At 44.4% G+C, this 72,089-nt stretch overlaps 3 protein-coding genes across 3 annotated transcripts; 1 reads left to right on the top strand and 2 right to left on the bottom strand.

Annotated features, from left to right (window-relative positions):
- Positions 1 to 13,841: 13,841 nt before the first annotated feature.
- On the top strand, positions 13,842 to 28,936 carry LOC123191681 (protein FAR1-RELATED SEQUENCE 5-like). Its single transcript, XM_044604330.1, has 4 exons — positions 13,842 to 14,081; positions 26,880 to 27,788; positions 28,144 to 28,709; positions 28,904 to 28,936. Exons 2-4 carry the CDS (start codon positions 26,915 to 26,917, stop codon positions 28,934 to 28,936), a joined length of 1,473 nt encoding a protein of 490 aa, XP_044460265.1. The 5' UTR covers positions 13,842 to 14,081; positions 26,880 to 26,914.
- A 2,282-nt stretch (positions 28,937 to 31,218) lies between these two features.
- Positions 31,219 to 32,226, bottom strand: LOC123191682 (uncharacterized). Its single transcript, XM_044604331.1, has 3 exons — positions 32,149 to 32,226; positions 31,709 to 31,965; positions 31,219 to 31,393 (listed from the first exon to the last, which is right to left on the bottom strand). The coding sequence occupies exons 1-3, from the start codon at positions 32,194 to 32,196 to the stop codon at positions 31,219 to 31,221; spliced, it is 480 nt and encodes a 159-aa protein (XP_044460266.1). The 5' UTR covers positions 32,197 to 32,226.
- An 8,766-nt stretch (positions 32,227 to 40,992) lies between these two features.
- LOC123188778 (protein ESSENTIAL FOR POTEXVIRUS ACCUMULATION 1) lies at positions 40,993 to 51,020 on the bottom strand. Its single transcript, XM_044601022.1, has 10 exons — positions 50,800 to 51,020; positions 49,797 to 49,849; positions 48,678 to 49,616; positions 48,456 to 48,576; positions 48,305 to 48,370; positions 46,950 to 47,570; positions 44,187 to 46,833; positions 41,831 to 41,994; positions 41,691 to 41,750; positions 40,993 to 41,616 (listed from the first exon to the last, which is right to left on the bottom strand). Exons 1-10 carry the CDS (start codon positions 50,882 to 50,884, stop codon positions 41,267 to 41,269), a joined length of 5,106 nt encoding a protein of 1,701 aa, XP_044456957.1. The 5' UTR covers positions 50,885 to 51,020; the 3' UTR covers positions 40,993 to 41,266.
- Positions 51,021 to 72,089: the final 21,069 nt, after the last annotated feature.

A 72,089-nucleotide genomic window follows, 5' to 3' on the forward strand; every position in this document is an offset into this window, starting at 1 on the left:
GTGCACTGCGGGTATCTCCAAAAGTGTCTGTTGGGTTGGCACGAATCGAGACTGGGATTTGTCACTCCGTGTAATGGAGAGGTATCTCTGGGCCCACTCGGTAGGACATCATCATAATGTGCACAATGTGACCAAGGAGTTGATCACGGGATGATGTGTTACGGAATGAGTAAAGAGACTTGCCGGTAACGAGATTGAATGAGGTATCGGGATACCGACGATTGAATCCCGAGCAAGTATCGCACCGATAGACAAAGGGAATTGAATACGGGATTGATTGAATCCTCGACATCGTGGTTCATCCGATGAGATCATCGTGGAACATGTGGGAGCCAACATGGGTATCCAAATCCCGCTGTTGGTTATTGACCAGAGAGTCGTCTCGGTCATGTCTGCGTGTCTCCCGAACCCGTAGGGTCTACACACTTAAGGTTCGATGACGCTAGGGTTATAGGGAAAGTATGTACATGGTTACCGAATGTTGTTCGGAGTCCCGGATGAGATCCCGGACGTCACGAGGAGTTCCGGAATGGTCCGGAGGTAAAGATTTATATATGGGAAGTCCCGTTTTGGTCACCGGAAAAGTTTCAGCTGCTATCGGTAACGTACGAGGACCACCGGGAGGGTCCCGGGGGTCCACCAGGTTGGGGCCACCAGCCCCAGAAGGCTGCGTGGGCCAAGTGTGGGAGGGGACCAGCCCCAGGTAGGCTGGTGCGCCCCCCCACCAAGGCCCAAGGCGCAGGGAGAGTGGGAGGGAGCAAACCCTAGGTCCAGATGGGCCTTAAGGCCCACCCTAGGGCGCCCCCCTCTCTCCCTCTCCCCTCTGGCCGCCACCCTAGATGGGATCTAGGGCTGCCACCCCCCCTTGGGGAGGGAACCCTAGAGGGGGCGCAGCCCCTCCCCTTCCCCTATATATACTTGAGGTATGGGGCTGCCCAAGATATATGATTTGATCTCTCTCTTGGCGCAGCCCTACCCCTCTCCCTCCTCGTCTCTTGTAGTGCTTGGCGAAGCCCTGCTGGAGTACCGCGCTCCTCCACCATCACCACGCCGTTGTGCTACTGCTGGAAGGAGTCTTCCCCAACCTCTCCCTCTCTCCTTGCTGGATCAAGGCGTGAGAGACGTCACCGGGCTGTACGTGTGTTGAACGCGGAGGCGCCGTTGTTCGGCGCTTAGATCGGAATCGACCACGATCTGAATCGCTGTGTGTACGACTCCGCCAACCGCGTTCTTGTAATGCTTCCGCATTGCGATCTTCAAGGGTATGAAGATGCACTCCTCTCTCTCATTGCTAGTCTCTCCATAGATTGATCCTTGTGACACGTAGGAAAATTTTTGAATTATTGCTACGATCCCCAACTGTGGCATCATGAGCTAGGTCTATGCGTAGATTCTATGCACCAGTAGAACACAAAGCAGTTGTGGGCGATGATTTGTTCAATTTGCTTACCGTTACTAGTCTTATCTTGATCCGGCGGCATTGTGGGATGAAGCGGCCCGGACCAACCTTACACGTACGCTTACGTGAGACAGGTTCCACCGACTGACATGCACTTGATGCATAAGGTGGCTAGCGGGTGTCTGTCTCTCCCACTTTAGTTGGATCGGATTCGATAAAAAGGGTCCTTATGAAGGGTAAATAGCAATTGGCATATCACCGTTGTGGTTTTGCGTAGGTAAGAAATGTTCTTGCTAGAAACCCATAGCAGCCATATAAAACATGCAACAACAATTAGAGGACGTCTAACTTGTTTTTGCAGGGTATGCTATGTGATGTGATATGGCCAAAAGGATGTGATGAATGATATATGTGATGTATGAGATTGATCATGTTCTTGTAATAGGAATCACGACTTGCATGTCGATGAGTATGACAACCGGCAGGAGCCATAGGAGTTGTCTTAATTTATTTATGACCTGCGTGTCAATGAAAACACCATGTAATTACTTTACTTTATTGCTAACCGTTAGCCATAGTAGTAAAAGTAATAGTTGGCGAGGCAACTTCATGAAGACACAATGATGGAGATCATGATGATGGAGATCATGGTGTCATGCCAGTGACGATGGTGTTCATGTCGTGACTCGAAGATGGAGATCAAAGGCGCAAGATGATATTGGCCATATCATGTCACTTTATGATTTGCATGTGATGTTTGTCATGTTTTTACATCTTATTTGCTTGGAACGACGGTAGCATAAATAAGATGACCCCTCATTGAAATATCAAGGATTGTGTTCCCCCTAACTGTGCACCGTTGCTAAGGTCCATTGTTCCGAAGCACCATGTGATGATCGGGTGTGATAGGTTCTAACGTTCTCATACAACGGGTGTAAGCCAGATTTACACATGCAATACACTTAGGTTAAGTTGACGAGCCTAGCATGTACAGACATGGCCTCAGAACACGGAAGACCGAAAGGTCGAACATGAGTCGTATAGTGGATACGATCAACATGAAGATGTTCACCGATGATGACTAGTTCGTCTCACGTGATGATCGGACACGGCCTAGTTGACTCGGATCATGTATCACTTAGATGACTAGAGGGATGTCTATCTAAGTGGGAGTTCATTGAATAATTTGATTAGATGAATTTAATTATCATGAACATAGTCAAAAGTCTTTGCAAATTATGCCGTAGCTCACGCTTTGGTTCTACTGTTTTAGATATGTTCCTAGAGAAAATTTAGTTGAGAGTTGATAGTAGCAATTATGCGGACTGGGTCCGTGAACTAAGGATTGTCCTCGTTGCTGCACAGAAGGGCTATGTCCTTAATGCACCGCTCAGTGCATTGAACCTCGAGCGTCGTCTGTGGATGTTGGGAAACATCTGACATACACGTTTTGATGACTACGTGATAGTTCAGTGCGTAATACTAACGGTTTAGAATTGTGGCACCAAAGACGTTTATGAAACGTTGCAGAACATATGAGATGTTCCAAAGACTGAAATTGGGATTTCAGACTAGTGCCCACGTCAAGAGGTATGAGACCTCTGACAAGTTTCTTAAGCCTGCAAACTAAGGGAGAAAAGCTCAATCGTTGAGCATGTGCTCAGATTGTCTGAGTACTACAATCGCTTGAATCGAGTGGGAGTTAATCTTCCAGATGAGATAGTGATAGTTCTCCATAGTCACTGCCACCAAGCTAGTAGAGCTTAGTGATGAACTATAACATATCAGGGATAGACATGATGATCCTTGAGAAATTCACGATGTTTGACACCGTGAAAGTAGAAATCAAGTAGGAGCATCAATTGTTGATGGTTAGTAAAACCACTAGTTTCAAGAAGGGCAAGGGAAATAAGGGATACTTCATGAGACGACAAATCAGTTGCTGCTCTGGTGAAGAAACCCAAGGTTGAACCAAACCCGAGACTAAGTGCTTCTATAATGAGGGGAATGCTCACTGAAGCAGAACTACCCTAGATACTTGGTAGATGAGAAGGCTGGCAAGGTCGACAGAAGTATTTTGGAAATGCGTTATATTAATGTGTACTTTACTAGTACTCCTAGTAGCACCAGGGTATTAAAATACCGGTTCAGTTGCTAAGTGTTAGTAACTCGAAATAAAAGGCTACGGAATAAATGGAGACTAGCTGAAGGTGAGATGACGATATGTGTTGGAAGTGTTTCCAAGGTTGATGTGATCAAGCATCGCATGCTCCCTCTACCATCGAGATTGGTGTTAAACCTAAATAATTGTTATTTGGTGTTTGCGTTGAACATAGACATGATTGGATTATGTTTATTGCAATACGGTTATTCATTTAAAGAGAATAATGGTTACTCTGTTTATTTGAATAATACCTTTAATGGTCTTGCACCTAAAATGAATGGTTTATTGAATCTCGATCGTAGTGATACACATGTTCATGCCAAAAGATATAAGATAGTAATGATAGTACCACATACTTGCGGCACTGACATTTGAGTCATGTTGGTATAAACGCATGAAGAAGCTCCATGTTGATGGATCTTTGGACTCACTCATTTTTGAAAAGATTGAGACATGTGAACCATGTCTATTGGTAGATATGCATGAAGGAACTCCATGCAGATGGATCGTTTGGACTCACTTGATCTTGAATCACTTGAGACATGCAAATCATACCACATGGGCAAGATGACTGAAGGGCCTCGTTTTCAGTAAGATGGAACAAGAAAGCAACTTGTTGGAAGTAATATATTTTGATGTGTGCAGTCCAATGAGTGCTGAGGCACGCAGTGGATATCGTTATGTTCTTACTTCACAGATGATTTGAGTAGATGCTGAGTATATTTACTTGATGAAACACAAGTCTGAATTATTGAAAGGTTTAAGTAATTTCAGAGTGAAGTTGAAGATCGTCGTGACAAGATGATAAAATGTCTATGATATGATCATAGATATGAATATCTGAGTTACGAGTTTGGCACACAATTAAGACATTGTGGAAATTGTTTCACAACTAATACCGCCTAGACCACCATAGTGTGATGGTGTGTCTGAACATCATAACTGCACCCTATTGGATATGGTGCATACCATGATGGCTCTTATCGAATTACCACTATCGTTTATGGGTTAGGCATTAGAGACAACCACACTCACTTTAAATAGGGCACCACACAATTCTATTGAGACGACACCGTATGCACTATGGTTTAGAGAAACCTAAGCTGTCGTTTCTTAAAAGTTTGGGGTTGCGATGCTTATATGAAAAGGTTTCAGGCTGGTAAGCTTGAACCCAAAGCGGATAAATGCATCTTCATAGAATACCCAAAAATAGTTGGGTACGCCTCCTATTTCAGACCCGGAAGCAAAAGTGATTGTTTCTAGAAACGGGTCCTTTCTCGAGGAAAAGTTTCTCTCGAAAGAATTGAGTGGGAGGATGGTGGAGACTTGATGAGGTTATTGAACCGTCACTTCAACTAGTGTGTAGCAGTGCACATGAAGTTGTTCCTGTGGCACCTACACCAATTGAAGTGGAAGCTTATGATAGTGATCATGAAACTTCAGATCAAGTCACTACAAAACCTCATAGGTCGACAAGGATGTGTACTACTTCAAGGTGGTACGTAATCCTGTCTTGGAAATCATGTTGCTAGACAACAATGAACCTACGAGCTATGGAGAAGCGATGGTGGGCCCGGATTCCGAAGAATGGCTCGAGGCCATAAAATCTGAGAGAGGATCCATGTATAAAAGAAAGTATAGACTTTGAAAGAACTACTTGATGGTCGTAAGGCTGTTAGGTGTAGATGGATTTTAAAAGGAAGACAGACAATGATGGTAAGTGTCACCATTAAGAAAGCTCGACTTGTCGTTAAAATGTTTCCCGACAAGTTCAAGGAGTTGACTACGATGAGACTTTCTCACTCGTAGCGATGCTAAGAGTCTGTTGGAATTATGTTAGCAGTTACTGCATTATTTATGAAATCTTGCAAATAGGATGTCAAAACATTGTTTCCTCGACATTTTTCTTGAGGAAAGGTTGCATGTGATACAACCAGAAAGTTTTGTCAATCCTGAAAGATGCTGACAAGTATGCAAAGCTCCAGCAATCCTTCTAAGGACTGGAGTAAGCATCTCGGAGTTGGAATGTACGCTTTGATGAGATGATCAAAGATTTTGGGTTTATACAAAGTTTATGAGAAACTTGTATTTCCAAAGAAGTGAGTGGGAGCACTATAGAATTTTTGATGAGTATATGTTGTTAACATATTGTTGATCAAAAATGATGTAGAATTTCTGGAAAGCATGCAGGGTTATTTGAAAAGTATTTTTCAATGGAAAACCTGGATTAAGCTACTTGAACATTGAGCATCAAGATCTATAAGGGTAGATCAAAAACGCTTAATGGTACTTTCAAATGAATACATACCATGACAAGATTTTGAAGGAGTTCAAAATAGATCGGCAAAGAAGGAGTTCTTGGCTGTGTTATAAGGTATGGGTATTGAGTAAGACTCAAGACCTGACCACGGCAGAATAGAAGAGAAAGGACGAAGGTCATCCCCTATGCTTTAGACATAGGCTCTACAGTATGCTATGTTGTGTACCGCACCTGAAGTGTGCCAAGCCATGAGTCAGTCAAGGGGTACAAGTGTGATCTAGGAATGGATCACAGGACAACGGTCAAGGTTATCCTTAGTAACTAGTGGACTAAGGAATTTTCTCGATTATGGAGGTGGTAAAAGAGTTTGTCATAAAGGGTTACGCCAATGCAATCTTTGACACTAATTTGGATGATTCTGAGTAGTAAACCGGATTCGTATAGTAGAACAGTTATTTGGAATAGCTCCAAATAGAGCGTGGTAGTTGCATCTACAAGATGACATAGATATTTGTAAAGCACACATGGATCTGAAAGGTTCAGACCCGTTGACTATAACATCTCTCACAAGCATAACATGATCAAACCCAGAAATCATTGAGTGTTAATCACATGGTAATGTGAACTAGATTATTAACTCTAGTAAACTCTTTGGGTGTTAGTCACATGGGGATGTGACCTTGAGTGTTAATCACATAGAGATGTGAACTGGATTATTGACTCTAGTGCAAGTGGGAGACTGTTGGAAATATGCCCTAGAGGCAATAATAAATTAGTTATTATTATATTTCCTTGTTCATGATAATTGTTTATTATCCATGCTAGAATTGTATTGATAGGGAACTCAGATACATGTGTAGATACATAGACAACACCATGTCCCTAGTAAGCCTCTAGTTGACTAGCTCGTTGATCAATAGATGGTTACGGTTTCCTGACCATGGACATTGGATGTCGTTGATAACGGGATCACATCATTAGGAGAATGATGTGATGGACAAGACCCAATCCTAAGCCTAGCACAAGATCGTGTAGTTCGTTTGCTAAAGCTTTTCTAATGTCAAGTATCATTTCCTTAGACCATGAGATTGTGCAACTCCCGGATACCGTAGGAATGCTTTGGGTATACCAAACGTCACAATGTAACTGGGTGGCTATAAAGGTGCACTGCGGGTATCTCCGAAAGTGTCTGTTGGGTTGGCACGAATTGAGACTGGGATTTGTCACTCCGTGTAATGGAGAGGTATCTCTGGGCCCACTCGGTAGGACATCATCATAATGTGCACAATGTGACCAAGGAGTTGATCACGGGATGATGTGTTACGGAACGAGTAAAGAGACTTGCCTGTAACGAGATTGAATGAGGTATCGGGATACCGACGATCGAATCTCGGGCAAGTATCGTACCGATAGACAAAGGGAATTGAATACAGGATTGATTGAATCCTCGACATCGTGGTTCATCCGATGAGATCATCATGGAACATGTGGGAGCCAACATGGGTATCCAAATCCCGCTGTTGGTTATTGACCAGAGAGTCGTCTCGGTCATGTCTGCGTGTCTCCCGAACCCGTAGGGTCTACACACTTAAGGTTCGATGACGCTAGGGTTATAGGGAAAGTATGTACATGGTTACCGAATGTTGTTTGGAGTCCCGGACGTCACGAGGAGTTTCGGAATGATCCGGAGGTAAAGATTTATATATGGGAAGTCCCATTTTGGTCACCGGAAAAGTTTCGGATGCTATCGGTAACGTACCAGGACCACCGGGAGGGTCCCGGGGGTCCACCAAGTTGGGGCCACCAGCCCCAGAAGGCTGCGTGGGCCAAGTGTGGGAGGGGACCAGCCCCAGGTAGGCTGGTGCGCCCCCCCCCCCCACCAAGGCCCAAGGCGCAGGGAGAGTGGGAGGGAGCAAACCCTAGGTCCAAATGGGCCTTAAGGCCCACCCTAGGGCGCCCCCCTCTCTCCCTCTCCCCTCTGGCCGCCACCCTAGATGGGATCTAGGGCTGCCGCCCCCCCTTGGGGAGGGAACCCTAGAGGGGGCGCAGCCCCTCCCCTCCCCCTATATATACTTGAGGTATGGGGCTGCCCAAGATATATGATTTGATCTCTCTCTTGGCGCAGCCCTACCCCTCTCCCTCCTCGTCTCTTGTAGTGCTTGGCGAAGCCCTGCTGGAGTACCGCGCTCCTCCACCATCACCACGCTGTTGTGCTACTGCTGGATGGAGTCTTCCCCAACCTCTCCCTCTCTCCTTGCTGGATCAAGGCGTGAGAGACGTCACCGGGCTATACGTGTGTTGAACGCGGAGGCGCCGTTGTTCGGAGCTTAGATCAGAATCGACCGCGATCTGAATCGCTGCGTGTACAACTCCACCAACCGCATTCTTGTAACGCTTCCGCATTGCGATCTTCAAGGGTATGAAGATGCACTCCTCTCTCTCGTTGCTAGTCTCTCCATAGATTGATCTTGGTGACACGTAGGAAATTTTTTGAATTATTGCTACGATCCCCAACATTAGGATTTTAAGCAAATTACCATGATATTTAACACTCTCAAAATAATCTAAGTGAAGCATGATAGTTCATCTATTTCTTCAAAATAAAACTACCACCATGCTCTAAAAGATATAAGTGAAGCACTAGAGCATCGACAAACTACTCCGAAAGATATAAGTGAAGATCAATGAGTAGTTGAATAATTATGCAACCATGTGAAGACTCTCTAACATTTAATAATTTCAGATCTTGGTATTTTATTCAAACAGCAAGCAAAGCAAAATAAAATAACATTCTAAGAATAGAAAACATCATGTGAAGTAAAAACTTAGGATCAACCAAAACTAACCGATAGTTGTTGAAGAAGAAAGGTGAGATGCCAACCGGGGCATCCCCAAGCTTAGAAGCTTGAGACTTCTTGAGATATTATCTTGGGGTGCCTTGGGCATCCCCAAGCTTGAGCTTTTGTGTCTCCTTAATTCCTCTCATATCAAGGTCTCCCTAAATCTCAAAAACTTCATCCACACAAAACTCAACAAGGACTCGTGAGATAAGTTAGTATAAACCATTGCCAAAACCTTATCATACTCTACTATAGCAAATCACTAAAATTATTATTCAACATTGCATACTAAATTCCTCTTCATATTTAATAGTCCTATCCTCAAATAGAATCATTAAAGAAGCAAACATATGCAAACAATGCAAACATAACAGCAATCTGCCTAAACAGGATAGTCTGTAAAGAATGCTGCAACATCCATACTTCCCTAACTCCAAAAATTATGAAAGAAAATTCCCACTGTAGTAAATTTATCAGAGCTTAATATTCAAAAGGTTTCAACATTTTATCACATTCTGAATTTTCTAGAGAATTATTGCAACAGCGGTAAACTTTCTGTTTTCAAACAGCAACATGAAGACTTGTAACATAGGAATAGTAAAGACTATCAATGCCACTTTTATTGGAACAAAAGATGCAAAACATTGTTCTAAATAACAGCAAGAAAATCCTAACAAAATAAATTGACGCTCCAAGCAAAACACATATCATGTGGTGAATAAAAATATAGCTCCAAGTAAAGTTACCGATGGAAGTAGACGAAAGAGGGGATGCCTTCCGGGGCATCCCCAAGCTTAGGCTTTTGGTTATCCTTGAATATTTCCTTGGGGTTCCTTGGGCATCCCCAAGCTTAGGCTCTTGCCACTCCTTATTCCATAATCCATCGAATCTTTACCCAAAACTTGAAAACTTCACAACACAAAACTTAACAGAAAACTCGTAAGCTTCGTTAGTATAAGAAAATAAATCACCACTTCAAGGTACTGTAATGAACTAATTATTTATTTATATTGGTATTAAAACTACTTTATTCCAAATTCTCTATGGTTTATAAACTCTTTTACTAGCCATAGATTCATCAAAATAAGTAAACAACACATGAAAAACAGAATCTGTCAAAAACAGAACATTCTGTAGTAATCTGGATCAAACGTATACTTCTGGAACTCATACAATTCTCAAATAAATTTCTGGACCTGAGAAATTTATCTATTAATCATCTGCAAAAATATTTAACTAAATATCACTCTCCAAATAAAAATGGCAGCAATCCTCGTGAGCGCTAAAGTTTCTGTTTTTTACAGCATGATCAACAAGACTTTCCCCAAGTCTTCCTAAAGTTTCTACTTGGCACAAACACTAATTAAAAGCATAAAACCACATCTAAACAGAGGCTAGATGAATTATTTATTACTAAACAGGAACAAAAATAAGGAACTAAAATAAAATTGGGTTGCCTCCCAACAAGCGTTATCGTTTAACGCCCCTAACTAGGCATGATGATTTCAACGATGCTCACATAAAAGATAAGAATTGAAACATAAAGAGAGCATCATGAAGAATATGACTAGCACATTTAAGTCTAACATACTTCCTATGCATAGGGATTTTGTGAGCAAACAACTTATGGGAACAAGAATCAACTTGCATAGGAAGGTAAAACAAGCATAACTTCAAGATTTTAAGCACATAGGGAGGAAACTTGATATTATTGCAATTCCTACAAGCATATATTCCTCCCTCATAATAATTTTCAATTGCATCATGAATGAATTCAACAATATAACCAGCACCTAAAGCATTATTTTCATGATCTACAAGCATAGAAAATTTACTACTCTCCACACAAGCAAAATTCTTCTCATTCGGAATAGTGGGAGCAAACTCAACAAAGTAACTATCATGGGATTGAAAATTGAAATCAAGATGACAAGTTTCATCATTATTATTTAAAGCATATGTGTCATCACAATAATCATCATAGATAGGAGGCATGCTTTCATCATAATAAATTTGCTCATCAAAACTTGGGGGACAAAAAATATCATCTTCATCAAACATAGCTTCCCCAAGCTTGTGGCTTTGCATATCATTAGCATCATGGATATTCAAGGAATTTATACTAATAACATTGCAATCATGCTCATCATTCAAATATTTAGTGCCAAACATTTTATAGATTTCTTCTTCTAGCACTTGAGCACAATTATCCTTTCCATCATACTCACGTAAGATATTAAAAAGGTGAAGCATATGAGACAAACTCAATTCCATTTTTTATAGTTTTATTTTATAAACTAAACTAGTGATAAAACAAGAAACTAAAAGACTCAATTGCAAGATCTAAAGATATACCTTCAAGCGCTAACCTCCCCGGCAACGGCGCCAGAAAAGAGCTTGATGTCTACTACACAACCTTCTTCTTATAGACGTTGTTGGGCCTCCAAGTGCAGAGGTTTGTAGGACAGTAGCAAATTTCCCTCAAGTGGATGACCTAAGGTTTATCAATCCGTAGGAGGCGTAGGATGAAGATGGTCTCTCTCAAGCAACCCTGCAACCAAATAACAAAGAGTCTCTTGTGTCCCCAACACACCCAATACAATGGTAAATTGTATAGGTGCACTAGTTCGGCGAAGAGATGGTGATACAAGTGGTATATGGATAGTAGATAAAGGTTTTTGTAATCTGAAAATATAAAAACAGCAAGGTAACTAATGGTAAAAGTGAGCGCAAACGGTATTGCAATGCGTGGAAATAAGGCCTAGGGTTCATACTTTCGCTAGTGTAAGTTCCCTCAGCAATACTAACATAATTGGATCATAAAACTATCCCTCAACATGCAACAAAGAGTCACTCCAAAGCATTGTTGAGGAAATCGTTAACTGGTAATTGCTCGGTTGGCTGGCGAGTAGGGGATTAATAGGCTAATCGGCAAGTTAATCGGTCATTTAATCAATTAATCGGACGATTTATCAGTTTATCGGCTACTCGGTGACCCTATGAGTAGGGATTAATCGGCAAGTTAACTGGTTAATCGGATGAATTCTTGAACAGGGCTCCAAAGTCACTAATAGCAGAGAACTAACGAAGAGATTATGGTAGGGTATGAAACCACCTCAAAGTTATTCTTTCCAATCAATCCGTTGGGCTATTCCTATAAGTGTCACAAACATCCCTAGAGTTCGTACTAGAATAACACCTTAAGACACAAATCAACCAAAACCCTAATGTCACCTAGATACTCCAATGTCACCTCAAGTATCCGTGGGTATGATTATACGATATGCATCACACAATCTCAGATTCGTCTATTCAACCAACACAAAGGACCTCAAAGAGTGCCCCAAAGTTCTACTGGAGAATCACGACAAAAACGTGTGCCAACCCCTATGCATAGGTTCATGGGCGGAACCCGCAAGTTGATCACCAAAACATACATCAAGTGAATCACGCGATATCCCATTGTCACCACAGATATCCATGGCAAGACATACATCAAGTGTTCTCAATTCTTTAAAGACTCGGTCCGATAAGATAACTTCAAAGGGGAAACTCAATTCATTACGAGAGAGTAGAGGGGGAAGAAACATCATAGGATCCAACTATAATAGCAAAGCTCGCGATACATCAAGATCGTATCATCTCAAGAACACGAGAGAGAGAGATCAAACACATAGCTACTCATACATACCCTCAGCCCCGAGGGAGAACTACTCCCTCCTCGTCATGGAGAGCATCGGGATGATGAAGATAGCCATCGGAGAAGGATTGCCCCCTCCGGCAGGGTGCCGGAACGGGTCTAGATTGGTTTTCGGTGGCTACGGAGGCTTCTGGCGGCGGAACTCTCGATCTACTGTGCGTTCTGGAAGTTTTAGGGTACGATGATATATATGGGTGCAGGAAGTACGTCGGAGGAGCCACGGGGGCCCCACGAGGCAGGGGGCGCGCCCTAGGGGGGTGGGCGTGCCCCCACCCTCGTGGGCAGCCCGTGTCTCCCCTGACGTGCACTCCAAGTTCCCTGGGTTGCTTTCCTTCCAAAAATAACTTCTCCAGTTGATTTCGTTCTGTTTCGACTTCGTTTGATATTCCTTTTCTTCGAAACACTGAAATAGGTATAAAACAGCAAATCTGGGCTGGGCCTCCGGTTAATAGGTTAGTCCCTAAAATGATATAAAAGTGTATAATAAAGCCCATAAACATTCAAAACAAGAGATAATATAGCGTGGAGCAATCAAAAATTATAGATACGTTGGAGACGTATCAGTTGAAATGAAGTATCTTGACCTCAACACAAGTGTAGGTGCTTATCTCTTAGAAAATGTATGTTGGAAGTGTAGGCATGTTCTGATGGCTCTCTCCATGAATGAAGAGTGGGTGGAGGGGTATATATAGCCTTCACACAAAATCTAACCGTTACACACAAATCACCAAACTCGGTGGGACCGAATTATACAACTCAGTCAGACCGATTTAGTTCATAATGTGACTGTTAGGGTTTTCGGTGGGACCGACATGTCAACTCGGTGGGACCGATATCATTAGGGTTAGGGCATAACGTAATCTCGGTGAGACCAATTTTGGTAAGAGACTAACCAAAGAGTTGGTCGGGCAATCTCGGTGGAACCGATTCGCTCTCTCGGTAGGACCGAAACGTTACGAAAGGGAAACAGAGAGTTTGCATTGCAATCTCGAGTGCTAGTAGCATTTTTTCCATGGCCAGCGGCCCAAACGCAAAGATGAAGCGTCATGGTTGGATAAAGCCTAGAAGAGACTATGTATGAATAGATCAAAAGTTTTCTCAAAAGAAAAACTAAATGTTGATGGATCTTTTGACCCTTACTTGCTCAAGGCTCCTTTGGAGCTGTTCTTAGGGATGGTAAATGTATTGCTGGTGGAAATGGAATAATAAAGGGACGCGTCTAGTGGGCGGCCGGCCGCCCTGGGATCGCTAGCCAGCGGCCACCCGAAAAAGGAAACCACCTGGTCCCCCCTCGAGCGAAAAGAGGAAACAGTCCCCCACTCGCCCACGTGGTCCCTGCCCGTCGGAGCGAAAAAGGCAACTGCCCCGCCCACCAGCTGGCCACGGGATCACGTGCACCCTCCTCGCCAAACCATGCCCCGCGGGATCACGTGCACCCTCCTCGCCAAACTGCGCCCTGGCTATCTTCTTCTTCCTCACGAAAGAAGGAGGATCTGCCCAGGTTGCAGAATCCACGCCATCTCTCGCCCCCACGCCTCGGCCCCACCGACGCTGCCTTCTTCTTCTTCTGCACGCCAGAAACAGATCCAAACGCAATCGCCCCCAGCGTTTCTTCCTCCTCCTACACAGCCGCCATGGGAGCCCCAAAGTAGAAGGAGCTGCTTCAAGATCTAAAGGGCAGGGTGGTCAGAGCCATACCAGGCAGTAAGATCGAGCAGGTAAGCCCCCTCTGCACCTCTTCACTTCCCCCTTCTCCATGGATCCATGGAGAATCTGCTTCAAAAAAGAGGTGAATCTGGCACATCACACCAGATGTTAAACATGCTGGATGTGTTAAAAATGCCAAAAACTACCACCTGGATGTGTTAAAACAAGTGTGACGCCCCCGATTCAATCGTACACTAATCATGCACGCAAATGTGTACGATCAAGATCAGGGACTCACGGGAAGATATCACAACACAACTCTACAAATAAAATAAGTCATACAAGCATCATAATACAAGCCAGGGGCCTCGAGGGCTCGAATACAAGTGCTCGATCATAGACGAGTCAGCGGAAGCAACAATATATGAGTACAGACATAAGTTAACAAGTTTGCCTTAAGAAGGCTAGCACAAACTGGGATACAGATCGAAAGAGGCGCAGGCCTCCTGCCTGGGATCCTCCTAACTACTCCTGGTCGTCGTCAGCGGGCAGCACGTAGTAGTAGGCACCTCCGGTGTAGTAGGGTCGTCGTCGACGGTGGCGTCTGGCTCCAGGACTCCAGCATCTGGTTGCGACAACCAGAAAGAAAGGAAAGGGGAAAAAGGGGGAGAAAGCAACCGTGAGTACTCATCCAAAGTACTCGCAAGCAAGGAACTACACTACATATGCATGGGTATATGTGTAAGGAGGCCATATCAGTGGACTGAACTGCAGAATGCCAGAATAAGAGGGGGATAGCTAGTCTTATCGAAGACTACGCTTCTGGTCACCTTCGTCTTGCAACGGGCAGAAAAGGGTAGGTCGAAGTCCTCCAAGTAGCATCGCATAGCATATCCTACCCGGCGATCCTCCCCTCGTATCCCTGAGGGAGAGCGACTACCGGTTGTATCTGGCACTTGGAAGGGTGTGTTTTATTAAGTATCCGGTTCTAGTTGTCATAAGGTCAAGGTACAACTCCAAGTCGTCCTGTTACCGAAGATCACGGCTATTCGAATAGATTAACTTCCCTGCAGGGGTGCACCAACTTACCCAACACGCTTGATCCCATTTGGCCGGACACACTTTCCTGGGTCATGCCCGGCCGCGGAAGATCAACACGTCGCAGCCCCACCTAGGCACAACAGAGAGGCCAGCACGCCGGTCTAAACCTAAGCGCACAGGGGTCTGGGCCCATCGCCCATAGCACACCTGCACGTTGCGAGGGCGGCCGAAAGCAGACCTAGCCTAGTGGCGTTCCAGTCCAATTCGGCGCGCGCCGCTCCGTCGCTGATGTCTGAAGTGCTTCGGCTGATACCACGACGTCGGGATACCCATAACTACTCCCACGTAGATGGTTAGTGCGTATAGGCTCGTAGCCAACTCAGATCAAATACCAAGATCTCGTTAAGCGTGTTAAGTGTCCGCGAATGCCGAACAGGGCCAGGCCCACCTCTCTCCTAGGCGGTCTCAACCTGCCCTGCCGCTCCGCCACAAAGTAACAGTCGGGGGCCGTCGGGAACCCAGGCCCACCTCTACCGGGATGGAGCCACCTGCCCTTCAGCCCCCATCTCCGAACAGTATCACCAGGTAATGTAACAGTGTAAAGTATATAGTATATGCCCGTGATCACATCCCGAAGTGATCATAGCCCAGTAGTATAGCATGGCAGACGACAAGAATGTAGGGTCACTGATGGAAAACTAGCATCCTATACTAAGCATTTAGGATTGCAGGTAAGGTATCAATGACTGTAGCAACAATGACAGGCTATGCATCAGAATAGGATTAACGGGAAGCAGTAACATGCTACACTACTCTAATGCAAGCAGTATAGAGAAGAGTAGGCGATATCTGGTGATCAAGGGGGGGGCTTGCCTGGTTGCTCAGACAAGGAGGGGTCGTCGGTGACGTAGTCGACCACAGGGGCATCAGCATCGGTCTCGGAGTCTACCGGAAAGGAGTAACGGAGGGGGAACACAATAAATAACAGAGCAATCAAATGTAACACAAAGCAAGACGCGGCAATACGTTGTGCTAGGGGTGACCTAACGTAGGGATAGGCGATACCGGTGAAGGGGGAAACATCCGGGAAAGTATTCCCGGTGTTTCGCGTTTTCGGACAGATGAACCGGAGGGGGAAAGTTGCGAGTTCGATAGGTTAGGGGTGTGTGGCGGACGAACGGACTGCGTATCCGGATTCGTCTCGTCGTTCTGAGCAACTTTCATGTACAAAGTTTTTCCATCTGAGCTACGGTTTATTTTATATTAATTTTAAAAGATTTAATCATTTTTAGATTTATCAGAAATTAATTTAATTTGAAAACGTTTATTGCGTCATCATTACATCAGCGGTCAGCGTTGACCGTTGACCGGACAAACAAGGCAGTGGGCCCAACTGTCATTGACTGTCTACCTAATCAAGTAATTAAGGCTAATTAACAGTGTTAATTAGATTAACTAATAGGATTAACTAAGTTAATTAATTATCTTAATTAATTAATTATTATTTTTACTATTATTTGTATTCTTCTTTTTTTAACACCTATTTTTTTGTAAAAAGGAAGGGGCTGTGGGGCCCGCTGTTAGTGGCCCATCTAGCCACTGGAGCGGGTGCGCTAACGGGCGCTGGGGCGGGGCGCACCCAGGCGCACATCACGCAAGGGGCGAGGCAGGGGCCACGGCGGGGCTCGCCGGCCGGCCGTTTCCGGCGATGAAAGCCGGCGCGGCGGGGCGTGTTGGGTAGCGCGGGTGGGGAGGTGGCCGAAGACGAGGCCTGGGGCGTAGACGCGGGCCGCGGTGGCGAACAGCGCGAGCGGGGTGAGGACGACAGGCGAGGCCACATGCGCGGGAGCGGACGGAGAGTCTCAGGCGCATAGGTGGTGGCGTCCTACGGCGACGGGAGGGGGAGAGGAAGGGGATGAGGGCTCACAGGGCCCTGTAGATGTGCAAAGGCGTGCTCGGGGCAGCCGGTCGGGGGAGAGGCAGGAAGGCGACGCCGACAAGGTGACGGCGAGCGGCAACGGCGCGGCGTCGAGGCAGTTCGGCACGAGGGCGACGAGGCGTCGGCGTTGACGGAGTCCGGCGTCGCCGGGGTGGGCGCCGGTGTCGTGGGGTGGGAAGGCGCGGTCGCCGGGGAGAGGCAGCGGGGTCGGGCACCTTGGCCGCGGGCGCGCGTCAGACCAAGCGAGGGAGCGGGAGGAGGGGATCGGGGCGAGTGGCGGGGTCGGGGCGTCGCCCGATCCAGATCCCGAATCGGGGGGAGGAGAGGAGCGAGGGGAGTGGGCGTCGTGCGGGGGGGGGAGTGGGCGAGTGGGGCGTGGGGAATCGGGGCGGCCTAGGGTTTGCCCTATAGGCCAGAGGGAGGGGCCGGCTGGGCCAAGTGGGTCGGCCAGCTGGGCCGTCTGGCCCAGTTGGGGGGTGTCTGTTTTTTGTGTTCTTTTTGTTTTGAGCTTTTTCCTTTTATCTATTTTTCCTTTCTAACTTAGTTTCTATTTATTTTAGTTTTATTAAGTATACCACTAGCCCCTAAATTAGTATTTATAAATACTCTATTGCCACATGAATTTCTCATACCTAATAAAATAGTTTAATGTTTTATAAAATGCATTTAATTATTTGTTTAAGCCACTGTATTATTTAGTTTAGTGCTTTTAATTATTTTTTAAAAATGTGATCCTCCACCATAATTACCTAAGCATTATTTGCCACCTCTAGAACATTTTAATTTTAATGTTTGAAAACTTTACCGTTTGACTTGATTTTAAATTTTGAATTCGAACGGGATTGAATCATCGTGATATTTACAACAGTAAGAGTGGTGACGTGGCCTCATTAGCAGAGGTTACTGTAGCTTGATTATCCGGGCGTCACAATTCTCCTCCACTACAAGAAATCTCGTCCCGAGATTTAAGAGGTAGTGAAAGGGGGGAAGGTTTGGTAACGAATCTAGCGGGTCTTCTCATTCTGGCTTGCTCTTCTCGAAGAGATCGGTCCAATACATTGATGTCTTCATTTCTCCGCTTTAGGTCATCATGATGAAGTCGGCATCCTTTCTTCGGGATCTTCATCGTATTTACGAATAGGTAACGAGGCAGGTCAGCAACGACAGAATGTTATAAGGTTAATGATCTGGGATTAATCCATGAAGGAGCATATGAGTACCTCTCGAGTTGAACAAATAAAACACATCAGGAGTGAAGTTGGAAGGTACAATAAGAAGTTTCAAGCAGCCAAGCAATCGTTCAATGCCTAGACAGAAGGTGAAAATGGTTTCAAAGCCACGGATAATTATTGTGTCTGATGCCAGAATTGATGATCTCATCGGAAGGTGGCTCATGAATTACATACGAGTCCACGCGGGAGGAATAACTTTGGAAACAGGGGGTGTACAGGAGAGTCAGATTTCGATTTTGTGGAACTGTGGGTTATGGGCCCACCATGGGGTTGAAAGCAGGAAGGGGGGCGACATTTTGCACGGTCATGATAGTAAGGCGTGTCAATGGGTAGCCTGTCAGATATGTCGGCAACAACATCGATACCAGGGGCGAGGGACGAAGAGAACCATTTTCCTGCTCGTTGAACGAGGCGGACCAGTAGGCGAAGTTCTCGTCCATCGGTGGTTACCGGAATGTCATCAACAAAAGTAACAGGGTCTTACTGACAGAATTGTACAACGAGGTGTTTACATAAGCAGGAGAATATTACTGCTCAGATCATATAGTTCACAAGAAAGGTTAAACCAACAATGGAAGGAAATTATGTTTAAACACATATTTCAAGGGTATATCCTTCCCAAGGACAAGCAGAGCAAGATATCCATGACAGGATATAAAGTAGAAAACCATTTAGGTAAGGGGGGGAGGAATCTCATGATATTACTCATACAACGGTGTTAGGATAATTGATAATTAAAATATAGCATCGTGCTTCAAACGTGCTTGTTGAAAATCGGAGTACCATTGACATGCTTCGAGATAGCAGTGACATGGTCTTCAGGTGAAGATCAGACTTTGAAAACACGAAGGATCCATCAAGAATAACTTGTAGAATAAGTCTTACAATTTCCTCATGGATGAATGGATAACCTTGCTGAAAAGGAATCTATAATGATAGGTCCTCCAGCCGGGGGGGGGGGGTGCTAGGCATGACATCATGTTACCGGGTCATGAAAGGATCAACGTCATAACTCTTGGAAAGTTGTCCCAACCATCATATCTGACCGAGATTCAGATCCGATTGGTGTCAGGATACCTGAGACTCAGGATGTCCGAGAAGAAAAGGCGCAACACAAATCATTGAAATGGCATTGCAAGCTTCTCGGGAAATGAACTATGGGAGCGGGTTTCTGAAGCAATAGTTCACCATTAAACCAAGGAGAGGACAAGGAGGTGTCTGGTGAACTCAACGGCAATTCACCGATATTCCCAAAAGATGGATTTCCACCATTAGGTGAACAAGGAGATAACATTTGTTAGATCAAATGATATAAGGAAGTATGCTCGAGGAAAACATACACAATTAAACATTGGTTGAAAGGTGCGCCCGAAATGTGGATTGGGTTGCACGACCAATGTCAGAATGGTGATTCAATTAGCGAAGGACTTAGAATGAACTATCGATCATTAACTTCAAAGCAATAGGGTTGCTAGAAGTGCATAATCCAAACAACACCGTTCACTTGTGGGTACCCCGGTTGGAATCAACACGAGGACCAAGAAAGAATGGTGATGGTGAGAAGTATCATTATAGCAAGAATTCTTAAGAGGTGGAGTAATCCTCACAACATTCTTAACATCAAAGAAGGTAATACTCCGCGGTAGAATATAACATAAGTTGGATAGCAAGGAACTCAAGGTACAACACAATACAGGAACAAGTTTTGTGTTGGAGGGAATGCAATAATGTTGTCGCTGATAACACCAATCATCGAGGGCAAGGATGGTATTTCTCATCATGATTTCAATAGATCTCTTGGAAGAGCTCAGAATGTTGATGATATTCACGACACATTTGTCGCGAGAGTTCATGAAGATGTAATCGATCGGTGATGACATCAAGTCAAAGTAATGATAAAGTGAAAGGTTATTGGAACCAAGGGTACGACACAAACTTGAAACCAATCTTGTTGTTCAAGGCGAAATGATATGACGATGATGATCGACGTAAGGTTAGTTCATCGTCGAAAATTGTGCTCCGGGAAGAAGGACCGGGTAGCACAGTTAAAATTAGCTCGATAATGACATAGCCGATCAGGCTAGGAATGACTTGAAGGATTAATAAATTTGTAAGCAGTGATGGGTTCAAATACTTGTTGAATCGCAATGCGAACTCGATTCAGTTATCGGTGTCTTTGAGTGTATAATAACTCAGAGCCCGTGAAAAATTGGAATCAGTGGAAAGGTAGCACTTGATGAAGAACTCATAAGAAGTTATGCAGTTCCATGATAATCTTGAGATACCAGGGGGTAATACTCGACACAAGATCAAAGTAAAGATTGGACGGGTGTATTAATCCATAGAAGACAATTGTTTTAACTTGTCCGAGAAATGGAATCAAGGAAGAACAATCATGGTCGGAACCACGGTTGCAAGGGATCAATTCACAGATACCATATGTTAGTTATCAAGGAAATAGTTATTATTACAAGAAGCTTCCATGATAGGATATACATCGCGTCCATGGGCATGAACACAAGGTTCGAGGTCGACTCCCACTTCTCCAAAGCATAACCTTACATTCACTTCTCGTTTCGATAATGGCATTAGTGTTGAAAGTTATACCTGGTGAAATACCAGATGAGTATGACCCGTGAAAACTTCCGAGTTCACACATAGTAAGGAAGGCATAGGTTCAACCCATCAGGGCGTCTTACGAACATATACCACAAACTTCGGGGTAAATAATACAAGCTCGAAAGTAGAGCATTGTTCAAAAGCAGATGATACAATTTACCAAGGCATTATATACCCATGGAAAGGCTCTCAAGGTTATTCAATATGAAGGACACTGTCGGATAAAATCCAACAAAGGAACCGATGGTCCACAAGGGATCTGAGGTGAGCACCGGTACTCAACTAGAGGAAGCAGATTATAGAAACAACTGACTAACTCAATTGTCAAATGCAAAGGAATTATGATTTCCAAATCAAGGGATCAGAAGCAATGCTCTGATTAGGGGTGGATAAGTTGAATAGCCGTAGGGTACAATCAAAGACAATTGGATTGGTTGAGAACCAATTCCAGTAAAAAGAATGGCAGCTTAGCCGGAAAAGTAACTTATAAGGATCAATGATGATTGCGTGTATTCGCAAACATATTGAGTCAACAGACTCAAAATGGTAATGACAAGGAATGTCAATATGACTACAAGACTTATGGGATTATCCATAATGCAAGCAAGCAAGAATTTCAAGAGCCAAAGGCCCCAAAGGATTTTTGGAAGATCGAATATTATTTCGAAGACTTTTGTGAAACACATGAACAACTGGGGATGAGCGGATACTCGACAAGTGCGAGGATTTATTCGAAGGGGTATTCATGTGGCAAAGAACTGCTAGGCAGTAGGCACAAAGTATTCTCGGAACAATAGAGAAAACTTCGGGGTATCTTGTAATAACAAGATCAATGGGGGATGATCGTATGAATGGCAAGTGTAAGTAGTTATCCATACGGATTTATCGGTGGTCAGGAATAGCCAAAGTGATGGGCACAATTCTCGAGAGAACATCAGAGAGTATCTTCGGAATCTTCTGATGTAGCAGGCGATCCTCTGCAATAAGGGGCTCTTCGGGTGGATGCGATCACGAGATCCTAATCTTAGATTTAGCAAAATTCATTTAACCCGAATAGAAGAGAGATCAGAGTCCCAGAGTATAGGTCGAGGAGTAAAAGATCCTACTACCACCCAATGGCGACGTGGGCCCGTAAGGCACACAGCCATGTTAGTAAAAGTTTTGCAATGTCTAGACTCGACTTCGGCCAAGGAGTGTGGAAGGGGGATTCCTACAGGCAGTCGGCTCTGATACCAACTTGTGACGCCCCCGATTCAATCGTACACTAATCATGCACGCAAATGTGTACGATCAAGATCAGGGACTCACGGGAAGATATCACAACACAACTCTAAAACATAAATAAGTCATACAAGCATCATAATACAAGCCAGGGGCCTCGAGGGCTCGAATACAAGTGCTCGATCATAGACGAGTCAGCGGAAGCAACAATATCTGAGTACAGACATAAGTTAACAAGTTTGCCTTAAGAAGGCTAGCACAAACTGGGATACAGATCGAAAAAGGCGCAGGCCTCCTGCCTGGGATCCTCCTAACTACTCCTGGTCGTCGTCAGCGGGCAGCACGTAGTAGTAGTCACCTCCGGTGTAGTAGGGGTCGTCGTCGACGGTGGCGTCTGGCTCCTGGACTCTAGCATCTGGTTGCGACAACCAGAAAGAAAGGAAAGGGGAAAAAAGGGGGAAGAAAGCAACCGTGAGTACTCATCCGAAGTACTCGCAAGCAAGGAACTACACTACATATGCATGGGTATATGTGTAAGGAGGCCATATCAGTGGACTGAACTGCAGAATGCCATAATAAGAGGGGGATAGCTAGTCTTATCGAAGACTACGCTTCTGGTCACCTTCGTCTTGCAACGGGCAGAAAAGGGTAGGTCGAAGTCCTCCAAGTAGCATCGCATAGCATATCCTACCCGGCGATCCTCCCCTCGTATCCCTGAGGGAGAGCGACTACCGGTTGTATCTGGCACTTGGAAGGGTGTGTTTTATTAAGTATCCGGTTCTAGTTGTCATAAGGTCAAGGTACAACTCCAAGTCGTCCTGTTACCGAAGATCACGGCTATTCGAATAGATTAACTTCCCTGCAGGGGTGCACCACATACCCAACACGCTTGATCCCATTTGGCCGGACACACTTTCCTGGGTCATGCCCGGCCGCGGAAGATCAACACGTCGCAGCCCCACCTAGGCACAACAGAGAGGCCAGCACGCCGGTCTAAACCTAAGCGCACAGGGGTCTGGGCCCATCGCCCATAGCACACCTGCACGTTGCGTGGGCGGCCGAAAGCAGACCTAGCCTAGTGGCGTTCCAGTCCAATTCGGCGCGCGCCGCTCCGTCGCTGACGTCTGAGGTGCTTCGGCTGATACCACGACGTCGGGATACCCATAACTACTCCCACGTAGATGGTTAGTGCGTATAGGCTCGTAGCCAACTCAGATCAAATACCAAGATCTCGTTAAGCGTGTTAAGTGTCCGCGAATGCCGAACAGGGCCAGGCCCACCTCTCTCCTAGGCGGTCTCAACCTGCCCTGCCGCTCCGCCACAAAGTAACAGTCGGGGGCCGTCGGGAACCCAGGCCCACCTCTACCGGGATGGAGCCACCTGTCCTTTCAGCCCCCCATCTCCGAACAGTATCACAGGTAATGTAACAGTGTAAAGTATATAGTATATGCCCGTGATCACCTCCCGAAGTGATCACAGCCCAGTAGTATAGCATGGCAGACCAACAAGAATGTAGGGCCAATAATGATAAACTAGCATCCTATACTAAGTATTTAGGATTGCAGGTAAGGTATCAACAGATGTAGCAACAATGTCAGGCTATGCATCAGAATAGGATTAACGGAAAGCAGTAACATGCTACACTACTCTAATGCAAGCAGTATAGAGAAGAGTAGGCGATATCTGGTGATCAAGGGGGGGGCTTGCCTGGTTGCTCAGACAAGGAGGGGTCGTCGGTGACGTAGTCGACCACAGGGGCATCAGCATCGGTCTCAGAGTCTACCGGAAAGGAGTAACGGAGGGGGAACACAATAAATAACAGAGCAATCAAATGTAACACAAAGCAAGACGCGGCAATACGTTGTGCTAGGGGTGACCTAACGTAGGGATAGGCGATACCGGTGAAGGGGGAAACATCCGGGAAAGTATTCCCGGTGTTTCGCGTTTTCGGACAGATGAACCGGAGGGGGAAGTTGCGAGTTCGATAGGTTAGGGGTGTGTGGCGGACGAACGGACTGCGTATCCGGAATCGTCTCGTCGTTCTGAGCAACTTTCATGTACAAAGTTTTTCCATCTGAGCTACGGTTTATTTTATATTAATTTTAAAAGATTTAATCATTTTTAGATTTATCATAAATTAATTTAATTTGAAAACGTTTATTGCGTCATCATTACAACAGCGGTCAGCGTTGACCGTTGACCGGTCAAACAAGGCAGTGGGCCCAACTGTCATTGATTGTCTACCTAATCAAGTAATTAAGGCTAATTAACAGTGTTAATTAGATTAACTAATAGGATTAACTAAGTTAATTAATTATCTTAATTAATTAATTATTATTTTTACTATTATTTGTATTCTTCTTTTTTTAACACCTATTTTTTTGTAAAAAGGAAGGGGCTGTGGGGCCCGCTGTTAGTGGCCCATCTAGCCACTGGAGCGGGTGCGCTAACGGGCGCTGGGGCGGGGCGCACCCAGGCGCACATCACGCAGGGGGCGAGGCAGGGGCCACGGCGGGGCTCGCCGGCCGGCCGTTTCCGGCGATGAAAGCCGGCGCGGCGGGGCGCGTTGGGTAGCGCGGGCGGGGAGGTGGCCGAAGACGAGGCCTGGGGCGCAGGCGCGGGCCGCGGTGGCGAACAGCGCGAGCGGGGTGAGGACGACAGGCGAGGCCACATGCGCGGGAGCGGACGGAGAGTCTCAGGCGCATAGGTGGTGGCGTCCTACGGCGACGGGAGGGGGAGAGGAAGGGGATGAGGGCTCACAGGGCCCTGTAGATGTGCAAAGGCGTGCTCGGGGCAGCCGGTCGGGGGAGAGGCAGGAAGGCGACGCCGACAAGGTGACGGCGAGCGGCAACGGCGCGACGTCGAGGCAGTTCGGCGCGAGGGCGACGAGGCGTCGGCGTTGACGGAGTCCGGCGTCGCCGGGGTGGGCGCCGGTGTCGTGGGGTGGGAAGGCGCGGTCGCCGGGGAGAGGCAGCGGGGTCGGGCACCTTGGCCGCGGGCGCGCGTCAGATCAAGCGAGGGAGCGGGAGGAGGGGATCGGGGCGAGTGGCGGGGTCGGGGCGTCGCCCGATCCAGATCCCGAATCGGGGGGAGGAGAGGAGCGAGGGGAGTGGGCGTCGTGCAGGGGGGGGAAGTGGGCGAGTGGGGCGTGGGGAATCGGGGCGGCCTAGGGTTTGCCCTATAGGCCAGAGGGAGGGGCCGGCTGGGCCAAGTGGGTCGGCCAGCTGGGCCGTCTGGCCCAGTTGGGGGGGTGTCTGTTTTTTTTGTTCTTTTTGTTTTGAGCTTTTTCCTTTTATCTATTTTTCCTTTCTAACTTAGTTTCTATTTATTTTAGTTTTATTAAGTATACCACTAGCCCCTAAATTAGTATTTATAAATACTCTATTGCCACATGAATTTCTCATACCTAATAAATAGTTTAATGTTTTATAAAATGCATTTAATTATTTGTTTAAGCCACTGTTTTATTTAGTTTAGTGCTTTTAATTATTTTTTTAAAAATGTGATCCTCCACCATAATTACCTAAGCATTATTTGCCACCTCTAGAACATTTTAATTTTAATGTTTGAAAACTTTACCGTTTGACTTGATTTTAAATTTTGAATTCGAACGGGATTGAATCATCGTGATATTTATAACAGTAAGAGTGGTGACGTGGCCTCATTAGCAGAGGTTACTGTAGCTTGATTATCCGGGCGTCACAACAAGCCAACTAAAAACGAGTTATCTGGCCAATTAAAACATGATTAAAAGCCAACTTCTAGTTATTATTTGCAAAATGAACAAAAAATTGACTGCCCAATGCTTTGTTGAACATGTGCAACGAAAAATTCATAAATGTGCAACTAAACATGCATCCCAGCCAACTGAACATGTATCCTGGCCAACTAAACATGTATCCTGCCAACTAAACATATATCTGGCAATACATGTTTCTGAGTGAACACTTTGGAAAAAATGTAGTATATGTGAAAATAAAAAACATGTTTTCTGGCCAACTAAACATGCATGTTGGCCAAAAACTGATGACCAACTAAGACATCTATTCTAGGCAACTAAGACATCTATTCTAGCCAACTGAATGCATTAACTGTCCAACTGAACATGCATGTTGGCTGCAAAACTGAAAAAATGCAACCTAGCCAGCTGAGACATCTATTCTAGCCAGCTAAAAGCATTGAATGTCCAACTGAATATGTATGCTGGCCAAGTGGAAATCCTGGAAATTGAGACGTCTATTCTAGCGAAAACCAGAAATCTGTAGTGCAACAGGAAAAACATAGGAACTTTTGTCCATGGCTAATGAAGCCACAAACCATATTAACATATTCACACACAAATCTTGTCCCACGCATATATTCTGGTCCCACACCTATTGCAAACCATATTAATATGTTCAAATATACCAGATCTAGAAACATAAATGGCGATGAAAAACATATAACTATAATCTGTCCTCCAATTCTTCTTTCTTCTTTCTTCTTTCACCTGGATTCTCCTTCTCAAATGTAGCATCCAATTATGTGCAGAAAAATCTGAAAAGAGCTCCTTGCGAAACGGAAACCTACAGATCATTGCAACAAAGCAAAAAGGGAAAAGGTAAGAAAAACTCTGTAGCAAAAAGAAGTCATGCTCTTGCCAGTTATTTACTGCAAACTGTGCAACTAACATAACAACTCTGTGCAAACAAAAAAATTCATAACTGTTATAATAAAAGATTATGCTATGGTCATGTTGCTTTTAGGTTGTTTTGAAACACAGTTTTTCTGTGGTTACCAACTGATGACATCAATTTCTTCTTTTTTTATATGTGCAGGGAGTGTGTGGCAGCATCCAAAAACAAGGGAAAAAATGCTTGATCTCAATGAGTTGCCTCCAGATCTCAATGAGCTTCCTCATGATATGGATCAGCAGCAACCCAGCATACAACAAGGAAACTGCACAGAAAATGGTCGATCTGTTTACTACACGCAGGCAAGTCGTGATGGTAACCCTACGGGCCATGACAATGTGGCAGGCCAGTCATCAGCCCGTGGTGCCCCTGTAGTGGTGTCTTTGCAGTCAGAGAGCCATACTCTTGATGACACAGGAACCGAGGCAAATGTTCCTGGTCCAACCAGGACTGAGCTGGAAGCTGGGGCTTTTGACAGAGTTGTGCAAGTAGAAGAAGGAGAGGATGAGGCTGGTTCTCAACCTATGGAACCCTATGTTGGCATGAGGTTTGACAGCCTTCAAATTGCTAAGGATCACTACAACAGTTATGCACTACGGATGGGTTTCTCTATCAAGATGAACACCTCTAGACGGACACCCCGCACCAATGAATTGATAAAACAACAGTTTTGCTGCAACAAGTTCAAGAAGCCCAAAGTTGATGATGGAGGAGCTGAGGCTCCTCCTTACCTGGACCCTATTTCAGATCCAACATCTGTTAACAGTGATGAGGAGATGGAAGAAGAACCTCCAATATTTGCTGAAGAGGATGCTGGTACTAGTAAGAAGAAGAAGAAGCGCAAACGTGAGACAATAAAGCAGACTGAATGCAAGGCGAAAATGTTGGTGAAGCTGATAGATGGGCGATGGGAGGTGACGCACTTTGTTCGTGACCACAATCATCCGCTCGTGAACAAACCTTCATTGTCCAAATACTTGAGATCCCACCAAGGCATCTCACCTGATGAAAAGGAGTTTCTGCGCATCTTGTATAACTGCAACTTGACTACAGGTGTGGTGTTTTTCTATATCCCTTGAAGAATTAAGTTTCCCTCTAGGCAGTCCAGTGTGCAACTGTTATGGTACTACTGTGCAACTGAAATGACTTAACTATGCAACTGCTGTCCAACTTCCCATGCTTTTTATATATCACTTTGGGTGCTTCTTGTGCAACTAGATTGTCTTTACTGTGCAAATACACAATGTCCTGTATGCAAAAACTGCAAAGTGTTTTTAAAAAGGTGCAGCTAGGTGTCCATTTCCTGTGATTATCTTCTGTGCCAACACGTGTCCTATTACTGTGCAGCTGGATGTGCGCATTTGTGCAACTAAAAAAAGGATATACTGTTTGTTTTTGTATTATGCAGGACGAATGATGCATGTAATGGCAGAGTTCTATGGATCTGAGATGATGGTGCCGTTTGGACCAAAGACAATAACAAATCTTTGTACAAGTTTCCGTAGAGATGACACAAAGGAGGGTGATCTGATTGAAACAATTGCGCACTTCAAGGATATACAAAAAACCGATCCAGACTTCTTCTATAAGGTGAAATATGATGAAGAGGACAGAGTTGTCAACATATTTTGGGTGGACGGCTTAGCTCGAAAAGCTTATGCGGAGGCGTACCATGATTGCATATCGTTTGACACCACCTACATGACCAACTTGTACAATATGTCGTTCGCGCCCTTCATAGGAATAAACCGACATGGCCAATCTTTCATGCTGGGTTGCGCGTTTGTGAGGCAGGAGTTGGCATCGAGCTTTGATTGGGTCTTTGGAGCATTCCTAGAGGCTATGGATGGCAAACCTCCTGACAACTTCATCACCGATCAGGATGGTGCGATGAGGCAGTCAATACAGAGCATCTTTCCAACCACCGTGCACAGTTGTTGTCGATGGCACATCATGAAAAAGGCTCAGGAAAAGGTTGGTTGGTTGTTGTGCCGGAATCCAGGACTCTCTGATGATTTCAACAAGTGTGTTGACTTCAGCTTCACTATAGACGAGTTTGAGCAGAATTGGGTTGGGTTAATGATGAAGTATGAGGCTATGGCACACACGCACTTTGAGAAGTTGTACGAATATAGGTCAACTTGGGTGCCGTGCTACTTCAAACACAGGTTCTTTCCCTTCCTCCAGTCTACACAGCGTAGTGAGGGGTTCAACGCCGTCCTCAAAAGATATGTGAACCCACACAACTCAATGTTGAACTTCGTCAAGCAATATGAAAAAATACAGAACCACATCCTTGCCAAGGAAGGCTGCAATGATTACAGGACACAACACCTTGAGATTGAGTTGTGGTCCAACTTCCCAATAGAGAAGCAAGCTTACAAAACCTATACTAGAGACCTTTACCGCAAGTTTAGAGAAGAGTTTGAGCTGATTGGACGTTATAATGCATTCCAAGTTGGTGTTGATGTGTTTGAGCTCAGACCGAACCAGGAATTTGTTGCGAAATATGGTTCTCGAAACTACTTGGTGCAGGCAAGGGTGGAGGAGCGTTCCTATTTGTGTGAGTGTTGTAAAATGGACAAGGACGGCATCCTCTGTTGCCACATCCTCAATGTGTTCACCCATGTTGGCGTTGATGTCATACCGGAAAGGTACCTGCTAAGACGGTGGACACCTACTGCTGTACCTAGTGCGCCAGGGACTGGTTATGAGAAACCGGATGAAATGCCTCCTCAATCAAAGAAGCAGATAAGGGAGAGGAACATGATATACGATTTTCGAAAACTAGCAAAGTTTGCGAGTGGTTCTGATCCAGCACAAGCTATTGTATACAAGCATATGCGTGCAGCACGTACCGAGATCGGCCACCTGAACAAGTCCAAGAAAAGGAAAAAAACCGACTGCTGCAACGGGGCCATCAGATGATGGCAACCCTCGAGGACCTCCTCCACCTCCAGGCAGCAATCAGGGGGCTCATCATCCAGGTAATTACCTGCCCCAACTCCTGATCTAACTAGGTGTGTAACTTCAGTTGCACACATCATTGTGCCTAGTTGCACACACCATGGTAGCCACTTGGACAAGAACATACTGCCTAGTTGCGCACGCTGTGTTAGTTCACGCATCAAAGATAACACAGCTAACTTATTTTTTCCAGTTATGCATATATGTGATGTCAACCCTCAAGGACCTCCTCCCCCTCCTGGCTGTACACGGCATCCTTCGCCACCTCCTCCCCCGCATGCTCCTCCCAATGGCCCTACAGGCAGCACTCAGGGGGCTCGTCGTCTAGGTAATTACCTTCCCCCAACTCCCCATCAAACTAGGTCTGTAACTCCAATTGCACACATCATGGTGCTCAGTTGCACCGAACAGGCTACCTAGTTGTGCATGCTGTGTTAGTTCGAGCATAAAAAAGATAAACACAACTGACTTGTTTGTCCTGTTTCTGCCTATAGGTGATGCCAACCCTCAAAGACCTCCTCCCCCGCCAGGCCCAACTAGCAGTGCCCTTTGTGCTACTCCCAATGGACCTACAGGCAGGACTCAGGGGGCTCATAACCCAAGTTAGTACCTTCATCGACTCCAAAACAAAAACTAGGGTGAGTGGCTTTAGTTGCATATATCATGGTGCCCAGTTGAACAGAAACATGCTGCCTAGTTGCGTGCGCTGTGTTAGTTTGAGGATCAAGCTAAAAATCTAACTTGTTTTTCATGTTCTGCCCATAGGCGACTACAATCCAAGTACCATGACAGGCCGTGCTACTGCAGGTGTTTTTTTCAACTTAACTTGCACACAGCAACCAGTTAGTTGCACAAAAATGTACTGTGTGGTTGCACAGAACATCAGTGCTGGTTGCACAATAACAAAAATACTAAACTTTTTATATGATTATTACACAGGTGATCGTGACGGTCCTACTGCCCCGTTGGAGGCTGCATCCCTTGCACAAGCTTCTGATGATTTTGTGCCCAGGGATCCTCCAAGGTCTACTACAAAGGGTAGGGCAAAGAGTCGACGGTACAAATCGGCGCTGGAGCTACACCCAAAGAAGAAAAACAAATGCAGCCAGTGCCAATCTACAGAGCACACTGCTGGTGTGTGTCCACAGAGGCTCCTATGATTCTGTTTCCTCATTTGTAACTTTGGAACAAAAAAGGAAAAATAATGATGTCTTTTTTAGCAATGTTGGGACCAAGTGGACACATTCAGCATCTATGATTCCTCTTTATCTAATTTATGCTGCTTGAATTAGTTCATGCACTGTGTAAAAAAAAGTTGCTATTTGTGCCTTTGTTGGCAACTGGTTAAATATTTAGTTGTTGAACAATTGTATATACAGTGCTCCTAATGTATCAACAAAAGTGATGATATTGAGTTGCAAACGCAATTACTAGCAGTGTGCAACTACAAAATCTACTTAATAAAATTGTACAAACCAGAAACTTCCTCCATGGAGCAGAAAAAAAAAGTACTGACCTACTCCTTGTCGTATCTCAGCAACTTCCTCCATGGGGCGGTGTTGTGCACGCTGGTGACCCAATCATACGTCAGCTTCTTCCTGATGTTGAGTACTTCCTTGGGGTCGTAGTTGGGCAGTTGGCTACCATTCCACTCGGTGGCGTTAAGCAGTGCGAACAACCCACACTCATTACTGCAAAAAATGGGCAAAAAAAATTGTCACATAAAATTAAAACCAAATAAAGGTAATGCACTCTGTGCAACTACTTATGTCCTACTGTGCAACTGCTTGTGTTCTACTGCAACTCATTATGTGCCACTTTGCAACTACTTACGCGCCACTCTGCAAACTAGCTAGATAATCCATTAGAAACTCATAAAAATGATAAAACAGATTGAAGACTAGTACTATGTCTTAAAAATACTAAAGATTGCACATGTAGAAAAATTTAAAAACTACAAAATGATTGTATTTGATTGAGAAGGAATGAAATGCTTATTGTCTTACTTGCCAAGCTGCTTTGGTACGTCAATGTCAATAATCTGGAAGTGCTCGATGCTGAACTTTGGGTAATGCTTCCTCCATAGCTGGCGTACTGCCCCCGCAATGGTAGAGGCGTTGTTCATCAGCTCAATGTTGTCCAGCGTCCTGCTTGAATCAAGAACTTCGAAGCGTCCGTCCCTCAAGTTGACACTGAAGACCCAATAATGCCTCCCTCCGTCCTTATCGGTTACATCTGCGCACTCGAGCACTGGCAGCATGACCTGCAAGCGTGAACGATTTCAGACACAAATACAAGATGTAGCTAAGAAAAAAGTAAAAAGACTTTGTCAAGTTAAAAAACGGGTTGCAACAAGTATCTGCCAACTAACAGATGTGTCATGTGCAACTGGACATGCTGTGGGTGCCAACTAAAAAAATATTGATGATGTGGGCACAACACTCACCAAGTCTTTCTTGTCGAGACGGTTCTTGTAATCAAACTTCTTGTTCATCTCATCCACATTGTGGATCCCTTGCTGTAATTTTATCGGCAGAGATTATAAAACATGGCTCAAAACTCCTTAGTAGGTGAAAGGCCTCCCTCAAATGGTCAACGAAAAGTGCTACAGAACAAAGATGAGGGTAAAAAGAAGGTTTTGGAAAAACTTACAGAAAACCTCAGTGGCATAACAACCTTCTTTGACCCTTCTGGTAAGTTATCCATGATGTGTAAGATTCCAGTCTCAATAACAATTTTTGACAACCATTGAACCGGCTTCATTGAATCAACTAACTCCTTTAAAGAAATGTAGAAAGCACCATACCTAATTATCTCAGGGCTGATTTTTTTTTGAAAGCAATAAAAAGACAAGTTAGCTCGAAGGGTCACAGCAGCAAAAAAAATGTGCATGAAAATGAAAAAAAGAACAGTGTGCAACTAAAAGCCCTGTTCTGTGCAACATACTATGCTTTCTGTGCAACTAAGTGGCTGGTGCTATGCAACTGAAAAAGATATGTATGTAGGTTGTGGGGAGTTAGTTTACCTGGTAGCTCCATCATTTGCTCCTTTGTGATGCCTGACCCAATATAAGAGGGCAGCGTAAAGCTTGTTCACTACCTCATTGGTGCTGAAAGTCTTGTTCTTGTTGTAGTCGATGAATGGAGACCTTTGAGATGCTGTGGGCCTTCTTACCCTCCTCTATCTTCGTGCAAGAGGTGGCCCCGAAGAACTGCTCGTGCCAAGTTCTGGTTCTGCGCATATTGGGGTGTGGCAATTCTCTGGTGAACCAACATCTAGTTCTTGAGCTATTGCCTTGCCAACATCAGCAGCATCACATCCTTCATTCACAGCTGCTGGGTCTAACTCACACTCATCGATGCTAATCACATCGGCTTCCGCTGTATCTACTGCTGGAGCAGGTGCTAGAGCATCACCATCTATGCCGAGGTCAAAAGATGGTGCATCGCAGAACCCGTCACCATGATAAGAGTTTGATCTTCGTAAGGGTTCAAGGACCAGGGCATCTCCTTGCGGCACAAACATGGGTGCATCATTCACTGACTTGGTTCGCAATAGTGTTGTAGTTGGCGGCCTTGGAGGCTTGCACCTACTTATAATGTCGAACACCTCCTCTTGTGTTAATGGTTGCTGAAAGACAACTCTTAGGGACGGCACTTTGATAGTTGGATCACCTCCTTTTGTGTTTGGCATTGAAGCATCTCTATCAGTAGGCACCTTGGGACTTGTAGTTGCAGTGGTGCCTTCCTGACCAGCTGTGGTGGTTTTGACTGTGACCATACTGCTAACTGACACATGAGTTGGCACACTGGTATCTGTAGTTGGCATCTTTCTAGTCTGAGTTGGCAGCAACCTGGCAGAACTTGGCACCCCTGCATCAATGGCTGCGGCTCGCAACTCTCTCTCGTCTCTGAACCCCAAATCTTTTGTGGCATGTTCCCCCTTTGCGCCCCTGGCAAACTTGACAATCTTCTGCTTAGGTGGTTTTGGTGGGACTGTTGAAAGGGGAGTCTTCCCCTTGATCTGTTGAACTTCTCTAACATTGGTTGGCTCTCTGCTCACTACTGTTGGCATATCAGTTTGAAGCACAGCTTCCTTGACCATATTTACTTCAGCATCTTCACTCACCATCTTCTCCTTGGTTTGAGGCAACTGCAGATTCTTCTTCATTGAAACTGCTTTACACTTCTGGACCACGTGAGGGTTTGCCGTGGATGCTGCCTTGCTCTTGCTGGAGCTTAGGTCTGGGAGCTGCTTTAAATATTCCTTGTATTTTTACTTTGAATGAACCCAGTCAAGACCCTTTCCTGCTTCCTCCATGTCAATTTGATTCTTTTCAGCTTCAGTTGATAAGAACAGGCTCTTGTCAATGGCAAAGTTGATCTTCTCACACATATCTTTGTCGCTGAAATCTGGCACGGGAAAGGTGGTTGGCAAAGCTGGCTTCAAGTTGCAGAGCTTGAACATATCAATGCTTCCCTGAGACTCTGCTTCGTCATTTTTCTTTGACTTTGGCAAATCCTTGTCTTTCCAGCAAGTCTTGTCAATCAACAACTGTAGTGTTCTCCTGCTACTCAATGAATTGCTGCTGCTCGCAGGGGTGGCGTGAGTGCTAGTCCTCCTGGATGTGTTGCCACCTGTACCACCAGAACCAGGAGCGTTGTCATCATCATCGTCATCGCTGTTGTCGCTGCCTCCATTGGATCCCCCTTTATCATCACCATAATCATCCTCGTCTTCTTCATCCTCGTCTTCTTCCCTCTCACTGCCATCAGCTGCTGTGCCTTTGTCTTCTCCCCTCTCACTGCCATCAACTGCTGCCCCTTTGTCCCCGTCCCCCTCTCTGGCCTCACCTTCTTCTTCCTCCTCCTCTGCATCACTATCTTCTTCCTTGTTCTCCTCCTCTCCTTTGTCCTCTTCTTGTTTGTCCTCCTCCTCCTCCTCCTCCTCCTCTTCCTCCTCATCCTCCTCCTCCTCTGCATCTTCTTCATTGTCATCCTCATCCTTGTCCTCCTCCTCTGATTCATCCGCATCTATCTCCTCATCGTTGTCAGCATCTATCGCTGCTCCCATTTCCTCATCTTCTTCTGAATCATCCTCAACAAATTCTTCTTCTTCTTGTATGGTTGACGGCCGTCTCTTTCTTTTTGGAGCACGGCGTGATGCCCCAGTTTGCATTGATGGCTGCTGTACGTAAGGATCAATATCTGGTTCCTCGTCATCAATCTTGGCAACTTCTTCAATGAAGGTGCCAACCTGTTCAGTTACAGCCTTGCATAGCTCATTGACCACTTTCGCAATTTTTGCCTTTTTCTGCATCAACACAAAAAAGATTCAGTACTGATTCAGTTAGAAAAAATAATAAAAAGTAAAAATGTCTGTAACTGACCATGATGTGATAAGCAAAAACGACTAATACACACTTTCTGGCCAACTAAAAAACATGATTCTAGCCAACTACACATGCACTGTGGCACAAAGTAAAAACCATGCATTTCTGCCAAAAGTTGATGACAATGGTTGTAAATGAATACTTTGACTATCCAAAAGAACATGTGCAACTACAAAAGCTTATATGTGCAACTGAACATACATCACAGCCAACTAAATTCTGAATTTTCGCAACTACAAAAGTTATACATGTCCAACTGAACATACATCCCAGCCAATAGAAAAAATATTGGTAAGTGATGCAAGTTTATGTATGCAAAACACTAACCTGCGGATTATATGTTATTGGTAACTTGGATGCCACAAATGCTTCAGCTTGCAAAATTCCACCAAACAGTGGTGTCTGCTCCGTGCCTCTATACTCCTCTTTAAGCTGATGTAAAAAAAAGAGAAACAGAAAATAACAAGGTTATCAAAAATAGATTTGTGTGTTGAATGAAACCACACATTACAACCTGTGCAACTACAAACAAAGATACTGGGGTAGACAAATTCAACTATACATATATGCAACTGAACAAAGACACAAAAACTGTGCAACACACATGGCACCTAAAAAAAGTTCCTACCAACTGATGCAACACATCTGTGCAACAAGATTAGTAAAACTGTGCAACTTAAAAAAGATGGTGTGCCAATTTAAAATGAACATGTGTGCAGATTGCCAAACTTAAAGCTATAATCTGTGCAACTACATGCATTGTTGTGCCAACTGATGACAGTTTTCTGTGCAATTTCCAAAAAGAGTGACCAGACATCAAAAGAACATAGAAGGAAGACACTGTTGGAAAAAACAAAAAAGAACTCACTTGTAATTTGCCGAACACATCAGGAGAGATAGTATCCTTCTTGATCACCTTGGCAATTAGAGTACTATCCCATGCATTCGATCGTATCGCGCAGTTGCTTACTGGGATGTCATGTACGAGCGCATCAAGGTATAGTATCTGCACCAGACCCAAACAAAAGAAAAAGCCAAGTTCAGTTATTGTTATGAGAATTTCAGCAAACTATAACTGCACAGAAAGAACAGGAACATATGGAAAAAAGTGGTCGTTTTCACTAACCATCAAGTGATACAAGCAGCAGCAAACAGTTTGCTTCTCCTGGTCCATGTTCCGGAAAGCTTCGTTAATGTGTTCTGCTACAAAGAGGCAGATGTTTGTATTCTTTAGCATTTGATGATCTAGCACAAGTCCATAACACTTTGGGCTGAGCTTCAAGGCCGTGGTTGGTGCTAGAAAAGTACTGAAGGCAACCGCAAGCCAGGCCATAAAAAATGTGTCATCCGTTCTTCCAGCCATATGCTCAATCATCTTGAGCCATGTAGTGATCTGGGGATGAGAATTTCCAGTTATGTTGAAAGCCTGTCTGAATCTCCTAGTGGCATCCTTGTCAACTAAATATCTGACTTTTGGACCCTTGTTTGGGAGATCAAATACCCTCTGAACACTGTCAGCATCGACACAGATCCTTCCCCTTCCTGGGAAAACCATTTCAGAGGTCTGTGGCTGGTAGGACTGCACCAGGAACTTAGTGAGGTCCGCTGGAAGTGTGTCTGATAAGTTCAATAGCCCCCCGACCGACCTCGAAACTAGCTCTGATTTCTGTAGTGGAGTTAGAGAGGTGTTGAAATTTGCAAAGCACGCTGGTGATGCCCTTATCCTGCCTGCTTGTGATGGTCGCTCCACATCTTCCCCTGGAGACACCTCAACTCCTTCACCGCTGGCCTGTTGATTAGAAAATGAAAGCATTACACAAACATTAAACACAAGAGAAAAAACAAGAATGAAAAAAAACTAGCAATCATCATTTGGATCAGTATTAGAATGAGCTATGTATTCATAAAATGAATCATGCCAACTAATATGATGTATTTGTGCAACTAATAAAGCTCATGAGGACAACTGCAAAGACTGCCATTGTGCAACTGAATGTGCAACAATAAAACAGTAAATAAAAAAAGAACGAGACCTGGCAGCTACAAAAAGTTCTAGTGTATGTGCAACAATAAGAAATGATATTGCAACACAAGAAAAACGGTAACTAAAAAAAAGGTTTGCAAAGAACTATTCAAATAGCTCATAAAAACACACAAAAAACCCACATACCTCAGCATCTGCTGTGGAAGATGCGACAGCTTCTCCAGCAACTGCTGCCTGCACAAAAAAATGACCACTGATGTCAACTATGAAAAGATGCCAACTAGTGAACTACAAGATGCCAACTAATGCCAACTAATGTCAACTGTATTTAAATCAAAATGACTAGAGATGTCAACTACAAAAGGTTGTTATTGACAGACTAAAAACAAAAAATAGTGTTCCGAACTGCTGCATAATTTCATCACTATCTAAAAAAGGCGAGAAAAAACACTTATATTTGAGATTTTACTTACCCTAGAAGATGACTCAGCTCCCTTGCCAAGTGCTGCACGTCTAGTCCGCTTTACAACACGGAACTGATCAGCATCCTAAGAAAAAAACATGAGCATGGGAAAAAATAAAAAAAATGTTATATGACCCAAACAAAACCAAAAAATGGACTTGTGTTATCAACATGCCACTTACCTCAACATCCTCTCCCTGCTCAACACTCTGCGCAGGTCGTGGCTGGCGATTAGCAGGACGCTTTGAGTTCCAACGAAGAGGTTGACTTCCAGAACGTTGATTAAGCAACCAAAAGAAAACATGAAAAAAAGACATTAGCATACATGCATAAGTTGAAAAACAACTCAAAAACAAAAGAAAAAAAGTGAATAAAAATACATCTCCTTCATTGCCACCCGCATCTCCTCCTATTATAACCATTTTTGCCCTACGGAAGGAAATACAACAAAAAAAACATAGTTAGAAGATGTGGACAACCAACTACTACAATCATGCAGCCAACTAGGCAGTAAACCTTGTGCAAACTGGACATCAAATAAGCCAACTAACTTTTTTCTGCCTAATTATTACTTGCCAACTGTGACAAGTAATACCTAGACAGAAAAAAGTTAAGTAAAGGCAACAAGCTCAGTGAGATAACTTATTCTGAAAAAAGCGTCCCTAGTTGAACATGAAGGGAGACACATGAAAACAACCACATCCACAACAAAAGACTTGCACATTGAGAAAAATTAAAATGGAAAAATTGGCAAGCATTGGTACTAATTTGCACAAATCAAGGGGTCCTAGTTGCACAAAGCAGGAGAATAACACATAAACCACCACAGCCACTGCACATTGAGAAAAATTAAAATGGAAAAATTGGCAAGCATTGGTACTAATTTGCACAAATCAAGGGGTCCTAGTTGCACAAAGCAGGAGAATAACACATAAACCACCACAGCCACCACAACGCTGGTGGATTGGGTAGATTATATTGGAAAATTGGCAAGCATTGGTGCTAAAATTGTACAAACAAGAGTCCCTAGTTGCACACAGCAGAGGGGGGAACAGCCAACTAGTAAAAGTGTATAACATATGCAACTAAGTAAAACCAACTAAGTAGAGCAACTGGCACAAGTGTATAACATATGAATAGCCAACTTGGTAAAAGTGATGCAGCCAACCGAGCAGGCAACTTGTGCAACTGAACACAGTATAGACAACCACCTAGTACAAAAACAGTGAGCCAACTGACCAAAACAACTGCTGCAACTGCAGAGCATATGGACAGCCAAGTACTATATGGACGCAGCCAACTGAGGAGAATTTTTTGCAACTAACCACTTAAATCTTTGAACACCAACTACGAAATCAGCCAATGCATTGCACACAAAAACAGTGAGCCAACTGACCAAAACAACTGCTGCAACTACAGAGCATATGGACAGCCAAGTACTATATGGACGTAGCCAACTGAGGAGAATTTTGTGCAACTAACCACTTAAATCTCTGAACACCAACTACGAAATCAGCCAATGCATTGCACACAACATTGCGCACATCTAATACAACTTACAGAATAACTAAGAATCATGAACACATCTCAAATCTCTGCAAAAAATTGAACGGAACATGAAGTAAACAGCCAAATCGCCCCTAAAATCGCGCAAACGGGGACTACACGTTGACCCTGTCCAGCCACCCCCGTGCCGTGAACTACGCCTCCAACGATTCCCCCGCGAGGAGAACCACCCGCAAGCCGTCGCCAACCTGAGCACTCCGCCGCGACGCCCCGTTCGGTGGAGAGGATGGCGAGGAGGAAGACGAAGACGGAATGGGGAGAGAACTCGCTGTGGCGAGGGATTTCAGGCCACCTTGTAGATCCCGACCACCGTTGGGCGCGTGCTGCGAGATGGGAGAACGGAACTCAACGTGACCAAAAATCGAAGATAAGCGGGGGTAGTTCGCGCCGTTCCCGAACCCTAGAGAGCATTCCCCTCGCATTTCGGCACCATCCGCGCCCCGCGAGATAGAGAAAGGGAGGAGAAGCACGTAGAAGTGGAGGGAGAGCATACCTCCGGCGGCGAGGAGCACCAGCGATTCCCCGGCGAGGAGAACCACCCGCAAGCCGCCGTCAAATCTGAGCACTCCGCCCGCCACGCCCCGTTCGGTGGAGAGGATGTCGAGGAGGAAGACGATGAAGGAAGGACGGGAGAGAGAGCACGCTGCGGCGAGGGATTTCAGGCGCAGATTTCGAAAACCGCCGCCCACGATCCCACTACTCTCTCCTCTACCACTTACAGGTGGGCCTCCCATGTCCGGATGCGGACAAAACCGACCACGACCGCGGTGCGCGACCAATCCAGACCAGGTGGCACCTGGCGGATCTGGGAGCGATCGCTCACGCGATCGAACGGGCCGGCCGCCCGTTTCGGTCAGTTAATGGCCGGCCGCTTTTTAGACTTTAGGATAATAAAGTGGTGTGGAGATGCACTCATGGCTGAAGCTATGACTTTGCGTTTTGGCTTAAATCTTTCTGTTACAATATGGTACAATCGGATGAAAATTAACTAGGACAATGTGAAGGTGATTGAGATGATGAACAATGGCGAGCTGTCCTATGGAGCTGTGACTGCAGTCCTACGGAGCTGCAGTTGCTATCTTTGATGATTGTTACCATGGTGCGTGTGATTTTCCTCATGTTATCTTTGATCGAGCATATTCTTAGAGGCAAATTACGTTGTCCATCAATTAGTTAGGGATAGGATCTGTAGTGGGTGGATGGAAGAACCACCTGATGAGATTATTAGACTTCTTATAAGCAATGCTATGTTGATTACCATGCAATAAAGAATGGTTAGATGTAAAGAAAAGAATATGATGGCCTTGGCCCGTGGAGGTTATTGCAATGGCAGCTCTTGCTGATAACAATGCTCGTGGTAAGATAGATGTGCTTACAGTCACTACCCGAGCAATGCTACATCTACGAAAAGCATTTTACATATCTTACGAATGAGATGAGTTGGCAGCTTTTAATTGGACATTAGTGGAGGCTGAAGCCCACCCTGAAATTCAGGGGGGAGGGCGTTTGGTTAGGGGAAAGGAAGATTACGTCACAGCCTTGGGTATGTCTACTCCACCAGTCTTTGGACGTGTCTGGCGGCACACCCAACAAGTACCTGCAGCAAACTAATACAGCGACCTGCTAATCCCATGTTGTTCTATACTTTTCTTGGCTACTACTCCCTCCGTTCCAAATTACTTGTCTTGGATTTGTCTAGATACGGATGTATCTAGCACTAAAATGAGTCTAGATACATCCGTATCTAGACAAATCTGAGACAAGTAATTCGGAACGGAGGGAGTAGTTTTCAACAGCCATCACATGATTTATGCAAAGACACGGACTTTTAGGTGCACAGCTTAAAAGCTCTAATTCACAGATAATGATGCAAGAGAAGGTTATGTGTCTGTTTTTAGCACTGACGTAGAAACATCATGCATTGCAACACGCAGCCAGAAATAACAAAATTGATCTATGTTCATCTGCAGTGAAGTTCTATCGAGAACAAAATCTGGTGAGTTACAGGAAGCCAAAATTGGGCAATGGATGCACTTTCTCGAAAAAAGAGACGAAAATCACCACCGCATAAGCTCGGTTGCCATCGCAACAAGTCAAAACAATCTATCAAGAGCGCCAAAAGTATGTACAGCACGGTGCCACCGTTGTATGCATACCTACTAATCCACGTTCTGGATCTCTCCCATCATGATGCGGTTGCTGACGACATTGAACCCTAAAACCGCTGCGCTCACCTTCTTCCCTTTCTTCCCTTTTTTCTTTCCTCCTGTATCCTGCTCTGCCTCGGCACTTGGCCCTCCTTTGGCTGCAGAAGCGGGGTTCAGACGGGGAGCGCGGTTGCTGGGCGCTCTGAATGCCATCTCGATCACATCTGTGGACAGAAAAGCCTTGTAGTTGAGGAACCTGTCGATGAACTGACCGTTGCGGTCAAGAGAGCCAACGTTCTCCCGGAGAAGCATTTCTGCTTCAGCAGTCGACTGCTTAATGCAGAACTCAAGGAAACTTGTATCTGGGTGGGCATAGTGGAACAAACAATAAGATTGGTGAGTTTTAAGCAAGAATTACTCTAGTGAGAGTTTATACCATTTGTTCCAGTGAGCCTGGACCACTCGCTGTCGCACCAATCCCGGAAGTCCATTGCCTCTGCAGTATAAGAGCCAAGACTGTTATGTTAGAAAACACACTGTAACAAAGGAAATATGAGCATAAATCAACTATGTTACCTGTCTGCTTGTTTGCTGCCTCTGCCTTCCCTTTCCCAATGAGGTTAGCACTAGGAGCCGTTGAAAGTGGCAACTTGCTAGCCTGAGACTTGTGACGGTTTACTGAAGACTGGTCTTTCGTCATGGAACTTTTACTCTGACTTGCTAGACTTGGGAATTCTGACCTGTTAACCATTGTAAGACAACATGTAAGCATCTTACAGAAGTAACGTGCAAAAGGAAACAAAACTCTGTAGTAATAAGATCAAAAAATAGGACAGGATGTTCCAGCCATCAATGGTCAAGCATTGTACCAGTGGTATGGACTATAAGGAAGTCACAGAAATCAAATAATGTGTCCCTGTCTACGGTTCCCTTGCGTGTGCTCGGGATAGGTGTTTTGTATAAATGTTTCGCCGTATTATTAAGTATTCTCCTTTAGTTTTTTTCTCTATCTAGAAGTGGAATAGAATAACCCGGTTGAAGGGTATGATCATACGTCTGTAATGCATTGTATGGCCCAGAATAGGTCCTATTCTTCTACCTTTTCCAGGTAGTCGATGGCTATTCACAGCTACCACCTTAACACCAAAGAAGAGTTCGACCCAATGCTTTATTTCTGTCTTAGTGAATCCCGATTCGACATTAAAAGTATATTGATTCTTTCCCAATAAACGAAGACTTTCGATGAGGGACATGAACCTTGGTACTAGGGTGTGGCACCAGGGTGGAAGGCAACAGCCCTATTTATCAGCAGGTCATATGAAAGATATAACTAGTATAGATAGCTATCACGTAATTATAGATAGAGTTGAAGGTTATCAATTATGGATTTTGTCATTTCTTACAAATCCATATCAAACTGGGCAGCCATTCTATCATCCGACTCAACCAATAATAATGTTTCTTCCTCGAAATTCGTAGCTATCATCCATGGTCTAATCCCATCACAACCAAGTCGATCCTACCGGTGGTTTTTACGGAGAAAACAGCTGCTCCTTCCGTTCCTAAATATAAGTCTTTCTAGAGATTTCAATATGGACTACATACGGAGCAAATAAGTGCTTGCCCATGGCGATCTTAACTTCTACTCCCTCCGTCCGGAAATACTTGTCATCAAAATGAACAAAAGGGGATGTATCTAGACATATTTTAGTTCTAGATACATCTCTTTTTATTCATTTTGATGACAAGTATTTTCGGACGGAGGGAGTAACTCATAGATCTACTAGCCTTAAGTGATGTACTCCCTCCGTCCGGAATTACTTGTCGCAGAAATGGATAAAAATGGATGTATCTAGAACTAACATACGTCTAGATACATCCATTTCTCCGACAAGTATTTCCGGACAGAGGGAGTACAAAGCAGGCACATACGAAATAAATGAACTTTGAGGGGTTCAGAGGACCAAATTAGACAAGCAAGGGGCCCTTTGTTTTCTACTCCCTCCGTTCCTAAATATAAGTCTTTTTAGACATTTCAAATGGAATACAACATACGGATGTATGTAGACATATTTTAGAGTGTAGATTCACTCATTTTGCTTTGTATGTAGTCACTTGTTGGAATCTCTAGAAAGACTTATATTTGGGAACGGAGGGAGTACTTTTTATAAATAGCTACAGCTCACAGGTTTGCTGATAACCCAATTTGACAGTCCAAATTGAAAGAGTACGGCTTTAGACCAATTTGGCTGGGACAATCTAGGCAGGCAGTGTGTATCAAAACATGCAAAGCATGTGAGAAGAAATGGTAGTAATCATAAATTACATTACGATCATCATCAGAGGATATGCAAAGCATGTGAGAAGAGCATGACCAAACCAATATGACCAACTAGTGACACAACTTAAAAATCAAATCAGGTCGATACAATCAACATGACCAACCCAATATGTACCAGCTGATGACGCAATTCACAAATCAGGTACTCCCTTCGTTCCAAATTATTTGATGTTCTGAATTTGTCCCAAGTACATCAAAAATTGTGCTAATATCTACAACACCAAATATTTATATACATAATACGAAAATATATTTTATGACGAATCTAATGAAACTAATTTGGTGTTGTAGATGACGATATATTTTTCTATTGACTTTAGGAGTTATGACAAAGCTAGAACTTCAAATGATTTGGAACAGTAAATACAATTACTGCAAGTCCTAGCACTTCAGACAGATTTGCAAGATGCTCTATAGAAATTCCGAAGGATACGGCGGTGCCAATTCCGCAGTTCAGTTAAGTCATTAATGCGCTTATATCTATTCACTATGAAGAAAATAAGTCAGTATGCTGACTGTGTTGATAATAATATGCGCTGACAAAATAATCAAGTGACGTAAAAACCATTGCAAAAGAACATATGAACATACTGTTTCTTATCTTGTTTGGAGTGGTCAGATGGGCCCCAAAATAGATCATCTTCAGCATTTGACTTGGAACGATTGGAAGGATTGGAACTCATCTGGACAGGGGCAACTGCCTTTGATGGAGAAGACCCGGAAGCTTGCTTAGAAGAAGCATTACCATGATTCCGTTGGTTCACCGAAACCTTTGCTGGAGCAGGTGAGGGTGGTTGTTGCTGGACAACACCTGATCTCCTTTCTTCCTCTCTCTGAATATCTCTCAAAGACAAAGGTTTGTGCACCTTCGCAGAGTCATTGGACCATGCTGGAGCAGGCGCAAAATTTGTCTGGTCAGTCTTCCAAGGAACAAAATCTCCAAAGGATGGACCACTTGGAGGAGCCGGAAGTATTTCCTTCTCTTGTTTCGCTTGCTTTGAAGATTTGCCCTTTTCAGCTGGTATAGACATAGCTGATGAATCAATGGAACTAACAGGTAATGGGGCTTTGGCTGCAGATCCTTTTGACTTTGTCCCCTTTTTCTTGTTCTTTTTCGAGTCCTTGGCCTCAATGAAGTCATCATCATCAAAAGCAGGAGCATCAGACTGAACAACAGCAGGTGATAGAGGAGGAAACAACACATCATTAGCATTGCCTATGTTCTCATTGTCTGCATTACTAGACCTTGCCAGAACTTCTTCCGCTAACAAATCATGCAACTGACTTCTCTTGTTCCTGGAGTCACCAGCACTTTCCTGGCCACCCAGTGATTTACCTGCACCCCCAAATTGTTGATCAGAAGATGCAGACATGGTATTCCAAGGACCTGATGGCACAGGAGGCGCTGGCATGGTTATCTTGGCACTGTCCGCAGCTACCCTCTGTGCTCTTAGTTGTTCCTCGGCTTGAATTTCCAGCAGTGATTTAGGCCTGGGTCCTTGGGTAGGTTTCCAACCTTTCTGGCTTGCCGCTGCATGAGGCTCGGATAGAGCACTAGGTTCCCATTCAGCTCTGTTGATAGCATACTCCTCAGGAAGACTTTTGGGCAAATTCACATATGATTCAAAGCCCAGCGGAGGTCCAACTGCTCTAGAAGAGCTTTCCACTCTGGCAGTGGAACCCCAAAAAAGTTCGTCTGTGTCATCTGGCAAACCATGCTTAGTAACAGCCTGATTTGAAGCATCAACTTCACCTTCTAGTGTTGGATGTTGAGAAACTGTGTTTGGAGCTCCTTTGCCAACATCTACAGCTGTCTGTTTCTTCTTCTGCTTCTTTTTCTTTTCAGCTTTCTTTGTCTCTTGTGCATCAGGAGTTTTTGCATCAGTTGTCATAGTTAGCTCAACTGCATCAAGGGTATTTGTAATTTCCTGGACACGATTATGAGGTGACATGATCTCTGATATTTGATTCAGTGGTGTCTCAGGAAAACCCTTAGCTTCACTAAGAGCTGAACTGCTAGCCTCTGTAGATCTTAAACTTGAAATATTTGCAGGCTTACTTTCAACTTTACCTATTCCAACTTGCTGATAGTTTCCAGAAGCCTCCTCATACCTTTCTGCAACTTCTGTTTTCATCATATTGACCATACTTGCACTAAGTTGAGTGTTATCACTTGCCGAGTTTCCCAACTTCTGAGGATGGGAAAACCGTTCTTTCGAAGGTGCGCCCATAAAAAATTCATGAGGCAATGGCACAGTAGGTACAGAGCTTTGTGATGTTCCAACACCCTCCATACCCCTCATACTCATAAATGCTTGACTAGATCCCTGGGGTTTACCATGGTTAGTCAAAATACGATCAGCTTCAAGAACCTCTTGAATTCTTCGAACACCAAGATTCATAGAATCACCAGCTGGCAATGTAGTATGCTTCGACCCATAAGGATCATCAAGCTGTTGGTTGGGATGTCCATGAGGTGCAACGTGAGAAACTAGGTGCTGTTGTTGCAGCAACAACTGCTGTTGCTCAAGCTGTAGTCGTTGTTGCAGCTGCTGCTGTTGCTGTTGCTGCTGCTGCTGCTGCTGAAGCAATATCATCTTGTCCAACATTGAGAGTTGTGGTTGAGGTTGAGGTGCCACTGGCGGCTGTGATTGCAACTGTAGTTGTGATAGCAGATACTGTTGTTGAAACATGTGCAAGAGTTGTGGGTCTTGAGATATCTCAGCAAGCAACTTCTCTGATGGCAAATGAGAGAGAGGTGGCTGGTTCTGTGGCATGAAGTTCTGTTGTTGAACAGCAGTAGCCATTTGCTGAGAGTTCTGAAGATTTTGATGCATGTTAAGTGGCCCTTGAGTGAGATCCACATGAAGGTTAGGATTAACATTTCGGGATTCGGGATAGTTTGACCATGGTGGCAATCCCGCAGGTGCTTTAGGTTTCTCTGCAGAATGCAGCATAGCAAGCAAGTCAACATTTTGAGATTGTGATGCTTGACGAGATGGATCAGCCATTGAACTGGGTACTTTAGAGTGCAGAGTAGACACTTCTGAAGCTGTATCTTTGTTTTGTGCCTGTGCTGCTGGAATACCATCTGCAGACCAATATGGAACAGCATTTTGGGAAGATTTTTGTCTTTCCAACAATCTCTGCTGTGCCAAAAGATAATTCATGCTATTCCCCATCTCGCCTCCGGCCATCGCAATGTTGCCAAAGCTACTGCTGTTATATTCATTCAGCCCTAATTCCAAAAGGAGATATGGTGTCAGACCAGAAAGTACGCATGACAAGTAGCAGAGATAACTAGAAAATATATGGAATGAACTAGACGAATAGGGCTCCTGCCAGTATACATACCTCCAGTCATAGCAGCTGAAGGACCTTGCATACCATTAGACATCAGTGACTCCAGAAAACGATTCTGAGCTTCAACAGCACCGCCATTCCTGCTTGGCCCACTGTTAAAAATACCGACACCAGCTGATCCGCTATGTGTGCTGCTGGAGCTGACAAATTTCCCTGTAGGTGGAGTCTCCGGCATTAGCATATCACTTGATTTTGTGCTGCTAAACCCTGGAGGTGGCCCTGCCTTTGCTCGTAGGTGAGGCATAACATCTCCAAGCATTAAGAAAGGCGCATCAGGAGGAGCATTTGCAACTCGAACCAGTAAATCAATACCAAAATAACTAGCCTCAAACCAGCCAATGATGTCAGCACCAGAAAATGGGCCTTGAATTCGACCTTGTGGATCTTTGTAGTATAAAGAGAGATTTTCTGGATTAGGATAAGGTTGAATAGGACTGGTCAACTCATCAACACCTGTCATCCCGACTATTTTACTTTCTTGATCAAAGACATTGGGCATTTGCTGCGGAAAGTCGGATGGGCCAAGCCTATGGTCTCCAATAAACCGAGATCTTTGTGGAACAACATAGCTAGGTGTCTCTGTACGCAGCGAATCAACATTTCCAGGAACACCTGTCAAAAGATAAACAGAGGTGAGTTTTTAAAATGCCGAAAGGATTTATAGAAGCTGTGCAAGCATTCAGCAAAGGACAACGATAGAATACCAACTAGTTAACTACCAAAAAATGGCAAGCAGTTCAAAGTAGCTAAATAAGATACCATGAAGAGGTCATCACGATGAATTAGTTTGCTTAGAGTACTATATCATAGAACACATGCAACCGCAAGCCTCAAATTTTGTAACCAATTTATAATGTAATATGGAATAGAGGATAAACTTATAAACTTAATGCCAGAAAAACAAAGGAATACTTCAAGGAACAAAGGCATATCTGGATACACCATCCAGAGAATCTGGTACTAGATCTCGAAAATAATCTCAGAAACCCCTACTGAGTATACCATGTTGAATTACTCCTATTATATGGATAGACCTGGGACTAAAACCGTCCTAAAAATTGAAAAGAGGCATGTTCCACAAAATGTGAATGCGTAAACCATGTGGACTGATTATTAAGTTGTGAACCAAGACCATGAGCAGTACGCATATTCGAAAAGTTAAGATATGCTGGAGAACATCTGGAAGACTCCCCAAGTTATGAAAGGTTAGATCTTTCATAAATGACAAACCCACTATACATGCAACTGAACACAAAATCATCTGTATGTAATCACTTGAAATTCGCTAGCTAAGGAGCACACAATAAACATAAAGAACTGTGGAAACAGTGAGTAAGATATGGCACCCCTGAGACTTCCAGCTGTTTCTCCCTTCAAATCATCTGCACTTCCAGGTTGATCATCTCTACCACCTGGTCAATGGGGGGGCATTCAGTACAAAATGGTAACATATTTGGATGTTTATGCCACAAACAAAGTATGAAAACTGCATCAAACCTAATTTAGATTGTTTTGACGGCACCACATCAGAATTACTTTTCCCAACAGGCCCATCTTTGGAAACCTGATGGACACCACTGTTTATGATTTCCCCTTTGTCAATTGCTTTTAAAATGACCTACAAATATAAGAACTGTGAGACATGAAGATCATATACATAGTATAATTGCATGATAGTAAGATCATCCTAGCTGAGAAAAATAATAGGATTAGCTTTACCGCTTCGTCAGTCGTCGGAGCAAATAATGCTAAAGGCTCCAACATTTCTTCTTGCATAAATGCAGACCCTTCCTCACAAACATCAAAAGGCATCTTGAAGTCAGTAACATGGGAAGTTGTTCTGTATATGTCAAGCAGTTTCATCCTACTATATCTAAATGATGTGCGATCCCCTGATGCACCACCAGGTCTGTCAGAAAGTAGACCAAGATGGAATGGACGTGAAGATCCAGTACTGCCAGCATTTGTGCTACCAGAACTAGGGGTAAATTTTCCACGAGAACCTGAAAAACCTGTGATTTCATTGTCTGGTTTCCCTCTACCATACCCATACAAAGAAGGTGGTTTTTGTGATATCTGTGAGGGGTGATAAGAAGAATCACCCCGGCCACGGCCCACAGGATGACTAGACTTCCATGATCGAGAAATGTTATCATCTCTCTCAGTATCCTTGTCATGAATGTTGCCATCTTTCCCATGTGCAACAAACTGTGAAAAACCTTTTTCACGGGAAGCATCACCCTCCTTGCCCGAATCACCCCAGCGATCACGCCAATTTTCAGACTCCTTATCATTGGAACCCCAACGAGTAATCCACTTGCCTTCACGGCGTTGGTCATAGTTGCCCTCCTTGTTACTGGAATCACCCCAACGTTCCTGTGGAGCACGACGGCCATCCACAGAAAACTTGGACGAGTCATCTGACCATTTTTCTACCTTGCGTGTATCAGCTTGTTCCTTGTCTGTCTCCCTCCAGCGAACCCACCGAGGGCCTGAATTTGGTTCCCGCTCATCATCACGCCAATGGTCACGACGCGCAGTTTCACCATCAAGCACAGAAGCCCTGAAGACATCCTTTTTCTTCGCACTGGAGTCCATGTCTTCACCATTACCTGATGTCTTTGTAGCATCTGAGCGTGAACCCTGTGAACTGGGCTCCTGCAACAAACAACATTACATAAATCACCATCCTGTGCACAAACTACTAAGAAAGTCTACTATCAATCTAGATGATATTGTACTGCCATGTTCACCACGCAGGCCTAGTGTTAAGATGTCCAGCTGTTCAACTTTAGTTATTGCCCTTAATCCTAAAACCGTAAACATGTTTTGGCCTACCTTCATAAGCCACTGAGGAGAAAGGGGCATGCCAGTATCCAGGCCTTGCTTCTCTGTGAAAAACAAAGTTACGATGAATAAGACACTGTGAAAAACAAAGCTACAATGGATAAAACAGGAGACATGCTATACTGATAAAAATAAAACAGAAAACATGCTCTAAAAACTGTAAGACACATAAACTGGACAACCAAAGAAATGATCAATGGTTAGACAAGATAAAGACACAATAAAGATTTTAAACAGCATATACCTTGCATGAAAGTAATTGGACTGGAGGGTTGTGCATATACTAGTTGAACACTAACTGATTTTTGCCACAGATCCACACTAATACCATAGATTGCAAAAAAGGTACCAGGTAGCAGCTTATAACTACACAGCTATGCCAACAAATTGAGCAAACAGTCAGTAAAAAGAGGCTGCCGCCATGTTACCCTCAGCATGTGTAGCTACAAAGAACACAACATTTCTAAGCCCAAAGGAATACACCCATCGTTTTCCTACGAATACCAACACACAAAGGCAGGGCAGCCACATTTGCAACCCACACAGGACACAACAGCAAAGTCAAACAACCAACAAATTACATTCAACCACAAAAATTGAAGTATATTATAGAAAAAGGGGGCAATCCAATGAGTAAAACTAGCACCTCCCCGAATCGAAGCAATAACTAAATTTAACAACTAGACCAGAGCATCCAATCCACCCAAATCCAAATACCGACGTCACCCCTTATGCCTAGAACCATCGTCCCACCACGGCAGAAATTGTTCAGTCAGAGACCCTACACGGCAGTAACGCTGCGGAAGCCCAACGCACGGTGGCAATACCATTTCGCAACCACCCAAAAAAACCCGAACCCTAGTGACGTCAGAACAGATCGAACGACGGTACAAGCAACAAATCAAGGCAGCCCGAGCTACGGGGGAGCGCTAGGGTTTCGACCTGGTGCGACAGATCGAGGGTGGGAGGGAGGAGTCGCGGGGGAGCAACGAACCTTTGGCGATCTGGGGCGGTGGAGGCGTGTCTACGGCGAGGCGGCGGCGGAGGTCGTCATTGGCACGGTCCGGGGAGGCGGCCATGGGCGGCGGCGGGGAAAACCCTAGGAGGAGCTTCGCTTGGGAGGTTTGGGGGACGGAGAGGGGGAGCGAGCGATGGGGAGGAGACTGTCAACTCCAGGCGCGGATAAAAAACCAGCCGCAGGGTGCCGAGTTTGCCCGAGGAGGCCTTTTTGCGCTAAGGCACCTGTTTCTGTACAAATTTAATTAACCTAAATTCTAAAAAGTGCAGATGTGCTGATTAGTTCTCCCGAGCACACAGGCCTGCGCGCCGTCGGATCCGCAATCACGATCGCCAGGTGTGCCACGGTCGGAGCGAATCGTCCGAGTTAATTAAACCGCTTGGGCACACAGCGAAACTGCTTCGCTATCTCTCAGAAAAAAAAACACTAGCCCAATCCCCTTTTCCCCGTCGAGCAGAGGAGCGCCGGCGACGACGCCCGGGAGGTCGAGGGGGAGATGGCAGAGAAGAGGAGTCCGGCAAGCCGGTCGGCGAGGGATACAGAGCAGCCGCGCCGCCGTCTCCTCCCCCTCTTTCCAGGATCTGGAGTTTGGGTCAGCTAACCGTCGCGGCTCCATCGGGGACGGCCGCCACGGAGCCCACGCTGGAGGGCGATCTGGTGCTCAGGTCAGCCCGCAGCGGCTCGTCCGTGTTGTCCGCCGGCACCAAGGGCCGATCCGTCGCCTCCTCTTGCAACGGCCGCCCTGAAGCGGTGGTCTCGGGTTCGGGTATGGCGCGAAGGTAACCCTGAAGGACCCGTGCGGGAAGCTGGACTGGTTCGGGTCGTTCGCGCAGACCGCGTCAATCAGCTGCACCTGCGACGGCTTACCCGAGTGCCGCATCATGGGCTGTGTTCCTCGCTGGCTCGACGGCTCGCACCAACTTGATTTGTGAGTTGTGCGTAGGTTGATGTGTGCTTTGCTGTTCTTGTGTTTTTGCTGACACTGAAACTGAAACACGGTGCACACCAAACTTCAAAGCAAGTACACGAGAGCAACAACACAGCTTTTAAGAACAGGTGCACATGCGTCCACATTCTACAGTCTTCGCATCATTTGCACTCCTTTGACATCTTTTTCAGAAGCACCGAACGATAGATCAACCTCTACATCCTTTAATCAATGTTCAGATAGTTTACATCCTTTGCACATCGCAATTCACCGGACAATTTCATTGCAGGGGCCGTTGGGTTGCAGTTACAAGGGAGCGCTGAAATTTCTCATTTCTCAACATACTCAATCATAGCTAACTACTGGGATAGGATTCATCATGTGTTCCCAGGTAATCTACAAAACTTGCCTGGAAGTAGTATGTATTTTGCCTACAACACGCAACAGGACTTACTTCTGAATTTTTTTTCCTATTTCCCCCACCCAGGACTTCATGCAATCTACACACTGAGAAAACAAAATCATGCCCAGGCAAAAAAGCTTTATCACTTACTTCTCAGGTACAATTCGGACGAAAAAAAAACTTCATTGTGATCACCCAGGGATTAGCCTGGTGCCTGCAAAAAGCTTTATGTGGTTTGCCTACATCACAAAAACAATTTGCCTAAAGACTTGCTAAACTTTGCTTAACAGTTCTTGTCCCAAAAAGCAGGAGATTTTTTTTTGCTTTCTTGCTGATTGCACTGAATTTGCCCCAAAAAATGGCACCAACAACTTGTTGTGTTTTTTTATTACAAATCAAAGTAGCCTGCGAAAAAACACAAACTTTTTGCCTGATGATTACACTTAATTTGCCCCAAAACACACAAATGTCACTTGCCTATATTTTTTGTTCTAGACAAATGCAATCTAATATGCATGGAGGGAAGATGCATTCATAACAACACAACATTTACTCTTCATGTTATTTATTTTGAAAGCCAACACTGCGCAAAGTCGTTTTCTCAGGTAAGCTAGATCATGTACGTGCCATTTTGGATTTCGCCCATTACTACTGCTTCTGACTCAATCCTTTGCATGAATGTGCAATTCTCCATAGCTCGAAGTCCACAAGGTGCTCACCACTGGCGGAGCTGCGTTCTGCTTTTGGAACACCAAATTTTCTCTTTCAGGTGTGTTTTAACTGCTTAATAGCTATGTGATTAATTATGCAATAAGATCCTAGTTAATCAGTAGCATCATGGTTCAACATGTAGCTTCTGATGTAGTATCTTCACTGTATGTGTTGCATACGAAATTTATCTTATCCAAACAGATTTTTCATTTTCTTAGTTCCAAGAAATTTTAACAATTTCTTCAAGATTGTTGACTTGGAATCAACAGTTTCTCAATCGGTTCAGAAATAGATAGTCTTTTGCTGTAAAACTTTGAGGTTAAGACAATACGGTTGTGCTCGAAGCTACTTCTGTAAGGCCTCTCAACTTATGTGAAATATAATCCATACTCATACGTGCTGTTTCCTCCGATAGGTCAACTCGCAAGGAACAAGTGATGACTCAAGGATACCAGGATATCATTTGTTGCATACTGTGTTATTATTGACCAAAACTTGCCCATCATTTACTAGGTAAACTGTAGTTGCCCGAAAATCTACGTGATGGCCCATTGAATTATGAATTCTTTACCTGTGCAGTGAAGTTAGGCAATCTGTAAATAAATTTGTACACTTTATATCAGTAGCATTATTTAAGCAGCAAATTGTTGTGATTTGCACACAAGTTGCAATTGCCAATGGAGTAAGTTGCCTCAATATAAATAATACTTGCCTAAATCACTCAGTAAAAGTTTCCTATAAAAAAGGGGGATCTCTAGAGTCATTGTTGAACATCAGGGGGTAATTCATGGACGTAGCTCGGTCCCTTGTCTATTTTGTAACTGGACGCGGGAAGGGAGAGATCACTTGTGTGAATCTGGTTCGTACTTATGCACCCATCTACCTATCCACAGGATGAGCACAACACTTTAATTGATTGGGCAGTATAAAATCTAATAGCATCCGATGTACTTCCTCCGTTCCACAATGAGGTTCCATAGGGAGGTTAAATAGGCGTCTGTGGAGGGAAGTGCCCAAAACATGTCCAACACGCGATAGTTAGTTGCGGGAGATAGTGACATGACTTGCCTAGAGATCCGCTCCCATGAGTGACGTGGTTTCACCCAAAAACTTGCCCAACGTATGATAAGTAGTTGCTAGAGATGTTGGCGCAAGTTTTCCAGAGATCCATCCCTAAGAGAGTTGTGTTTTTTCGCACAAAAACTAGCGCAACACATGATAGGTAGTTGCTAGAGATGCTTGCGCAAGTTCCCTAGAAATCCACTCCCGAGACCCAACAAGAGTGGGGGGGGTCATGTCGAGTTGTCTATGGATTGGAGGAGGCGAATCGATGATTTCGATGACGATGGATTTCGTGGTTGGGGATAGTGGTGAAGTCGGGGGCAGGGGCACGCACAAGAGAAGCACAAAAAAATGAAAATATGGTCAAGGGCCACTTGCCAAAGACATGGACAAGTCGTAAGTTGCTTGGGCGGTTGACAACTTCACACCACTTTTACTGTCCAGGGAAAGAGGCCAAATTATGTGGGGTGGTAAATTTTGCACCACTTTCAAAGCAACTTTTCTGTTTATGGAAAGATAACTTTAGTGGCACACAAAAGCAACTTCATTGTATAATGTGTACTAGTTAATTCGTCAAAAGTGATGGTATGAAGCTTGGTAGGAAACTTATAGGTGATGGTAGGTAACTTGATAGTCATCATAGTCAACTCAAAAAAACATTGGGATGATAGGTCACCATGATAGACGACCTAATCGAAAGTTGCTTACTGATACAAAAGTTGCCTCCATGGCACGAAAGTTGCTTGAGATTTTTTTTCATCAAAGGCAATTTCATAGGTGATGCTAAGTAAATTGACGGTCATGAGATGATAACCAACTTTATAAGAGCATTGAGTTGATAGGTAGTCATGATAGGCAACCTGGCAACAAGGTGCATCATGTATGTAGTACCAAAGTTGATAGGTAGTCACAGGTAGGCAACTTTCAAGTGATGCTAGGCAATTTGGTAGTTATTGTAGGCAACTTAAAAGAACATTAGGATGATGGATGACCATGATACACAACCTAACCGAAAGTTGCCTACTGTAGTATAAAAGTTGTCTCTCTCTGGCACCAAAGTTGCTTGAGAGAAAAAGTTCATCGAAAACAAATTCATAGTTGACGCTAGGCAACTTATAGGTGATGCTAGGCAATTTGGTAGTCGTCATAGCAAACTTCAAAAGAATATTGGGATGATAGATAACCATAATACACAACCTAACAGAAAATTGCCTACTGTAGTACGAAAGTTGCCTTATCCGCGGCACCAAAGTTGCTTGAGAAAAAAAGTTTGCCGAAAGCAACTTCATAGTTGATGCTAGGCAACTTATAGGTGATGTTAGGCAATTTAATAGTCATCGTAGACAACTCAAAAAAACATTAGGATGATTGGTGATCATGATACACAGCCTAACCGAAAGTTGCCTACTGTAGATCAAAAATTGCCTCTTTGTGGCAGCAAAGTTGCTTGAGAAAAAAAAGTTCATCAAAAGCAACTCCCTAGGTGACACTAGGCAACTTGACGGTCATGATAGCCAACTTTATAAGAGCATTGAGTGGATAGGTAGTCATGACAGGCAACCGGCCAACAAGGTGCTTCATATAACACCAAAGTTGATAGATAGTTGTGGTAGGCAACTTACAGATGATGATAGGCAATTTGGTAGTCATCGTATAGCCAACTCAAAAGAACATCAGAATGATCTGATAAACAACCAAACCAAAAGTTGCTTGTTGTAGTACAAAAGTTGCCTCTTCGTGGCACCAAAATTGCCCGAGGAATAAAAGTTTGTCGAAACATATCAATATGGGATCTAGTTTTGAAGAGCTCGTCGCCAAGAATCTAGCGATGAAAACGAATCTTAATTTTGATGCTTCGTTCAAAAGTTATGACTTTTTGAAAAATTTAAACACACGTAATAATTACACATGGGACAAGATCTTTCCTATTTTGGAGTGAATTTTGCATCATAGCATTAGAACAAAATTTACCTTTTTTGGGTGTGTGCTCGGGAACACTAAGGAGCACACATGTGCTCCCTAGTCGCGTCCTTTAATTAAACGTCCTACTGGCTACAGTGCGTTTGGAGCCACGAATGGCAATATAATTTTTACTAGCCTCACACTTGCACGAGTGGCGCGCCTCTTTTTCTACCGCCCTCGCGGCTCTGTCCTTCCCGCTGCTGCTGCCCTCACGCGCCACCGGCGTCACCGATGACCGGCCCCATCGCCGAAATGGATAGCCAAGATAATAGGGAGCATCCTATGAACATCATCATATCAAGAATCCATTTGACTAGTGACATGTGCTACACTATTTCACATACATAAAGGTGAATCATTTTCTTTACACGTGCTCACTTGACCCCTTCGAAGATGGCATACTACTTGACATTCCACTCATGTGCATGCATAGGTATTGTCGAAACACTATGGACGACGACGAGGAGTGCAAGCGCCAAGAAACAATTACACCATCCGCGAGAGAAGACTGAAAACGATGATGAAAGAAGACGGAGCTGCTGAAGCTACAACGGCTGGACATCCGGCGCCTGGGCAGCCGCGCATGAGCTGCCCCAACAGACGGCCAACGGCATCAGCGGTCGGACATCCGGCCCGTGTGCCTGGACATCCGGCGCCCCGCCAACTCCCGGACATCCGGCCTCTCCCCCAGAAATCCGGTATCGACGACAGAATGCACCAGATGTTTGGCCACTTCAGCCCGAACATCCGGCCCGAGCCCCGGACATCCGGCGCCTCCTGAAGCCCCGGACATCCGGCCCCCAGCCCGGACATCCGGCACCTGCGCGTGCACAGCCGGGCCAGCAGCCCATGTATCCCTTCTTCACTTACCTCTTCGTGACCTTAGACTATATATACCCCTCCACCTCCTCCTAGTTAGGATTAGCAAAGGATTGCCTCATTTGAGATAGAGCTTTGCTCATCCATACGAATCTACTCCACGAGAGAGACCGCGACCCCTCTAGGGAGAATATCCCTCTTGGATTCAAGACTCCCTCTTGGTGGCCCCCTTCAAGACCTCCTGATGGAGATGAACCTTACCTTGTATCTTTCCCTTTGCTGTTTATGTGCCTTGTGGATCTTGTGTGTTTGATTGTCTAGTGGATGTGTGATTGGACTTGTTCTTGAGTGTTTCTCTTGTGATTTCTCTCCGTTCTTCCATGTGTTCTTCGTGTTTTTAGTTGGGATCCGCTCCTTTCGTGGAAGATCAGCCATATAGGGTTCCACCCTACATCATCTTGGTATCATGAGCCACGTTGATCACGATTTCGGAGCCTCCCCTCGTTGTTTTCTAGCCTAATTTGGTTGTATTCTTCCCCAATTTTGAAAATCCCCACCAAAAATAGTCTCAATTTTTTTTTGTGATTTGTTGGTTTGATAATGTTTTGTTGATTTTGATCCATGGATTTGCTTGGTTTCGAGTGGATCTAGCATCTCCCCAAGTTTCTCCACCTTCCATCCACGAAATCTCATCAATTTTGCCCTTGGAATCATAAATTTCCGCCCCAAACGAGATTAGGAATCGTCGGGCCGGACATCCGGGTCATCGGGATGGACATCCGGGCCCCAAGCCGGACATCCGGCTCCTAGAGCGCAATTCGCGCATGGTTCTGGACATCAGGTCCCGGAAATCCGGCCCGAGCCCCGGATGTCCGCCCCCTGTAAGTTCAGCCTTTCCCATTTCACCGTTTTGTCCATAACTAATTCATCCGGAGTCCGATTTTGACGTTCTTTAGCTCGTTTTGAAGCTATTGGCATCCCCCATCCCACAAAAATACTACCATCACCATTTGACTCCGTCAAATTTTTGGAACTTTGGCATCTTTGCCTAGGGCTTTCACCATATCATGCGCATAATCACGACCGACTTCCACAACCTAACCAATTTTGTTCACCATAGCATTAGTGGTTGTTTGAGTTGTGATTTGAGTCTCCTAAGGTGTTTAGGCTACTCAGGGACGATTGCTTCTTCATCAACCATCACCATAACTTCCACATAGGCTTGCCCACCATACCACCATCCCAACTTAACTCAATTTTGTTTGTGTTGTGAGTTGTGTCTCCTAAGGTGTTTAGGCTACTTAGGGACCGTGCTTCCAACTCCGACACCGTGTATAGTCCACCACCTTACCCTCTATTTCTGCATTGCATACTCCACAACCCATCATTGCATTTCTGTAATCCCATTGAGCTTCCGTAACCACCACCGCATTCCCGCTACCACCATTTGATATTTGTCTTTTGAGATTTTGAGTTCGCGGTTTTTCCGTTTCCTAAGGTGTTTCGGCTACTTAGGCACAAGTCTTCATCATCTTGGTATCTACATCAAGAACACCGCCACTCATGATCACCGCGGATGGTAACCTCCATATCATCTTGTATCGTGGTATCCATCCATTGTATATTCTCTGTGCCATTACATTGTTAACCCCTAGCCCATTTTGCGTCACTTGCCTATCGAGACTAGCCATTTGAGTATTGCTGGCAACGTTACTTGTGCACATTAGTGGTCTACACCTTCCATTACATACATACCATATTATATTGGTATCATCATATCATCTCTTGTGCCTCAAGTTTGTTCCCGCATATACCAGATTGCTATCTTGGTTTGTGCATTCCGCATTGTGGCCATATCCAAAAGAAGAAGAAGAATAAGCTTTTAAGCAAAGAAAAAGAGTGAACAAAGAGCTTGTAAGCAAGTGTCATAGCATCATACCACATTGCATAAGATTGTCATATCCGATTATCTTGGATCATATTGAGAGAAACACCGGGAACCATACATACATAGCATACTTGGGATAGAAAGTTTATCCATTTTGCATCTTATAGGTTGTGCACAAGTGTCGTATCCGCCTATTGAGCAATCGTGCTAGCGTCTCTCTTGAGTTGTGCAACACGAGCGTTTTCCATGGATTCCACATTTTGTGCTCATTCCTTGGTTGCACGACCCCATTTAACTATCCATGTGTGTGTTTCCGTGTGCCACATATTGCTATTGGTATACTTGTTTCACTTGCGAAATGGTGAATCTTTTTCAACATTATTGACTCTTGCTAACATTTTGCATTATATTTGTGTACCACTATCCTCACCGAGCTACTCCATAAGCTCTAGTTTGTAGGTGTGAGTGAACAAGTCCGGTACCAATTCCACTATTCTTTCATCTCACATTGAGTGAAACGGAATACATCCTCAACTTTGGGAAAAGGTAACTTGGTATTGTTTATCTCATTTTCTACTCCCCTCTACTCGAGTCTTGTGATGGATAGGCAAGGCATTTCACCTTCGGTCTACAACAACAACGACGAGTTCGATGCCACGAAAACCTACACCGACGCCATGATGCAAGCTCAAATGGAAGAGATCAAGGCCCTCATCAAGTCCTACAAGCGATCTTCCTCATCTTCGCGGAGATGCTCACGTGCACATCCTTCCGAGCTACCATCTCCGGCAAGATCACATCGACATCGACACCACCACCGACAAGAACGTGAAGGTCAAGAGCTCAACACCAACAACCGCTCAATGACTTCACCATCTCCCTTGGCATCTTTGCCAAGCGACTTCAAGGCATCTTCGCCTACGAACATACGACATCTTCGCTAACAAGCACCCCATGACTACGCTCAAGAGAAGCTCCGCAAGCTCAAGTCCGCGACTTCCATGAGCTACTACGACCTCGGCACCGACCACGAGATTCCTTTCTATGGGACTCAAGAACCCGAGGAGTATCTCGAGTGGGAGCGCCTCATGGCGACTACCTCAAGCTACATCAAGTTCCTCTCGAAGATCAAGTGAAGTGCGCCTCAACGAACTTCCACAACTACGCGTCCACATGGTGGCTTCACTCACCTTCTAAGAGCTACGACATGAGTTGGCCCAAGACGAAGAGAGCTTTGCAGCGAGAGTTTGTGCCTCCAACCTACACGGAACAACTTCTACGCCAATTGGAGAACACCACCCAAGGATCCAAGTCCATTGACGCGTACTTCAAGGATATGAAGAATGCCTTGCGATGAGCCAGCGCGGACGACACCATTTCGATGAAGTTCTACTTCATGACGGGATTGAACAACGAGATCTCTAAGACCATCTTCCTCAAGAACTACAAGTCCCTCGACGACAACTACATTGGTGCTCTCAAGGCAGAACAAGAACTCATGAAGGCCAAGGCTTCCCCACCACAAGCACACTTCTCGAAGACCAAGCTCCAAGAAGGCGAGCATGAGAATAGTATCACCAAGATGTCCAAGCCCGACGAGCTCCAAGACGATGCTCCCAAGTTCGACTTCACCGCCATACCTCTTTGTGGCATTGACGATGTCGAGTCTACAATGACTCTTTTTCAAGACGGTGCGGCGACGAGTACGACTACGGAGACCCTCAAGGACCAAGCTTTGGAGGCGAGCGACAAGGTGGCGAGCAAGGATGATGCTTCCATCTTAGGAGGCGAGAGTGATGGTGTGCCATCTTCGGCCTTCATCCATGTCAACAGTGACAAGATGATCGAGCATGGGATTTTCCCTTCAGTCATGTAGGAGAGTGATGATGTGCCATCTTCGGCCTTCATCCATGGCGACGGTGATGAGATGGTTGAGTATTTCACCTCAACCACGGTGACGTATGATGACTTGAGTGACTTGTGCCACCATATTGAGAGTGAGCGTGACTTCACCATTAGCCCCATATATGACGAGTTGCCCCAATTCCCATGTGAGGAGAGCCACAACCCCTACCACTTGCGTGAGATGAGTGACTCCACTATACGTGAGGTTGAGTGCACCTACCTTGAGGGAGGGAGTGAACCACCGCACAAAGAGAGTGAGATAGTTGATAGGTCATGTGAGGCCACTTTCAACACTAACGACTTGACCTCTACCTCTATTGTGTCTTCTCATTTGGTGCTAGGTCCCATCTATGATGACGCGCCGATTTGTGATGACTTCGTCCTCCCTTTGGACAAGACGATGGCCATGGTGGAATATGATGCACCCCCCACATGGTTCCATCAAGACGAAGATGGCCACCATTTGGTCTTTCCCACCTCACCTACACCACTTGAGTGGAATGAAAAGGGTAACATAGGTGACGGTGATGCTCTAGTCCCACTAGTGGACATTCTTGACATTGATTGCTTGCATGATGTTGATCAACCTATTACCATGCTTCATGCTAGTGCGACTTCCCCATGCGATGATTTACCCATTTATGATGAGTATGATGATTGCCATGTGGAGTCTATTAGTTGTGATGCCATGTTACATAGGATTTCTTGTGATCATTCTTTAGGTCACATCATGTTTGATAATCCGCTTGACTTGTCATATGCTATGCATGAGATCCATCATATGTCGTATTTGCAATCTCATCGTAGTGACTATGCATAAAAAGAACCCAATTTGCACATATGGCATAGATGAAAAGCCCATGGTTATTGGCATTTGTTTTTCTTGTGATGATATTGATATGCTCCCTTTGCATCATTTATCTCATATGCCAATGCCATGACCACCTAGCATCGGACATGCATTGTTTTAGATGTTTTCCATTTTCTCCATGTGATGTTCCCAATATTTCTCATGAGGAGACCCCCATAGTTTCCTCATACATGTTAGGAGATTTTGATTCGTCCCATTCATTGCATGATCACAATTTTTGTGTGCACAATATGCTCCCCATGAATAAAAATGCTATTGGTGTGCCACACACTTGCTATATTTGTATGCTCAATTTGCGTCCCCATCGTGTTATACACAATAACTATTCTTTCATGATGGATGACATGTTCCTATACCATGCATCAAATTTCTTTGAGTGATGCTTATCTTGTGCTAACTCTCACGTGCACATACACATCATGATGGATGATGTGTGCATTTACCACACACACACAATTTCTTTCGCTTGTGTATTTGTTGTGTAGGTACCCATGAATAATTGTCAACCTCACAATCCCATGAGTTGACAAAACGAACTCTAGAGAGCAATGCTGACTTGGCTTCTCAAGGATTGTCTTTCCCACCGCTCTCTTCGCGCATTTCTTCTACATGGCCCTCACTTGGCTATGGGTTATTATCCATTACATATTATATGCCCATCTTGCCATGTTCACTTTGCATGATATGCTCATTCCTATGCCTTCGACATGCATTTATGACCCATGCTTTGCATTACACATGATGACTGATTCTAGTACTTATACGTGTATTTGCAAGTTTGGTGGAGATATCACTTGTTATTGTCATGTTTGCTTTGTGCCCCATGCCTGTGATGATACTATGATCTTGCTTTGTGTTTGTGCTTGCGATATGTCATGTGCATTGCCTATGCCTATTATTTGCTCACATGACATGATTGCCATGATTTCCTCTACTATGTTGCATCTTCGCACTACTAGCTTGCACGACTTGATTCCTACGATTGCTTATGTTTCATCAACAATGATTCATACTTGCTCATTTCAGGCGGTTGATGACAACCATATACATGCTTTGCACATGATTATTATTGCTTCTTGTCATATATCTCTTGTTGGGGATCGTAGTAATAATTCAAAATTTTCTTACGTGTCACCAAGATCAATCTAGGAGATGCTAGCAACGAGAGAGAGAGAGGGGGAGTGCATCTTCATACCCTTGAAGATCACTAAGCGGAAGCGTTACAAGAACGCGGTTGATGGATTCGTACTCGCGGCGACTCAAATCGCGGAAGATCCGATCTAACGCCAAACGGACGGCACCTCCGCGTTCAACACACGTACAACTCGGGGACGTCTCCTCCTTCTTGATCCAGCAAGGGGAGAGGAGAAGTTGAGGGAGAACTCCAGCAGCATGACGATGTGGTGATGGAGGAGCTCGTGGTTCTCCGGCAGGGCTTCGCCAAGCACTACGAAAGAGGAGGAGTTGGAGAGGGGAGGGCTGCGCCAGGGGAAGCGTATGGCTGCCCTCCCACCCCCTCACTATATATAGGGGGAAGGGGAGAGGGGGCGGCGCCTAGGGCAGATTGGATCTCCCTAGGGAAACCCTAGGGAGACTAGCCCCCCAGGCCAAGCAGGTGGAGGCTTGCCTCCCAAGCCAGGTGGAGGCGCCCCACCTCCCCAAGTAATGTGGGAAAAGGGTGTGGGGGCGCACAACCCCTTAGTGGGCTGGTTTGCCCCCTCCCCTTGGACCATGAGGCCCTGCAACACTTGCTGGGGCTCCCGAAACACCCTTCGGTCATGCTGGCCATAGCATGGTACCCCCGGAACACTTCCGGACTCCAATACCCTTTGTCCAATATATCGATCTTCACCTCCGGACCATTCCAGAACTCCTCGTGACGTCCGGGATCTCATCCAGGCCTCCGAACTACCTTCGGTAACCACATACTATTCCCTTACAACTCTAGCGTCACCGAACCTTAAGTGTGTAGACCCTACGGGTTCGGGAACCATGCAAACATGACCGAGACAACTCTCTGGCAATAACCAATAGCGGGATCTGGATACCCATATTGGCTCCCACATGTTACATGATGATCTCATCGGATGAACCATGATGTTGGGGATTCAATCAATCACGTATACAATTCCCTTTGTCTATCGGTATGTTACTTGCCCGAGATTCGATCGTCGGTATCCCCATACCTTGTTCAATCTCGTTACCGGCAAGTCTCTTTACTCGTTCTGCAATGCATGATCCCGTGACTAACTCTTTAGTCAAACTGAGCTCATTATGATGATGCATTACCGAGTGGGCCCAGAGATACCTCTCCGTCATACGGATTGACAAATCCCAGTCTCGATTCGTGCCAACCCAACAGACACTTTCGGAGATACCTATAGTGCACCTTTATAGCCACCCAGTTACATTGTGACGTTTGATACACCCAAAGCACTCCTACAGTATCCGGGAGTTGCACAATCTCATGGTCTAAGGAAACGATACTTGACATTAGAAAAGCTTTTAGCAAACGAACTACACGATCTTGTGCTATGCTTAGGATTGGGTCTTGTCCATCACATCATTATCCTAATGATGTGATCCCGTTATCAACGACATCCAATGTCCATGGTCAGGAAACCACAACCATCTATTGATCAACGAGCTAGTCAACTAGAGGCTTACTAGGGACATATTATGGTCTATGTATTCACACATGTATTACGGTTTCCGATTAATACAATTATAGCATGAACAATATAAAATTATCATGAACAAGGAAATATAATAATAACCATTTTATTATTGCCTCTAGGGCATATTTCCAACAGTCTCCCACTGGCACTAGAGTCAATAATCTAGTTCACATCATTATGTGATTAACACTCATAGTTCACATAGCCATGTGACTAACACCCGAAGAGTTAGTAGAGTCAATAATCTAGTTCACATCGCCATGTGATTAATACCCAAGAGTTTACTAGAGTCAATAATCTAGTTCACATCACCATGTGATTAACACTTAGTGAGTTCTAGGGTTTGATCATGTTATGCTTACGAGAGAGGTTTTAGTCAACGGGTTTGCAACATTTAGATCCGTGTGTTCTTCAGAAATCTCTATTTCATATTGTAGATGTTGCTACTATGCTCCACTTGGAGCTATTCCAAAAGGTTGCTCCACTATACGTATCCGGTTTACTACTCAGAGTCATCCGGATAGGTGTTAAAGCTTGCATCGACGTAACCCTTTACGTCGAACTCTTCATCACCTCCATAATCGAGAAACATTTCCTTATTCCTAAGGACAATTTTGATCGCTGTCCAATGATCCACTCCTGGATCACTCTTATACCCCCTTACTAGACACGTGGCAAGGCACATCGCGGTACACAGCATGGCATATCGTATAGAGCCTATGGCTAAGGCATAGGGGACGACTTTCGTCCTTTCTCTTTCTTCTGCTGTGGTCGAGCTTCAAGTCTTAACTTCACACCTTACAACTCAGGCAAGAACTCCTTCTTTGACTGACCCATCTTGAACTCCTTCAAGATCATGTCAAGGTATGTGCTCTGTGAAAGTCTTATCAGGCGTCTTGATCTATCTCTATAGATCTTGATACCCAACATGTAAGCAGTTTTACACATGTCTTTCTTTGAAAAACTCCATTCAAACAACCCTTTATGCTTTCTAGAAATTCTACATCATTTCTGATCAAAAATATGTCATCCACATATACTTATCAAAATGTTGTAGTGCTCCCACTCACTTTCCTGCAAATACAAGTTTCTTGCAAACTTTGTATAAACCCAAATGCTTTGATCACCTCATCAAAGCGTATGATCCAACTCCGAGATGCTTGCTCCAGTCCATAGAAGGACCGCTGGATTTTGCACCTTTTAGCATCCTTAGGATTGACAAAACCTTCTGGTTGTATCACATACAGCCTTTCCTCACGGAAACCGTCAAGGAAACTTTGTTTTGACATCCATCTGCCTGATTTCATAAATGAAAATGCAGTAGCTGCTAACATAATTCTAACAGACTTTAGTATCGCTATGATCGAGAGAGTCTCATCATCGTCAACTCATTGAACTCGTCGGAAACTTCTTTGAGACAAGCCGAGCTTCACAAATGGTGACATTACCATCAGCGTTTGTCTTCTTCTTAAAGATCCATTTATTCTCAATGGCTTGCCGTTCATCGGGCAAGTCCACCAAGTCCATACTTTGTTCTCATACATGGATCCTATCTCGGATTTCATGGCTTCCAGCCATTTGTTGGAATCTGGGCCCACCATCCCTTCTCCATAGCTCACAGGTTCATCATTGTCCAACAACATGACCTTTAAGACAGGGTTACCACTTAGAAGTTGTACACACCCTTGTCGACCTACGAGGTTCGATAGTAATTTGATCTGAAGCTTCATGATCATCATCATTAACTTTCTCTTCAACTGACGTAGGTGCCACAGAAACATCTTTCTGTGATGTGCTACTCTCTGGTTGAAGTGAAGGTTCAACAACCTCATCAAGTTCTATCTTCCTCCCACTCAATTCTTTCGAGAGAAACTCTTTCTCAAGAAAGGACCCGTTCATAGCGACAAACACTTTGCCCTCAGATCTGAGATAGAAGGTATACCCAATCGTCTTGTTTGGGTATTATATGAAGACACAATTTTTCGCTTTGGGTTCGAGCTTTTCTGGCCGAAGCCTATCGACATAAGCATCGTAGCCCTAAACCTTAAGAAACAACAACTTAGGTTTCTTCCAAACCATAGTTCATACGACGTCGTCTCCACTGACTTAGATGGTGCCCTATTTAAAGTGAATGTAATTGTCTCTAATGCATAACCCCAAAATGATAGCGGTAGATCGGTAAGAGACATCATAGATCGCACCATATACAATAGGATGCGATTACGATGTTCGGGCACACCATTACACTATGGTGTTCCAGGTGGTATCAATTGTGAAACGATTCCACCTTGTCTTTAGTGATTGCCAAACTCATAACTCAGATACTCTCCCCTTGATCAGATCGTAGGAACTTGATCTTCTTGTTATGATGATTCTCAACTTCACTCTGAAATTGCTTGAACTTTTCAAACTTTCAGACTTATGCTTCATTAAGTAAATATACACATATCTACTCAATTCATCGGTGAAGGTGAGAAAATAACGATATCCACCGCGTGCGTCAACACTCATCGGACCGCACACATCAGCATGTGTGATTTCCAACAAGTCACTTGCCCGCTCCATTGTTCCAGAAAACGGGGTTTTAGTCATCTTGCCTATGAGGCATGGTTCACATGTGTCAGGTGATTCAAAATCAAGTGACTCCAAAAGTCCATTAGCATGGAGGTTCTTCATGCGCTTTACACCAATATGACCTAAGCGGCAGTGCCACAATAAAGTGGTACTATCATTATCAACTCTACATTTTTTGGCACCAATGTTATGCACATGTGTATCACTACAACCGAGATTCAATAAACCATTCACATTGGGTGCATGACCATGGAAGGTATTATTCATGTAAACAGAATAACCATTATTCTCTGACTTAAATGAATAACCGTATCGCAATAAACATGATCTAATCATGTTCATGATCAACGTAGACACCAATGCAAACAACATTTATCTGGGTTCAACACTAATCCCGAAGGTAGAGGGAGCGTGCGATGGTGATCATATCATCCTTGGAAACACTTCCAACACACATCGTCACCTCGCCCTTAGCTAGTCTCTATTTATTCCGTAGCTTTTGTTTCGAGTTACCAATATTAGCAACTGAACCGGTATCTTATATCCAGGTGCTACTAGGAGTACTAGTAAGGTACACATCAATAACACATAAATCAAATATACTTTTGTTGAAGTTGCCATCCTTCTTATCTACCAAGTATTTGAGGCAGTTCCGCTACTAGTGACCGTTCCCCTAATAGAAGCACTTCGTCTTGGGTTTGGGTTCTTGGGTTTCTTCACTAGAGCGGCAACTGGCTTGCCATTCATGAAGTTTCCCTTCTTGCCCTTGCCCTTCTTTGAAACCAGTGGTCTTGTTAACCATCAACACTTTGATGCTCCTTCTTGATTTCTACCTTTACGGCCTTAAGCACGACGAACAGCTCCGGGATCATCTTCCCTTGCATGTTATAGTTCATCACGAAACTCTAGTAGCTTGGTGATAGTGACTGGAGAACTTTGTCAATCACTCTCTTATCTGAAAGATTAACTCCCACTTTATTCAAGTGATTGAAGTACCCAGACATTCTAAGCACATGCTCACTTGCTGAGCTATTCTCCCCATCTTGTAGGCAAAGATCTTGTCAAAGGTCTCAAACCTCTCAACACGGGCATGAGCCTGAAATACCGATTTCAGCTCTTGGAACATCTCATATGTTCTATGGCGTTCAAAACGCTTTTTGGAACCCTGACTCTAAGCCGTAAAGCATGGCGCACTAAACTATCAGGTAGTCACCAGAACGTGTCTGCCAGCTGTTTACAACATCCACAGACGACACCAGAGGGGTTGGCACACCGAGCGGTACATCAAAGACAAAAGCCTTCTGTGTAGCAGTGAGGACAATCCTCAGACTACGGCCCTAGTCCGCACCATTGCTTACAATATATTTCAACTTAGTCTTTCTCTAGGAACGTATTAAAAAACAAGGAGCTAAAGCGCGAGCTATTAATCCACAACATAATTTGCAAAGACAATTTAGACTATGTTCATGATAATTAAGTTCATCTAGTCAAATTATTTAATGAACTCCCACTTAGATAGACATCCCTCTATTCATCTAAGTGATAGATGATCCGAATCGACTAGGACGTGTCCGATCATCACGTGAGACGGACTAGTCATCAACAGTGAACATCTCCATGTTGATCGCATCTACTATACGACTCATGTTCGACCTTTCGGTCTCTTGTGTTCTGAGGCCATGTCTGTACTGTTGGGGAACGTAGTAATTTCAAAAAAATTCCTACGCACACACACATGATCATGGTGATGCATAGCAACAAGAGGGGAGAGTGTGTCTACATACGCTCGTAGACCGAATGCGAAAGCGTTAGCACAACGCGGTTGATGTAGTCATACATATTCACGATCCGACCGATCCAAGTACCGAACGCATGACACCTCCGAATTCTGCACATGGTCAACTCGATGACGTCCCGCGAGCTCTGATCCAGCAAAGCTTCAAAGGAGAGTTTTGTCAGCACGACGGCGTGGTGACAGTGATGATGATGCTACCGACGCAGGGCTTCGCCTAAGCACCGCTACGATATGATCGAGGTGGATTACAGTGGAGGGGGGCACCGAACACGGCTAAGAGATCAATGATCAATTGTTGTGTCTTTGGGGTGCCCCCTACCCCTGTATATAAAGGAGGGGAGGAGGAGAGGGCTGGCCAAGGGGAGAGGCGCGCCCAAGGGGGGGGGGCAATCCTACCCCAAGTAGGTTTGCCCCCTCTTTCCTAGTCCTAGTAGGAGAGGGGAAGGAAAGGGAGAGGAGGAGAAGGAAAGAGGGGGACGGCCCCCCTTTCCCTAAACCAATTCGGTTTGGGCCTTGGGGGGCATGCCCCACACTTCCCTTGCTGCCCTCTATTTCCACTAAGGCCCATGTAAGCCCATTAAGCCCCCCGGGGGGTCCGGTAACCCCCAGAACCCTTCCGGTGTCCGAATATAACCTTCCAATATATCAATCTTCATGTCTCGACCATTTCGAGACTCTTCATCATATCCCCGATCTCATCCGGGACTCCGAACTACCTTCGGTACATCGAATCACATAAACTCATAATACCGATCGTCACCGAACTTTAAGCGTGCGTACCCTACGGGTTCGAGAACTATGTAGACATGACCGAGACACATTTCCGGTCAATAACCAATAGCGGAACATGGATGCTCATATTGGCTCCCACATATTCTACGAAGATCTTTATTGGTCAAACCGCATAACAACATACGTTGTTCCCTCTGTCATCGGCATGTTGCTTGCCCGAGATTCGATCGTCGGTATCTCAATACCTAGTTCAATCTCGTTACCGACAAGTCTCTTTACTCGCTCCGTAATACATCATCCCGCAACTAACTCATTAGTTACAATGCTTGTAAGGCTTATAGTGATGTGCATTACCGAGTGGGCCTAGAGATACCTCTCCGACAATCGGAGTGACAAATCCTAATCTCGAAATACGCCAACTCAACAAGTACCTTTAGAGACACATGTAGAGCACCTTTATAATCACCCACTTACGTTGTGATGTTTGGTAGCACACAAAGTGTTCCTCCGGTAAACGGGAGTTGCATAACCTCATATTCATAGGAACATGTATAAGTCATGAAGAAAGAAATAACAACATACTAAACGATCAAGTGCTAAGCTAACGGAATGGGTCAAGTCAATCACATCATTCTCCTAATGATGTGATCCCGTTAATAGAATGACAACTCATATCTATGGTTAGGAAACTTAACCATCTTTGATTAACGAGCTAGTCAAGTAGAGGCATACTAGTGACACTATGTTTGTCTATGTATTCACACATGTATTATGTCTCCGGTTAATACAATTCTAGCATGAATAATATACATTTATCATGAAATAAGGAAATAAATAATAACTTTATTATTGCCTCTAGGGCATATTTCCTTCAGTCTCCCACTTACACTAGAGTCAATAATCTAGCTCACATCGCCATGTGATTTAACACCAATAGTTCACATCACCATGTGATTAACACCCATAGTTCACATCGTCATGTGACCAACACCCAAAGGGTTTACTAGAGTCAATAATCTAGTTCATATCGCTATGTGATTAACACCCAAAGGGTACTAAGGTTGATCATGTTTTGCTTGTGAGAGAAGTTTCGTCTACGGGTCTGCCACATTCAGATCCGTATGTATTTTGCAAATTTCTATGTCAACAATGCTCTGCACGGAGCAACTCTAGCTAATTGCTACCACTTTCAAAATGTATCCAGATTGAGACTTATAGTCATCTGGATCAGTGTCAAAATTTGCATCGACGTAATCCTTTACGACGAACCTTTTGTCACCTCCATAATCGAGAAACATATCCTTATTCCACTAAGGATAATTTTGACCGCTATCCAGTAATCTACTCCTAGATCACTACTGTACTCCCTTGCTAAACTCAATGTAGGGTATACAATAGATCTGGTACACAACATGGCATACTTTATAGAAACTATGGTTGAGGCATAGGGAATGACTTCCATTCTCTTTTTATCTTCTGTCATGGTCGGGCTTTGAGTCTTACTCAATTTCACACCTTGTAACACAGGTAAGAACTTTTTCTTTGACTGTTCCATTTTGAACTACTTCAAAATCTTGTCAAGGTATGTACTCATTGAAAAAACTTATCAAGTGTCTTGATCTATCTCTATAGATCTTGATGCTTAATATGTAAGTAGCTTCATTGAGGTCTTTATTTGAAAAACTCCTTTCAAATACTCCTTTATGCTTTCCAAAAAATTCTACATTATTTCCAATCAACAATATGTCATTCACATATATTTATCAGAAATGCTGTAGTGCTCCCACCCACTTTCCTGTAAACGCAGGCTTCACCATAAGTCTGTATAAAACTATATGCTTTGATCAACTCATCAAAGCGTATATTCCAACTCTGAGATGATTGCACCAGTCCATAGATGGATCGCTAGAGCTTGCACATTTTGTTAGCACCTTTAGGATCGACAAAACCTTCTGGTTGCATCATATACAACTCTTCTTTAAGAAATCCATTAAGAAATGTAGTTTTGACATCCATTTGCCAGATTTCATAAAATGCAGAAATTTGCTAACATGATTCGGACAGACTTAAGCATCGCTACGAGTGAGAAAATCTCATCGTAGTCAACACCTTGAACTTTGTCAAAACCTTTTTCGACAAGTCTAGCTCTATAGATAGTAACACTACTATCAACGTCCGTCATCCTCTTGAAGATCCATTTATTTTCTAAGGCTTGCCGATCATCGGGTAAGTCAACCAAAGTCCACACTTTGTTCTCATACATGGATCCCATCTCAGATTTCATGGCCTCAAGCCATTTCGCGGAATCTGGGCTCATCATCGCTTCCTCATATTTCGTAGGTTCGTTATGGTCTAGCAACATGACCTCTAGAACAGGATTACCGTACCACTCTGGTGCGGATCTTACTCTGGTTGACCTACGAGGTTCGATAGTAACTTGATCTGAAGTTTCATGATCGTCATCATTAGCTTCCTCACTAATTGGTGTAGGTGTCAAAGGAACCGGTTTCTATGACGAACTACTTTCCAATAAGGGAGCAGGTACAGTTACCTCATCAAGTTCTACTTTCCTCGCACTCACTTCTTTCGAGAGAAACTCCTTCTCTAGAAAGGATCCATTCTTAGCAACGAATGACTTGCCTTCGGATCTGTGATAGAAGGTGTACCCAGCAGTTTCCTTTGGGTATCCTATGAAGACACATTTCTCCGATTTGGGTTCGAGCTTATCAGGTTGAAGCTTTTTCACATAAGCATCGCAACCCCAAACTTTAAGAAACGATAGCTTAGGTTTCTTGCTAAACCACATTTCATACAGTGTCGTCTCAACGGATTTAGATGGTGCCCTTTTTAATGTGAATGCAGCTGTCTCTAATGCATAACCCCAAAACGATAGTGGTAAATCGGTAAGAGGCATCATAGATTGCACTATATCAAATAA

This window comes from Triticum aestivum, chromosome 2A (genome assembly GCF_018294505.1).
Source record: "Triticum aestivum cultivar Chinese Spring chromosome 2A, IWGSC CS RefSeq v2.1, whole genome shotgun sequence".
Classification (NCBI taxonomy): Eukaryota; Viridiplantae; Streptophyta; class Magnoliopsida; order Poales; family Poaceae; genus Triticum; species Triticum aestivum.

What these genes read in the sequence shown, in the direction of transcription:
- LOC123191681 (XM_044604330.1), top strand. Translation starts at nt 26,915, where the DNA reads ATGCTTGATCTCAATGAGTTGCCTCCAGATCTCAATGAGCTTCCTCAT. An exon ending in TAACTGCAACTTGACTACAG is followed by an intron (nt 27,789 to 28,143) that starts GTGTGGTGTTTT and finishes TGTATTATGCAG; the next exon opens with GACGAATGATGCATGTAATG. An exon ending in TGAAAAAGGCTCAGGAAAAG is followed by an intron (nt 28,710 to 28,903) that starts GTTGGTTGGTTG and finishes CTTCAAACACAG; the next exon opens with GTTCTTTCCCTTCCTCCAGT.
- LOC123191682 (XM_044604331.1), bottom strand. Translation starts at nt 32,196, where the DNA reads ATGAACAAGAAGTTTGATTACAAGAACCGTCTCGACAAGAAAGACTTG. An exon ending in GTCTCGACAAGAAAGACTTG is followed by an intron (nt 31,966 to 32,148) that starts GTGAGTGTTGTG and finishes TCACGCTTGCAG; the next exon opens with GTCATGCTGCCAGTGCTCGA. An exon ending in GTACCAAAGCAGCTTGGCAA is followed by an intron (nt 31,394 to 31,708) that starts GTAAGACAATAA and finishes CATTTTTTGCAG; the next exon opens with TAATGAGTGTGGGTTGTTCG.
- LOC123188778 (XM_044601022.1), bottom strand. Translation starts at nt 50,884, where the DNA reads ATGGCCGCCTCCCCGGACCGTGCCAATGACGACCTCCGCCGCCGCCTC. An exon ending in TCCAAACAAGATAAGAAACA is followed by an intron (nt 41,995 to 44,186) that starts GTATGTTCATAT and finishes AATGGTTAACAG; the next exon opens with GTCAGAATTCCCAAGTCTAG. An exon ending in CAGGCTCACTGGAACAAATG is followed by an intron (nt 41,617 to 41,690) that starts GTATAAACTCTC and finishes ATGCCCACCCAG; the next exon opens with ATACAAGTTTCCTTGAGTTC.